Source organism: Ranitomeya variabilis, chromosome 3 (assembly GCF_051348905.1).
Source record: "Ranitomeya variabilis isolate aRanVar5 chromosome 3, aRanVar5.hap1, whole genome shotgun sequence".
NCBI lineage: Eukaryota > Metazoa > Chordata > Amphibia > Anura > Dendrobatidae > Ranitomeya > Ranitomeya variabilis.
The window spans coordinates 224283566-224355654 of NC_135234.1; positions in this window are offsets into that span (position 1 = coordinate 224283566).

A 72089-nucleotide genomic window follows, 5' to 3' on the forward strand; every position below is an offset into this window, starting at 1 on the left:
GGAGACAAATCGTCCTCCTATTGTAAGACAGAAGAGACACAACTCGATGATACAGAGAAAGGCGAAGAAAACCCCCGGAGATCCGAGTCTCAGGGGGGAAAGAAAATTCCTTCCTGACCCCAAATATGGCGGTCGGTTCAGGGTCTGTCATGTTTCGTTTTTCTGCCCTGTGGGTGTCCAGCTACAGGAAACTACAAAGAGGCGAATATTGAGACGAAGCTAACAGAAAAACGAAGCATAATGGAGCCTTCATCACCCTGCATCATATCTATCCTCCTACCTAGCGCTAACCCCGCTCCTAAAAGCTTACAATCTAAAGTGATGATCAGTTCAGGTTCTTACACGTTTTGTCTTCCGCCATGTGTAGGCGCCATCTCGGTTGTCCTCTTGGGTGTCCGTCTTCTATACAGAAAACTGCAAAGAGACGGACCCCGAAATGGAGCCGACAGAATCGAAAACTTTATGAAAGAAGCGTCAGTAGTAGCCCATGCTAGCCAGAGAACACGACTAGTGGTGATGCATGCCCACATATGCCACACGTGATCCTGCAAAGCAAATCAGTTATAACCCCTTCCCCAAGTGTGGTGATGATAGGTGCAGGTTCTTTGAAAGAAGAGTCAGTTCCCCATGCTAGCCAGAGAACCCAACTAGTGGAGATGCAAGCCGTCCGCTTGCAATAAAACTATCTCATGCAAGTGGCATGCATGCCTTCAGTAAATGCCACTACATCATAGAAGTACAGTGTGATATATGCACGATATAGGTGCCGCGATTACATGCATTAGATACATGCTTGTGCTTGCATGCAAGTGCATGTTTGTGCTTCACACATAAGGTGTATGGGGTGCACGCAACTTGCACTTTCCTGCCTTCTGTGCATGTCACTAACGCCGAACAAAGGATGATACATGGTCTAACAAAGTATGATACAAAAATATATACTTTATTGATAACAATAAAACCAAGTGCAAGGAAGGGAATAATAATGGCTATACAGGGGAGATTCTGTGCATGTCGCGGTATACACTTAATGTGAGGGTGCTCGGACTTTCCTGCCTTCTGTCCAAACACTTGCACCCCATGCCTTCAGTACATGTTTGCTCTGCATATATCCTGAGCATGCTTGCGCTGCATATATCGTGTGCATGCTTGTGATGCACGCCTGCGATGCGTGCTTGCGATATGTGTCTGATAGAAGTGTGAAGCATTTCTTCAGGCATGCAAACAATTGACACGAGAAGACTTGAGAGATATGTGTGACAGGTGGGCAATGACATGTATAATAAATTTGGGTGATAGACGTGTAATAGAGATGGGTGAAAGATTGTTAACATGTTCCCCACTTGACTGACCAAAATATGTCTGCTCTGTTTCCTCTCTAGCCCCCCCCCCATCTCTAGTGTGTGTAAACCCATTGAAATCAATGGGGTGCATTTTTTTAGTGCAAATTCGCACTAATAAAACACGTGTGTAGGAGCCATAACTCAGCTTCATACATATGTATATTATATGTTCCATACCAGGGATACCGCGTCTCCCTAGATGTCACATACCGGGGATAAATCTTCTCCCAATCTTGGCTAGGTCCCCACAGATTGCCTCCCCGCATTCGATTTTTACCTACAAATTTGCACACACTCTTATTTTGACCCCTTATGCTGAAGAACGCCCTGTGTCCATCCAGTTCAGCCTATTTTAGTGTACCTATCCTGCAGTGTTGATCCAAAGGAAGGCAAAAAACCCCATGAGGTAGCAGCCAATTTTCCACATAGGGAAAAAATTCCTTCCCGACTCCAAATATGGCAGTCAGATTAAATCCCTGGATCAACAACTATTCTGTAAAATGTAGTTATTTATAACATAATATTGTTACTCACAGAAAAGAATCCATACCTTACTTGTAAAACTAAAAAAAATAATAATAAAACCCATATTCCACTGGGTCCTGAGTCAAATACACGAAAAAAGGACTGCTGTATACCTGATATAGTCTCAGGTAAATAGAGAACTAGTAAAGACAAAATAAACTACAGCAGTATAAGTAAACTTAAAAGGACTGCTGTATACCTGATATAGTCTCAGGTAAATAGAGAACTAGTAAAGACAAAATAAACTACAGCAGTATAAGTAAACTTAAAAGGACTTCTGTATACCTGATATAGTCTCAGGTAAATAGAGAACTATTAAAGACAAAATAAACTACAGCAGTATAAATAAACTTAAAAGGACTGCTGTATACCTGATATAGTCTCAGGTAAATACAGAACTAGTAAAGACAAAATAAACTACAACAGTATAAGTAAACGTAAAAGGACTGCTGAGGCAAGATACCCCACTCAGCAGTACAGGGTTAGGCTTCGTTTCCACTTGCGCCCCTCTCCATCAGAAGGTGATCCGTGATGGATTTGACATGACATGGATCACAACACATCAGGTGTTTGTCTACATCCTGGCCCTGAGTTCAGCAAAGATAAGATTGCTAGAGGGCATGTGGAATAGAGAGGAGATTAAGCCAAAACCCAGCCAACTAGTTAGTAAGCTGTAATCATACTTTAAAAGGTCCCATCACACTAAGCGACTCTCCAGCGATCCCAACAACGATCTGACCTGGCCAGGATCGCTGGAACGTCGCGAAATGATCATTGGGATCACTGGTGAGATGTCAAAAACAACTACGTCCACAGCGACACAGCAACGATATGGGTCGTTGTAACGACCCATACGCCGACCTGTTAGACGAGCCACGCACCAGGAAATCGCTGTGGAGGTCGTTGCTTAGGCGTCAAACACGCTGATGCATGCCGCCCTGCGGGAGAGGAATGATCAGAAAATGGTCCAGGCCGTTACGTCACGATCAGCGATCTCACAGCGGGGGTCTGGTCGCTACTAGGTGTCAAACACAGCAAGATCGCTGCCGAGGTCGCTGTAGCATCACAAAACTGGTGACTTAGCAGCGATCTTGCTAACGATCTCATTTTGTGTAATGGGGGCTTTACTCCCAGTCTCTGTGCTTCCCTCATAAAAGAGAAAAGATCCACAACACAGGTGTTTGTCTGCATCCTGGCCCTGAGTTCAGTACAGATAAGATTGCTAGAGGGCATGTGGAATAGAGAGGAGATTAAGCCAAAATCCAGCCAACTAGTTAGTAAACTGTAATCATACTTGTACTCCCAGTCTCTGCTCTTCCCTCATAAAAGAGAAAAGATCCACAGAACAGGTGTTTGTCTGCATCCTGGCCCTGAGTTCAGTAAAGATAAGATTGCTAGAGGGCATGTGGAATAGAGAGGAGATTAAGCCAAAACCCAGTCAACTAGTTAGTAAGCTGTAATCATACTTGTACTCCCAGTCTCTGCTCTTCCCTCATAAAAGAAAAGATCCACAGCACAGGTGTTTGTCTGCATCCTGGCCCTGAGTTCAGTACAGATAAGATTGCTAGAGGGCATGTGGAATAGAGAGGAGATTAAAGGTGCCGTTACACTGAGCAACTTACCAGCGATCGCGACCAGCGACGTGATCGCTGGTAAGTTGCTGTGTGGTCGCTGGGGAGCTGTCACACAGACAGCTCTCTCCAGCGACCAAGCGACTTCGGCATCGCTGAAACTGTCTTCAGCGATGCCGAAGTCCCCATGTAAAAAAAAAAAAAACACTACATACGCACCTTCTGTCGTCCTTCATGTCCCTCGGCGCTTGCCGCACTGACTGTCTCAGCGCCGGCCGGCCGTAACAGCGGTGCCCAGCGGTGAACCGCTGTTACTGCAGGTTCACCGCTGGGCTCTGCTTTACGGCCGGACGGCGCTGAGACAGTCAGTACGGCAAGCTCCAGGGGACGTGACGGACAACAGACGGTGAGTATGTAGTGTTTTTTTTTTTTACTTTTACCATGGTATCCATGGTAAATATCGGGTTTCTAAGCGCGGCCCTGCGCTTAGTAACCCGATGTTTACCATGGATACCAGTGAAGACATCGCTGGATCGGCGTCACACACGGCGATCCAGCGGTGTCAGCGGGAGAGTTGCGACGAAAGAAAGTTCGTCCACTCTCCCTGCAACCAGCGATATCCCAGCAGGATCCAGATCGCTGCTGCGTGCCAAACATAGCGATATCGCTATACAGGACGCTGCAACGTCACAGATCGCTGGCGATATCGCCTAGTGTGACGGTACCTTAAGGCAAAACCCAGCCAACTAGTTAGTAAACTGTAATCATACTTGCACTCCCAGTCTCTGCTATTCCCTCATAAAAGAGAAAAGATCCACAGCACAGGTGTTTGTCTGCATCCTGGCCCTGAGTTCAGTAAAGATAACATTGCTAGAGTGCATGTGGAATAGAGAGGAGATTAAGTCAAAACCCAGCCAACTAGTTAGTAAACTGTAATCATACTTTTACTCCCAGTCTCTGCGCTTCCCTCATAAAAGAGAAAAGATCCACAACACATCAGGTGCTTGCCTGCATCCTGTCCTGAGTTTAGCTCCTGCCATTTAACCCTCCACAGGGAAAGGAATGGGAGGAGAACCACATGTCTAGCAGTACTGCAGGAGATCAATTGATTACAGGAGTGCAAATTAGGTTAAAATACAATAAACAGGATTATGATAACTGTAATATGTCTGGAGTACACCAGATTCGGCACAATACTCCTGGCTGAAAATATACAAATGATCTAGAAGTGTATTCTTCTCTGTAGTAGCTGCTGTAATTAGCTGTTTGTAGCCTCTGGACTGCAGCATTTCAAATATGGGCTTCTTTCTATCTGACAATAGATCCTCATTGAAGTCACCACAAATAATTAGTGGACCATGTTGAATAATTTCTAAAGAATTCAACAAGTTAGAGAGTTGTGGCAAAAACAGATTAGTGCTGTAATCTGGAGGCCTGTAAATTACTGAAATTAGAGATGGAATTGGTGCCTCAACTCTCAAAACCAGGAACTCAAGGTCAGTCACGCTCTGCATATATTGCATTGGACTTGCTTGAATGTCATTTTTCACATAGATGGCTACTCCACCGCCATTCTTATTAGACAGATTAGAATAGGTTGAATATGAAACCTGCCTGTTTCTTTTAAACATTTGATAGTTTTGTAATTCTATGTCATTACTGACAAATTGGCCTGAAAGATGAGTTTCGGTGAAACATAAAATGTCTGCACGACACATTTCATGATGACTTCTCACATCATCAATGTGGACTGACAGTCCTTCCACGTTGTGGTGAATAAATGTTAGAAAAGGAGAACTTGGCCATTGAAGACTATTGAGTAAAGGCATAGCATTATTGACTGTTGCTATTTTCATGTTTTCCAAAGATCTTGTGATTTGTGGATCAGCATAGATTTGATTTTCATTGAAGTCAAAAATGTGTAGTCCAGAAAGGGAAGTTGTTCTACTGAGAGCAACATATGCCATGCCTGGTTCAAAAATATGCTTTAATGAAACTACTGCAGAAGTTGTAGTCATGCCTTGCACCTTATGTACTGTGCAGGCAAAAGCAAGTTTAATAGGAAACTGGTGACGAACAACTCCTTTTTTGCTCAGGGGCTCTTCTATTCTCTCTATATACACCAAGTTACCTGTTGGTGTGCATGTCCTGTTGTGATTCTTCTGTCCGGCATTTGGATTATCTAATTCAACACCAAGCTTCATTACAACTATTTTATCATCTTCTAATTGGGAAACAATAGCAGCAATTTTTCCAAATGAACCATTTACTAGTCCATCCTCCACATCTATGTTTCTAATCAGCATCACACGTGCACCCTCAGCAACTTGTAGCCTGTCTGGCAGATCCCCTTTTTGACTTGCAAAAGGTATTTTCTGCTTTTCCATCCGCCCTGTTTTAAGATCTTTTTTATAGTCATGTGCATCGATGTTTATCACTACAGAATGCAAAGCAGATATAATGGCTGCGTTATGCTCATCTACATCTTTATTTCTGGCAAACACATGAAGGACGTCCTTTGGACAATCTTCAATTTGAGTCACAAACTGCTGAGAAAGTAAGGCTCTATCTACTTCAGATATTGCCTCTTCCTTGCCTTTTAATCTAATTCTGTTTAATAGTTCGGCAAACGCTACATCCTCTTTTTGGCGCATTATTTCCGTGAGGGTAACTACCTGAAAGAGGTCCTGCCAGAAATCAAGCATGTGGTCTTCAAAAACACAGAGAGGGTTCGCTTTACCTGGAGGTGGCAACTGGTAGAAGTCTCCCACTGCTAGAACAGACATGCCTCCAAAAGGTTTTTTGATACCTTTAATGTCTTGTAGCCTCCAATTGATGTAAGCAAACAGTGGTTTGGAGACCATGGACACCTCATCAATAATAATAATTTCAGCATTTGACAGCGCTACTCTCAGTTCATCAAGACAATTTCCCAACCCCTGGTATGGTGGTTTAAGACTTCTTGGTAATTTCAAAATGGAATGTAAAGTTTTGCCTGAAATGTTAAAGGCTGCTGTGCCAGTGAAGGCTGAGAGTAGGACAGTAGGCATGGAAATATCAGTTTCCTCAGAAATCCTGGGAAGCCTCTGAAGTATCTTTGATGCCTCTAAATAGATACATTTAATGAGGTGTGATTTACCAGTACCAGCTCCACCAGTCACAAATAGAAAAAACTGTTCTGGATTTTCTCCGCACACACGTCTTACGCACCATTTACGTATTGTATAGAAAATGGATGCCTGACTTTGATTCAGATTCTGATACATCTGTTTCATCACAGCAGGGTTTGCAACAGGTCCTTCAAATGTTGCTGCTGTGGTACATTTCTTTTTGGGACTTTTACTGTATTCAGGAACATCTAATTCGTTCAGTTCCTCAGGGTTTATCTCCTCACGCTCTGAAATACACTCCAGTCTAATAAGCTCAGACTCTGGAGCAAGTGTCGCCCATGCATCCTCCATCGGTCCATTTTTTTCAAGCTCTTCAATGGCCTTTTCGACTGTTTTACTGTATTTTTCGTACGGTGCCCTATTTTTTTTGACAATTGAAAACACGGTCTGAACACAGTTACTTCCAGGAAGCTGTACAGTTCCACAAGCTAAGAAAGATTCGTATGATGGGAAATCTTTTGGTTTGAGCTGTGTAGGTGAGCGGTAGGGTAGGTATAGTTTTAGTACTGTGGCATAGAATTTCTCAGGAGAATTTTTCTGGGAAAATCGAGCATATCTAATGACAGCAGGTTTTCCTTGTGTTCGTTTTTGAATGGATCCAATACCATTTAGAAGGGACAGGACATTTCTGCTTTTTCTCTGCCTACCATAGACTACTCTATAAGTGGAAGCGAATTCTGCCATGCACATGTTTTCAAACTCTGGTGTGTCTGGCCTGTTTTGATATTTTTCTGTTATTCCTGACATCCAAACATTTTCTGATTCTGGACTTTTATCATTTAAGGACCTCAAAGGCAAACTCATTTTTAAGGCATTGTCATCAGTGGGTATGAATACAACAAGACGAGAACAGGATTTAAGTTTCAGACTGCATACACGGGCAACGGCTTCTTGAATACTGACCTCTCGATTTTTAGAATAGGCCTGCATAATCTGTTTCATTTCATCACGATCAGATATGTTAGCTTGTCTTGTGTCGGCAACAATTCTTTTAAGGTAATGACTCATCTCATGTTCACCTTTTGAAATGTATGATAAAATATACATTATACAAGAGTGTGGATTTAATATATACTGAATATCGATATTTGCATTCCATGCTCTTAACAAATGCTTGTTATAATTATTTACCCAGGCATCCTTTGGCTGTCGTTTCATCATTAGCGCACTAGAACTGTTTAGGAAACTTATACAACACTTGTATTCCTCATGACTTAATTTGCATTGTGCAAGTAGTTGGGATATGCTTGCAGATGAAGCCTCAGGTTTATGCAGTAAATCCCAAAGGGGTTTAAGTCTCCTTTTTGCTTTTTCAAGGGACATGACAGATGGATCACTGTCTGAATCAGCTGCTTGTTCTTCACTGGTCTGTGCTGGAACAGGTCTCGTTATATAAGTATGTTCTACTGGTGGCTTTGGAAATCCGAATCTACAATGTTTTTTTCCTTTCTTACATGACTTTGAATGTGTTTTGCTGTGAGTTTGTACTTCAGTTACAATTTTGTAAAGATCTGGGTCTGCATTAGGATCCGGTAGCTGACATGTTATATATCTATCCACGAACTCACACACTTTTTTATCGGGATCTTTCTCAAATTCAGGTGCATCTTTACACCAAGCCAAAAGATGTATATGTGGAGATCCTCTAGCTTGGTATTCCACTCGATAAAAGTAGTCAATGACCTCTCCAATAGGCTGTGCGGGTGACAAGAGTAGATGTCTTAGTAGTGCTTCTACTCTTTTTTCAAAAATACGCATAGTTGTTACAGGGTTACTATGTAAAACTTCACATTTTGAGGCCCAGTCCATCTCAGAAAAATTAACTTGCTCATTTTGCTGCGCCTTTATTATTTGAATGACTTCTGGCCATCTCATTTCTGCAGCACTAAATGTGCAGAAGAAAGTTGGAGTTCCCAACTGACGAAGCATAGCAAAAAGATCTCTCAAGGTTTTCTCCCAATAAGCTGGAGTGCCTCTCAATGGCTGCATAAATCTAGTTGCATCTTTATTCCTTACTAGTCTTTCAACTTCATTCTTATCTTTCAGCATTTGAACTGTGATTTTACGTCCATCTCTGGTCACAGGTTTTCCTTTCCGGAGCTGAATGGACATACTGGATGTTGCTAAATGCATTTCAGTGACAAACTGTGCAAAGAAAATATAATTTGAATCAATAGCAAAACGATTGTCGACAGAAAGGAGACGTACATTAAAGTACCTGCTCGGAGTCAAATTCCTAATTCTGTTCATTTGATCTAAGGTGTTAATACCAGTCGGGAACTGAACTGGAAAAGCCATAGCCTCTAGTTTTGGTACTCTAAAAAAACTCACTGGCTTTTTTCCTTCTGATGGTGCAACACAAAAGATACCCTCACCAAATGCTATAAGCTCTTGGGCAATATCAGATGGCTGTAAACAACTATCAAAGTAGCAAGCGCCATTCTGTTCATTAGTTTCTTGATCCGAAGCATGCAAGTCCTCCTGATCAATGTTTTCTTCTGAGGGTTCTGGGAGTTGGCTATTGGGTCTTGCTTCTTCGTTTACTGTAATGTTATCCCAATTGTCTGTTTCCATTAAATCAATTGCTTGTTGAATATCATCTCTAATTTCAGATATGTTTTCTATTATATCATCTTCATTTGTTAAGTCATGACATAGCTGATCAAAGTGACAGCTATCATGAATGATATCTATATTTTTGTATTCTGAATGTACTTCTTTCAGTTTAAGCAGTGCAGTTAGTATTTTGCACATATTTAACGTTTGGAATTGGTAGTGTCCTTTGTAATTAAGTCGTCTTTTTAGTTTTACTTTTAACAACTGAGACTGACTAATGGGTCTCGGTAAAGCATTGACTGTTGTCTCCACTTCTGATGGAACACACACAACAGAACCATGGATCGCTCTCTGTTGCCCTTTAGGGAGAGTGATTATTTTTGCAAATGGTATATATAGTGCTATTATGTGTCTTTCGAGTATGTTTAAGTCAGCAAGTTCAGCTGGAATTGGCGCCAGTTCTAACTTATTAAAAACTGCAATTGGAGGAACATTTCCTGTCATTAGGTTTTCGTGGCAGCTGTGGCAAATCCACTCTGTCATCCTTTCAGGTACTGCACATAGTTCTACATGTTGACAGCCATCACTACAAACATGAACATATTTCCCTGTAAGACAATGTGATACCATGGCTGTGTTTTTTTTATATTTCTCACGTTTACACACTTTCACCTGTTTGGGGAACAGGGCTCTGTGACAGCTTGTGCAGATGTGAGTTGGTCCACTCTGTATTTCCATATGAAAGGCGTCAATGGCTTGTTGCATTATAGCACTAACCCTGTCATCAGAATTTGATTTAACTGCTTTCATTTTTTGTCGAATTAGTTGAAGTTTAGACTGCTTATATTTTTGTTGTATCCTGAAAGCACATAACATTTTATGAAACATTCTGAAATAAGTTTCATTTTTGTATTTTTCTACAAAACGTTGCTTCCTATTCTGTTTGTTTTGAAGGTCTGATGCATACTGTCGCATGTAGTTTTTCCGTTTTCTTTGAAATTCAGGGTAATTGAGATAACGTTTCTTCATGTATGCTATCCGTTTAAATCTGTAGTCTGCATCACAGGCATAACGTACATTTACATATGATTTTTTCCTCAGTCTGTAATCTGGATCATGGGCATAACGTACATTTACATATGATTTTTGCCTCAGTCTGTACTCTGGATCATGAGCATAACGTACATTTGCACATGATTTTTTCCTCAGTCTGTAATCTGCATCCCTAGAATAATGCAACTTGACATATAATTGTTGCTTCATCCTGTAGTGCGCATCACGGGAATATCGATCTGTAATAAATGCTTTTTGTTTCATTCTAAAATGAGAATAATTTAAATACTTGTCTTTTTGGTTCTTTAACATGTTTGTCTTATTTTTTTCATAATAAATATGATTTCTCAATTTGATGACCTCTTTATGGTACATTTTCTTTTGTTTATTTGCTATTACTATTCTGCGTCTTCTATTTTTGTTACGCTTTAGCATGTTTAATGTGTTTAAATTTGAAGTACCACATTCGTCGACTGGTGCATTCTTTTCGCTCACTGCAGATTGTATATTAGAAGAACTGTTTGCCTGCTGACTGTCCATTGTACAGATAAACATAACTGGCATAAACTCATAAATGCAGTCATCAGGTGTTGGTAGCAATGCATGAAATAAAAGCAGTCTTTCAATCATGTCATTCAGATATTCAAAAGTCACCATTACAGCAGTACCTGTGTCAGAGAACAATCCTTCAGGAGACCTACAGTGAGGATCGAAAAAACCAAAGTGGCCTAAACTATTGCAGAACACAGCAATAGTCAGACTGCTCATTGTGAGTAGTGCATATTTTATATCTGAAGACAGACACTGTAATCTTTCAGAAAGTTCCAAAAAGTCTGGCGCACCATCAGGTCCCCGCTTCCTTAAATATCCATACTGTGAGGGAAATTTAATAACACTGTATGTATGCATATTGTACACAACAGTGTCTGGAAGCTCATCATGAGCTAAAAAGTCATGCACAAACTTGCCTTCAGTAATTAGCTTTTGCTTTGTGCTTGTATACAACAAGTCACCCTCTTTCAAAATATAATCAAGATCATTACTTGATAACTTTGAGTTCTCATTAAGGGCAATGAGAAAAATTAGGGAATTACATGTGCACTGTTTGTTTCTGGAAAATTCTGTATACCTGTAATCGCCCTGACTATGAGACGCTTGTACAGAAGTAACGCTTTTGACCTGTTCTTTTTGTAATTCAGCAGCATCACACACAATTTCTAACTGCTTCTTCTCTTCTATGCTATGACCAAGTGGCAGCTTACCAGACTTTTCACAAGCAGAAATATTGATTCTTTGAAAGCGTTTTTTTTGAGCTTCAGATCGTTTCCCTTTGCGTGGCATTCTGTACAGTAATAATGATAATGCATCCCTTTAGCAACATGTTTTCAGAAACAAAATGCTGTCAAATAACAGACATAAGGTTTACACTCTTCAATGATTGTGCAATCATTGTTCATTAGATCGGGGACATATTGTTCCATTTGTACATGGCCACAAACCTGGCATTGAACGATTTATCTCCAAAAGTTGTTAGTCATGCATAGACTGCAGGACAACACACGATTTTCAGTGAAAAATTGTTCAGTGCCAGGTTTGTGGCCATGTACAAATTGAACAATATGTACAAGATTTCACTGCAATCATAGCTCTGAATTAATAATTATTTAATCATTATAATGATAGCACAATTATTTAGGCATGTAAGCCCAGCCTACAGATGGGTTTAGACACTATGATATTAGGCTATGTTCACACTTGTCGGATTACAGACTGATTCTTCCGTCGGATTGGGCGCTGAAATTCTGCCGATAAATCCGATCCACTGCTTTTGGCATCGGATTTACCGGCGGAATTTAGGAGCGGGTTTTTTTACAATGCATTGCCCCCATCGGAGCTCCGACATGGATCCGACGAGAACAACAACATGCAGCGGAGTGAAAAATCCGGACGAATCCGGTCAGAAAATTCCCCTAGCAAGTGTGCACAGGGATTTGACTGTTTTACATTGCTGCCTATGGGTTAATTCAGATTAAGCCTACGGAACTGAAAAATCCTACTGAAAATTCTGACAGAAGAATCAGTCTGTAATCCGACAAGTGTGAACATGACCTTAGACAAATCCATCACTAGCTATAGTGGCTGTTGTGACTACACAACCAATAGTTCAGTTTTAGCGCTGCGACAATCACTAGCAGCCAAATAAGACCTAGCACACACTGTCTGACATGAGATCCAACATCCAAAGTCAGATCCAATGTCAGATGCTACTGATGGCATCTAATTGTACCCTATCCAATTTTGATGTTGGAGCCATTGATTCCTATGGATCAACATTCAATCTCACATTAAAGTCCGACAGGTCTGATCTTTAAAAATCAGATCAGACTGTCAGATAGTTGAATTGGATGCTAATTTAGGGCTGTCCCACACGTCCAGATAACTCCGGTAACGATTTATTCCGGTACCGGAATTATCCGTGTCCGTGTGCCTGGGAACTCACGTAGGCCATACGTGCGGCACACGTGTGCTGCCCGTATGGCGAGTGGGTACCACACGGAACGTGTGGTACCCACGCGTGTGGTACCCTGCATCGTGCTGAAGCCGCGATTCATATGTTCCCTGCAGCAGCGTTTGCTGCAGAGAAAATATGAATAATAGTGTTTAAAATAAAGATCTATGTGTCTGCCGCCCCCCCACCCCCTGTGCGCCCCCCCCCGCTGTTCAGAAAATACTCACCCACTCCCTCGTTGGCTGTCGCTCCTTCCTGGTCTGGCCCCATCTTCTCCTGTATGCGGTCACGTGGGGCTGATCATTTACAGTCATGAATATGTGGCTCCACCTCCCATAGGGGCGGAGCCGACTATTCATGATTGTAAATGAGTGGCCCCACGTGACCGCATACAGTAGAAGGCGCGGGGCAGAGAGGAAGGAGTGACAGCCAACGTGGGAGCGGGTGAGTATTTTCTGAACAGCGGGGGGGCGCACAGGGGGTGGGAGGGCGGCGGACACATAGATCTTTATTTTGAACACTATTATTCATATTTTCTCTGCAGCAAACGCTGCTGCAGGGAACATATGAATTGCGGCTTCAGCACCATGTGGGGGGACAGCGCTTACTGTAGCACTGTCTCCTGCACGCACACGGACCCCAGACGGAGAATGTCCGTATGAGGTCCGTGTTTTACACGGACCCATTGACTTTAATGGGTCCGTGTAATACGTGCGCTCCCACGAACACTGACATGTCTCCGTGTTTGGCACACGGAGACATGGTCCGCAAAAAATCAATGACATCTGAACAGATGAATTGATTTTTATGAGTCTACGTGTGTCAGTGTCTCCGGTACGTGAGGAAACTGTCACCTCACGTACCAGAGCCACTGACGTGTGAAACTGGCCTTAGTAAGCAATGGACCCATAGAGCTCAATAGGATCTGACATTGGATGTCCAATCTCAAATAGGACAGTGTATCCTACTTCTAATAGTCGTTCACTAAAACATTTGCGTCAGTGAAAATTTGCCTCATTGGCTACACTACAAATTCATTGCAACAGTTGTGCAAATATCACTGAAAAGCAGACTGCAAATGACCTATGACTTTTGAGCAATTAATTGCGCACTGCCAGATATGTGGCTGTGTACAAAAGGAAAGATATTATATTGTATCTGCACAAATTTGCTTCCGTCAACAACCAGACATACAATGATTGTATCGTGTAAACACACCCAAAGGAGAGCTTTACACAATGTATTGCTCATGATATTGTGCAGGTGATCGCTAGTGCCAGCTGTATGTGGCCGATATTTTTCCATTTGAATGCAGCCACAAACCTGACACAGCAATCCATCACTAATTGATTGCAGATGCTCAGCAGATTTTAGATCGCAGTAACTTTCATTATCTCAAATGGAGTGAATTGTATTGGAATGTAATAGAATTGATTTTGCATTGCAGCAGTTGAAACGACCAACCAGACAAGCTGTTTTTAACGCTAGTGATCATCTCTAAGATTGAATGCAACAAACGTTGGGTCATGCAATCACACTAGCGACAATTACTAGCAATCACTACCAAATATATTATAGTGTGTAAAGCTCCCCTAAGAGTGAACCCCCATGGGCTTGTGTGATAGTCATGCGGCACTGTTGTAACATCACACGACCTTGTCGCTTGACTATTATATTACATTGTTCTACTGTGCTGCGATACCCACAGCAGAATAACACATTAGCACTTTTTTTACTTGCCGCCATTGTGGCAAGAAAAACATCCATCTGTTTAAGCCCATTAAAAACTATGAGCTGCAACTGCTAGGAAGATTTTATCACACAACAGTTATGCGAAAGTCTTGCCCGTGTGTTTTAGTCCTATGGCTACATTTACATCTACATTATTGCATAGTTCAGTAAAACGCATTGTAACATCGTGCACTAAGTGGAGGTTTACACATGAGAATATCACTGTGAATGATCCCTGGCAGCCACAAACAGTCAAGGCTGCTAATCAGAGAGAGAAATCATAGTTTGTGATTCCACTACACCCACGGCAATAAAAATACATTGCTCAGGTCTAGTGATATTACTAGAGCTGCTTTCAAATGGCACTATCAATTAGCTATAGTGAACATCAGAATGGACCACAATCTGCTACACATCAAGCAATTAATTCATAACTGGATGCCAGAATTGCAGCCCACTTCTAATATAGTGATATTGTTCGTTAGATCGCTGGTGCCAGCCTCTAACAAACAATATTTCTAGAGATATCTGTGCATGTGACCCCCCATAACACTAAAAAGAGGAACCATAGACTAAAATAATGTTAATCTGCTAGCACTTTTTATAAACAAGGATAAAAATACTGCATACATGAGTTGTCTTTCCACTTATAAAAAGCACAAGCAAATTAACGCAATTTTAGTACATGGTCTCCTCTTGTCAGTGTTAGGGGAGGTTTACACAATGAACATCAGTATCAATGATATTGGCTGGCATCAGCCATCTAACAAGCAATATTACTAGCTTTGAATGCAGCCACAAACTGGGTACTGAGCAATAAATCATACTTAACTGCTTATGTCTGGGAGATGGCAAGTCATTCACCTGTCACTAGCGACAGGCAAATACTGCATTTAAATGCAATTCTAGCAATACTGCTAAAACCACAGCAATGTATTTATATTGCCATATTTTAGAAGAATTGCAACCATGGCTAATTGTTCAATAAGTTGCTATGATTACTAGTGAGTATCACTGGGTCTAACCAAAGCGACCAACATACCAGCATATAGCCATGAGCGATGCTTGTCAACAATCGCTTATAGCAACATCACAGTATTAGACCCCCTTTAGTAATAGTTTCTATGTGTGTTACCAATTCATCTTGCTGCTGAAAAGCAGAGTAGGGTGGATCTGTCAAAATGTAGATGTCAATGAACCCTGAGGACCCATTTATACACTTCAATGATTGTTTATTGATGGTTCATCACATCAGTGCTTGCTGTTAAATTGGGGACATATTCCATTTGCACATGGCCACAAATCTGGCCTTGATTGTCCACAATTTCACTGCAACCACAGATCTGCCGAACAATTGATGAACAATGATTGAAGAGTGTAAAGGGGTTCTCATACTGATCTGTTTTTTGGAGCAACTAAACTAAAAGACAGATGTATAGCGGCTAAAAAACACGGGCAAGTGTTTGCCAGAAATCTTGCACCAGAGAATCATGGCAAAAGTCTGAACGCATTGTTTTCAACAGTAAGAATCACCTCAGAATAGCAAATATAAATAGCATTTTTGTGCAACAGGGTTGTGTGATGCCACACTATATAGTCACGCAATAATTGTGCTCGTACATATGTTTTAGCATGTAACAAAATCATTTTTCTGCTATTGATTTCAATGAAGCTTGAAAAAACGGAATGGCTTCAGTTTGCTTTAGATCCATTTTGTTTTAGCTTTATACACTTAAACATCTCTGCTGCAGCCTGTGCTGTTGTGTTACTCAAAAACTGAAATAAAAATGGATCTGAAGCAAACAGATGTTTTTTTTTTTTGGTGCAGCCAAATGAAAAAAAAACTGATCAGCATAACTGAAAAAAATGAATGTGTGAACACAACCTAATAGATAAATTCTGTCTGAAAAATCCTGTCAAAGTAAGGGCAAAGACACACGGGTGAATATTCCCATCTAAATTTGGACAGGGATATCCACCCTGGATGCCTGGTCTGCAGAACTGAACTCTGCAGCTCAGGTGAGCCCCAGAGCACAGCCCGGCCTGAACACGGCACTCAGGGACTGAACTCTGAGCACCCGACAATTGCTCAGTGCTCAGAGTTCAGTCTCTGAGTGCCATGGTCGGTCTGGCCTGTACTCGGAGGCTCACCTGAGCCTCAGAGTTCTGCACTGCTTACTCGCGGCCAGAGCTTCACACACGCCCAAAAAAAGCATCTGAATTCAGATGCTTTTTTTGGCCGTGTGTTTTAGCCCTAAATGCTGACTTCTACTGTTCTGACTCCCTTTCTCTACAAGTTACTCCATCCATGAATTGAAGAAAATGGAGAAAAATTGATTCGTTTTTGTTCTCATTGAAGGCAATGGGAAATTATATGATTCATTTTATATTCATTTGTATTCTTTTCAGTTTTTTTAAACAGAAACAAAAGGGTTGCAACCTTTGCTTTTGTATTTTTAAAAACGGAAAGCATACCACAGAGGCCAAATGAATCCATTCCATTCCCACTATCAAAAAGAACAAAAATTAATACATTTTTCTCCTCTTGCCTTTCGTTCAGTTGTTTCTATGACAGAGCAGGTGACCAAAAACCTGTAACAATACTGAAAATGTAGCTTAATAGAAAAATCCTCTAAAATAACAGAGTAAGGGCCCTGTCACACTGGCAGATAACCTCTGCAATTGTGATTCTGCGACATATGTATACAATGTCATATCCCGCTGTCACATGTAGCGATAGCGCGGTCACAGCAGGATTCCTAGGAGCAAAGAAAGGGCTGAACTTTCACCTTATACAAAGAAGAGCAGGGGCCCAACCATGTACAGTATTTCACACAGTATGAAGTCAGAGTTACAAGCCTGCTACATCACAGATTGTCAAATCGTTATGACAAATCTCGTACTGTGTGATGGGGCCTTAAGAGCCTATTCACACAAGTGCTTTTTCTGGCTGCGATTATCACCACCGAAAATTCATAGTAGGACTGCGCCCTAATTATTTCAATGGGGCCAGCAAAAAGACCAGTGGTAATTGCTGATTATACAGTAGGTCACTGACCTATAATGGTAATGGTGGAGAAAATCAAAATGATAATTACCAGCAGCACTGGGCAAAAGTGGCCATGTGCATGAAGCCTAAGACCTTATTCACTCAGGCGATTTTCCCTAGCAATTATTGCTAGCGATTTTTCTAGTGAACAATCACTTTGAACAGAGACTATATTTTTACTATGGTGTCCTATGACAGGAAAGCACTGCCCTAAATTTTTAAATTTTAAATTGCTAGCAATTATTCTACCATAGGAGCCCATAGAAAAAAAATCACCTCTGTTCAAAGCAATTTTGCTAGCACTAATTTCCTGTGTGAATAAGACCTAATCTAAAAATTCTATAAAACAGATGGTGGGTCAGAAATGGGTCTGTCACCATAGGTTAACAGAAAAAAAACAAAAAAATGCACCAGACAATAACAAAAGCCAATAAGTAAATGTATCATCTCCAATATATTAATTACATAAAATGTCTCTAACCTGTTCACTGTAATATGCTAATTGAATTGATGATGATGTGTTCGGTTACACAGGCTGTAGCAAAGTTGAAGGTAAAAATGCTCCCGTTCAGCTTTTTCTGTGATAGGAAACCTATAACAGTAGTGGGAATATAGCAAAATAGAAAAATCCTCTCAGAACAATCCTACCAAATAACAGAGTAATGGAAAAATCCTGTCATAAAACAACTGGCGACTCCAAAATGTGTCTGTCCCATAAGTTACCAACAAATGTTAAAAAAAATGCACCAGACAATAACAAGAGCCAATAAGTAAATGTATGATCCCTAATATATTAATTACATATAATTTTTCTAACCTGTTCAGTGTAATATGACAATTGAATAGATGTTGAAGTGCTCTCTCACACATGCTGAGGTAAAGTGAAAGTAAAAATCCTAGGTTGCATCACAGCAATCAACTTCAGCTGACCACACAGCTGATTGACAAAAAAATAAGCATATTATCAATTTTTTGTGTAATTTAAGTTTTCTGTTTGAAGATGTGCCTTCAGCTCGAATCCATAACTATTAGAAAGCCAAAACATACACAATAGGCTTTTCCCCCTCAATTAGATACAGTAGAACTGAGAGCAAGGAATTATCAAAATAGTGTTTTTTTCAAAGCACTATAATAAATTAGCAGCGTTCAGATTACAAGATAGTGCTTTTCAAAGCACTATAATAACTAGACAATTACCTCACGGTACTAGCAGCTCTGAGGCGTTTTCCTCTCCCAGAGCGTTACCTCACAATATGGCCCACTCTGAGGCATTTGCCTCATCCAAAGATCTACTGTACATAACATAACATAACCAGTTATGAGGTGCTCACCTCTCCCAGAGGTTTACTTCACGATTCTCAAAAATCCTATGGACAAGTAGACAACTCAGGGCGTGAGATATTCTGAAGTGTTCGCATCACTCAGTATTTTACCTCAGGTTTTGAGATATTCTGAGGTGTTTGCATTACTCAGGTGCTGATTTGGTGGGTGGGGCCACTCTGGAACCGATTTGGTGGGTGGGGCCACTCTGGAACCGATTTGGTGGGTGGGGCCACTCTGGGTCCGATTTGGTGGGTGGGGCCACTCTGGAACCGATTTGGTGGGTGGGGCCACTCTGGGTCCGATTTGGCGGGCGGCGCCACTCCGGGTCCGATTTGGCGGGCGGCGCCACTCCGGGTCCGATTTGGCGGGCGGCGCCACTCCGGGTCCGATTTGGCGGGCGGCGCCACTCCGGGTCCGATTTGGCGGGCGGCGCCACTCCGGGTCCGATTTGGCGAGCGGCGCCACTCCGGGTCCGATTTAGCGGGCGGCGCCACTCCGGGTCCGATTTGGCGGGCGGCGCCACTCCAAGTGCGATTTGGCGGGCGGCGCCACTCCGGGTCCGATTTGGCGGGCGGCGCCACTCCGGGTCCGATTTGGCGGGCGGTGCCACTCCGGGTCCGATTTGGTGGGCGGCGCCACTCCGGGTCCGATTTGGCGGGCGGCGCCACCCCGGGTCCGATTTGGTGGGCGGCGCCACCCCGGGTCCGATTTGGCGGGCGGCGCCACCCCGGGTCCGATTTGGTGGGCGGCGTCATTCCGGGTCCGATTTGGCGGGCGGCGCCACTCCGGGTCCGATTTGGCGGGCGGCGCCACTCCGGGTCCGTTTGGCGGGCGGCGCCACTCCGGGTCCGATTTGGCGGGCGGCGCCACCCCGGGTCCGATTTGGCGGGCGGCGCCACCCCGGGTCCGATTTGGCGGGCGGCGCCACCCCGGGTCCGATTTGGCGGGCGGCGCCACCCCGGGTCCGATTTGGCGGGCGGCGCCACCCCGGGTCCGATTTGGCGGGCGGCGTCACTCCGGGTCCGATTTGGCGGGCGGCGCCACTCCGGGTCCGATTTGGCGGGCGGAGTTACTCCGGGTCCGATTTGGCGGGCGGCGCCACTCCGGGTCCGATTTGGTGGGCGGGCCACTCCGGGTCCGATTTGGCGGGCGGCGCCACTCAGGGTCCGATTTGGCGGGCGGCGCCACTCCAGGTCCGATTTGGCGGGCGGCGCCACTCCGGGTCCGATTTGGCGGGCGGCGCCACTCCGGGTCCGATTTGGCGGGCGGCGCCACTCCGGGTCCGATTTGGCGGGCGGCGCCACTCCGGGTCCGATTTGGCGGGCGGCGCCACTCCGGGTCCGATTTGGCGGGCGGAGTCACTCCGGGTCTGATTTGGCGGGCGGAGTCACTCCGGGTCCGATTTGGCGGGCGGCGCCACTCCGGGTCCGATTTGGTGGGCGAGGCCACTCTGGGTCCGATTTGTTGGGCGAGGCCACTCGGGGTCCAATTTGGTGGGCTGCGCACCTCGGGATCCGATTGGTGGGTGGGTCACTTTAAGAGTTGATATTATCTGGCAAAACTGTCATGGTAGAGTTCGTAGGCGTTGGCATAGTAACGGAGTCTGACTGCGCATATCAATGAGCCAATCAGCCAGGTGGCAGTTGGCAGTTATTTTTAGAAATTGCCTCAGAAATCAGGCCCATTATAAACGTATGGTAAAATTTCCGTATTGAAATGCATTGAAACACTTTTTTCAAACGCAAATTGCGCCAAAACTACAAATCCGATCGACACGAAAAATACTTAGCACACCTCTTGGGGACGCTGGCTTCGAAATGACACCTCACTGGAGTCTGTGAGTGAAGCGGTTCGGGCCGCATTACGTGCGGACTGAATAATAAGAATAAGAAGAAGTTTACCACGGTGGAATAACAGTATAGTGCTTTGTTCCAAAGCACTATAACTAGATGGGTATTTCCTGAAGGAACTACAGATAGTGCTTTGGAATGGTGCCCGGGTTGCCCCAGCAAGACTTTCACACTTGGGTGCCCCTCAGGCGCTGGCTTGGTAGTTGTAGCCCCTAAAGGGGTGAGGCCACTATGGGTCCGATTTGGTGGGCGGGGTCACTCTGGGACCAATTTGGTGGGCGGGGTCACTCTGGGACCAATTTGGTGGGTGGGGTCACTCTGGGACCGATTTGGCGGGCGGCACCACTCTGGGTCCGATTTGGCGGGCGGCGCCACTCTGGGTCCGATTTGGCGGGCGGCGCCACTCTGGGTCCGATTTGGCGGGCGGCGCCACTCTGGGTCCGATTTGGCGGGCGGCGCCACTCTGGGTCCGATTTGGCGGGCGGCGCCACTCTGGGTCCGATTTGGCGGGCGGCGCCACTCTGGGTCCGATTTGGCGGGCGGCGCCACTCTGGGTCCGATTTGGCGGGCGGTGCCACTCTGGGTCCGATTTGGCGGGCCGGGTCACTCTGGGTCCGATTTGGCGGGCCGGGTCACTCTGGGTCCGATTTGGCAAGCGGGGGCACTCTCGTCCGATTTGGTGGGCTGGGTCCGATTTGGTGAGCGGGGCAATAATGATAAGACTACAGATAGTGCTTTGTAATTGTGCTGTACTGTCACTTTAAGAGCTGATATTATCTGACAAAACTTGTGACCTGGTGGGCTGGTAGAGTTTATAGGCGTTGGCATAGTAACTGGGTCTCACTGCGCATATCAATGAGGTAATCAGCCAGGTGGCAGTTATTTTTAGAAATTGCCTCAGAAATCAGGCCCATTATAAACGTATTGGAAAATTTCCCTATTGAAATGCATTGAGACACTTTTTTCAAACGCAAATTGCGCCAAAACTACAAATCCGATCGACACGAAAAATACTTAGCACACCTCTCAGGAACGCTGGCTTCGAAATGACACCTCACTGGAGTCTGTGAGTTTAGCGGTTCGGGCCGCATTACGTGCGGACTGAATAATAATAATAAGAACTAGATGGGTATTTCCTGAAGGAACTACAGATAGTGCTTTGGAATGGTGCCCGGGTTGCCCCAGCAAGACTTTCACACTTGGGTGCCCCTCAGGCGCTGGCTTGGTAGTTGTAGCCCCTAAAGGGGTGAGGCCACTATGGGTCCGATTTGGTGGGCGGGGTCACTCTGGGACCAATTTGGTGGGCGGGGTCACTCTGGGACCAATTTGGTGGGCGGGGTCACTCTGGGACCGATTTGGCGGGCGGCACCACTCTGGGTCCGATTTGGCGGGCGGCGCCACTCTGGGTCCGATTTGGCGGGCGGCGCCACTCTGGGTCCGATTTGGCGGGCGGCGCCACTCTGGGTCCGATTTGGCGGGCGGCGCCACTCTGGGTCCGATTTGGCGGGCGGCGCCACTCTGGGTCCGATTTGGCGGGCGGCGCCACTCTGGGTCCGATTTGGCGGGCGGCGCCACTCTGGGTCCGATTTGGCGGGCGGCGCCACTCTGGGTCCGATTTGGCGGGCCGGGTCACTCTGGGTCCGATTTGGTGGCCCGGGTCACTCTGGGCCCGATTTGGTGGCCCGGGTCACTCTGGGTCCGATTTGGTGGCCCGGGTCACTCTGGGTCCGATTTGGTGGCCCGGGTCACTCTGGGTCCGATTTGGTGGCCCGGGTCACTCTGGGTCCGATTTGGTGGCCCGGGTCACTCTGGGTCCGATTTGGTGGCCCGGGTCACTCTGGGTCCGATTTGGTGGCCCGGGTCACTCTGGGTCCGATTTGGTGGCCCGGGTCACTCTGGGTCCGATTTGGTGGCCCGGGTCACTCTGGGTCCGATTTGGTGGCCCGGGTCACTCTGGGTCCGATTTGGTGGCCCGGGTCACTCTGGGTCCGATTTGGTGGCCCGGGTCACTCTGGGTCCGATTTGGTGGCCCGGGTCACTCTGGGTCCGATTTGGTGGCCCGGGTCACTCTGGGTTTGATTTGGTGGCCGGGTCACTCTGGGTCCGATTTGGTGGCCCGGGTCACTCTGGGTCCGATTTGGTGGCCCGGGTCACTCTGGGTCCGATTTGGTGGGCCGGGTCACTCTGGGTCCGATTTGGTGGCCCGGGTCACTCTGGGTCCGATTTGGTGGCCCGGGTCACTCTGGGTCCGATTTGGTGGGCCGGGTCACTCTGGGTCCGATTTGGTGGGCCGGGTCACTCTGGGTCCGATTTGGTGGGCCGGGTCACTCTGACTGACAGCAGGATAAGGGAATGGCTGATAACAGAGAATAGACTGACAGCAGGACAAGGGAATGGCTGATAACAGAGAGAATAGACTGACAGCAGGACAGGGGAATTGCTGATAACAGAGAGAAATAGACTGACAGCAGGACGGGGAATGGCTGATAACAGAGAGAATAGACTGACAGCAGGACAGGGGAATGGCTGATAACAGAGAGAATAGACTGACAGCAGGACAGGGGAATGGCTGATAACAGAGAGAATAGACTGACAGCAGGACAGGGAATGGCTGATAACAGAGAGAATAGACTGACAGCAGGACAGGGGAATGGCTGATAACAGAGAGAAATAGACTGACAGCAGTACGGGGAATGGCTGATAACAGAGAGAAATAGATGGGTATTTCCTGAAGGAACTACAGATAGTGCTTTGGAATGGTGCCCGGGTTGCCCCAGCAAGACTTTCACACTTGGGTGCCCCTCAGGCGCTGGTTTGGTAGTTGTAGCCACTCTGGGTCCGATTTGGTGGGTGGGGCCCCTCAGGGGCCGATTTGGTGGGCGCTGTATACTGCGGGGCTCTGCGCTGTATACTGCGGGGCTCTGCGCTGTATACTGCGGGGCTCTGCGCTGTATGCTGCGGGGCTCTGCGCTGTGTACTGCGCGGCTCTGCGCTGTGAACTGCACGGCTCTGCGCTTTATACTGCGCGGCTCTGCGCTGTGTACTGCACGGCTCTGCGCTGTGTACTGCGCGGCTCTGCGCTGTGTACTGCACGGCTCTGCGCTTTATACTGCGCGGCTCTGCGCTGTGTACTGCACGGCTCTGCGCTGTGTACTGCGCGGCTCTGCGCTGTGTACTGCGCGGCTCTGCGCTTTATACTGCGCGGCTCTGCGCTGTGTAGTGCGCGGCTCTGCGCTGTGTACTGCGCGGCTCTGCACTGTATACTGCGTGGCTGTGCAATATACTACGTGGACATGCATATTCTAGAATACCCGATGAGTTAGAATCGGGCCTCCATCTAATAATCATAAGACTACAGATAGTGGTTTGGAATTGTGCTGTACTGTCACTTTAAGAGCTGATATTATCTGACAAAACTTGTGAGCTGATGTAGAGTTCATAGGCGTTGGCATAGTAACTGTGTCTGACTGCGCATATCAATGAGCTAATCAGCCAGGTGGCAGTTATTTTTAGAAATTGCCTCAGAAACCAGCCCATTATAAACGTATGGGACAATTTCCCTATTGAAACGCATTGAAAGACTTTTTTCAAACACAAATTGCGCAAAAACTACAAATCCGATCGGCACGAAAAATACTTAGCACACCTCTTGGGGACGCTGGCTTCGAAATGACACCTCACTGGAGTCTGTGAGTTTAGCGGTTCGGGCCGCATTACGTGCGGACTGAATAATAAGAATAAGAAGAAGTTTACCACGGTGGAATAACAGTATAGTGCTTTGTTCCAAAGCACTATAATAAGAAGTTTACCACGGTGGAATAACAGTATAGTGCTTTGTTCCAAAGCACTATAATAACTAGATGGGTATTTCCTGAAGGAACTACAGATAGTGCTTTGGAATGGTGCCCGGGCTGCCCCTGCAAGACTTTGACACTTGGGTGCCCCTCAGGCGGTCCGATTTGGTGGGTTGGGTCAATCTGGGTCTGATTTTGTGGGCGGGGTAAATCTAGGTCCGATTCGGTGGGCGGGGTCACTTTTGGTCCGATTCTGTGGGCGCGGCCACTCTGGGTCCGATTCGGTGGGCGGAGCCACTCTGGGTCCGATTTGGTGGGCGGGGCACCTTAGGGACCAATTTGGTGGGTGGGGTCACTCGGTCCGATTTGGTGGGCTGGGCACCTCAGGGTCTGATTTGGTGGGCTGGGCACCTCAGGGTCCGATTTGGTGGGTGGGGTCACTCTGGGTCCGATTTGGTGGGCGGGGTCACTCTGGGCCCGATTTGGTGGAAGGGGTCACTCTGGGTCCGATTTGGTGGAAGGGGTCACTCTGGGTCTGATTTGGTGGAAGGGGTCACTCTGGGTCCGATTTGGTGGGCGGAGCCACTCTGGGTCCGATTTGGTGGGCGGGGTCACTCTGGGTCTGATTTAGGGGGCGGGGTCACTCTGGGTCCGATTTGGTGGGCCGGGCCCCTCGGGGTCCGATTTGGTGGGCCGGGCCTCTCGGGTTCCGAATTGGTGAGCGGGGTAATCTACTATCTTATTGTCTAAGGGCACTTCCGTCTTTCTGTCTCACAACACCGCTACGTCATCATCTCGTGAGACCGCAATGCACTCTTGGGACCGGAGCGCGCAACAAGCATCGGGTACCGGCCACTCCAGGTGCAACAAGCATCGTGTACCGGCCGCTCTAGGAGGTGCAACAACCATCAGATACCGGCCGCTCCAGGAGGTGAGTATGTAACTTTTTTATTTTAATTCTTTTTTTTTTTTAACAGGGATATGCAGTATACTATGTGACTGGACAATATACTACGTGACTGGGCAGTATAACTACGTGGCTCTGCGCTGTATACTGCGTGGCTCTGTGCTGTATACTGCGTGGCTCTGCGCTGTATACTACGCGGCTCTGCGCTGTATACTACGCGGCTCTGCGCTGTATACTGCGTGGCTCTGCGCTGTGTACTGCGCGGCTCTGCGCTGTGTACTGCGCGGCTCTGCGCTGTGTACTGCACGGCTCTGCGCTGTGTACTGCGCGGCTCTGCACTGTGTACTGCGCGTTCTGCGCTGTATACTGCGCGGCTCTGCGCTGTATACTGCGCGTCAGCGCTGTATACTGCGCAGCTCTGCGCTTTGTACTGCGCGGCTCTGCGCTATATACTGCGTGGCTCTTCGCTGTATACTACGCGGCTCTGCGCTGTGTACTGCGCGGCTCTGCGCTGTGTACTGCGCGTGTCCGTGCTGTGTACTGCGCATGTCTGCGCTGTATACTGCGCGGCTCTGCGCTGTGTACTGCGCGGCTCTGCACTGTGTACTGCACGGCTCTGCGCTGTATACTGCGGGGCTCTGCACTGTATACTGCGGGGCTCTGCGCTGTATACTACGCGGCTCAGCGCTGTATACTGCGCGGCTCTGCGCTGCATACTGCTTGGCTCTACGCTGCGTACTGCGCGGCTCTGCGCTATATACTGGGTGGCTCTGCGCTGTGTACTGCGCGGCTCTGTGCTGTGTACTGTGCGGCTCTGCACTGTGTACTGCGCGGCTCTGCGCTGTGTACTGCGCGGCTCTGCGCTGTGTACTGCGCGGCTCTGCGCTTTATACTGTGCGGCTCTGCGCTGTGTACTGCGCGGCTCTGCGCTGTGTACTGCGCGGCTCTGCGCTGTATACTGCGCGGCTCTGCGCTGTGTACTGCGCGGCTCTGCGCTGTGTACTGCGCGGCTCTGCGCTGTGTACTGCGCGGCTCTGCGCTGTGTACTGCTCGGCTCTGCGCTGTGTACTGCGCGGCTCTCCGCTGTGTACTGCGCGGCTCTGCGCTGTGTACTGCGCGGCTCTGCGCTGTGTACTGCGCGGCTCTGCGCTGTGTACTGCGCGGCTCTGCGCTGTGTACTGCGCGGCTCTGCGCTTTATACTGCGCGGCTTTGCGCTGTGTACTGCGCGGCTCTGCGCTGTGTACTGCGCGGCTCTGCGCTGTGTACTGCACGGCTCTGCGCTTTATACTGCGCGGCTCTGCGCTGTGTACTGCACGGCTCTGCGCTGTGTACTGCGCGGCTCTGCGCGGTATACTGCGCGGCTCTGCGCTTTATACTGTGCGGCTCTGCGCTCTGTACTGCACGGCTCTGCGCTGTCTACTGCGCGGCTCTGCGCTGTGTACTGCTCGGCTCTGCGCTGTGTACTGCGCGGCTCTCCGCTTTATACTGCGCGGCTCTGCGCTGTGTACTGCGCGGCTCTGCGCTGTGTACTGCATGGCTCTGCGCTGTGTACTGCGCGGCTCTGCGCTGTGTACTGCGCGGCTCTGCGCTGTGTACTGCGCGGCTCTGCGCTGTGTACTGCGCGGCTCTGCGCTGTGTACTGCGCGGCTCTGCACTGTATACTGCGTGGCTGTGCAATATACTACGTGGACATGCATATTCTAGAATACCCGATGAGTTAGAATCGGGCCACCATCTAATAATTATAAGACTACAGATAGTGGTTTGGAATTGTGCTGTACTGTCACTTTAAGAGCTGATATTATCTGACAAAACTTGTGACCTGGTGAGCTGATGTAGATTTCATAGGAGTTGGCATAGTAACTGTGTCTGACTGCGCATATCAATGAGCTAATCAGCCAGGTGGCAGTTATTTTTAGAAATTGCCTCAGAAACCAGCCCATTATAAACGTATAGGAAAATTTCTCCATTGAAACGCATTGAAAGACTTTTTTCAAACACAAATTGCGCAAAAACTACAAATCCGATCGGCACGAAAAATACTTAGCACACCTCTTGGGGACGCTGGCTTCGAAATGACACCTCACTGGAGTCTGTGAGTTTAGCGGTTCGGGCCGCATTACGTGCGGACTGAATAATAAGAATAAGAAGAAGTTTACCACGGTGGAATAACAGTATAGTGCTTTGTTCCAAAGCACTATAATAATAAGAAGTTTACCACGGTGGAATAACAGTATAGTGCTTTGTTCCAAAGCACTATAATAATAATAAGAAGTTTACCACGGTGGAATAACAGTATAGTGCTTTGTTCCAAAGCACTATAATAATAACTAGATGGGTATTTCCTGAAGGAACTACAGATAGTGCTTTGGAATGGTGCCCGGGCTGCCCCTGCAAGACTTTCACACTTGGGTGCCCCTCAGGCGGTCCGATTTGGTGGGTTGGGTCAATCTGGGTCTGATTTTGTGGGCGGGGTAAATCTAGGTCCGATTCGGTGGGCGGGGTCACTTTTGGTCCGATTCTGTGGGCGCGGCCACTCTGGGTCCGATTCGGTGGGCGGAGCCACTCTGGGTCCGATTTGGTGGGCGGGGCACCTTAGGGACCAATTTGGTGGGTGGGGTCACTCGGTCCGATTTGGTGGGCTGGGCACCTCAGGGTCTGATTTGGTGGGCTGGGCACCTCAGGGTCCGATTTGGTGGGTGGGGTCACTCTGGGTCCGATTTGGTGGGCGGGGTCACTCTGGGCCCGATTTGGTGGAAGGGGTCACTCTGGGTCCGATTTGGTGGAAGGGGTCACTCTGGGTCTGATTTGGTGGAAGGGGTCACTCTGGGTCCGATTTGGTGGGCGGAGCCACTCTGGGTCCGATTTGGTGGGCGGGGTCACTCTGGGTCTGATTTAGGGGGCGGGGTCACTCGGGGTCCGATTTGGTGGGCCGGGCCTCTCGGGTTCCGAATTGGTGAGCGGGGTAATCTACTATCTAATTATCTAAGGGCACTTCCGTCTTTCTGTCTCACAACACCGCTACGTCATCATCTCGTGAGACCGCAATGCACTCTTGGGACCGGAGCGCGCAACAAGCATCGGGTACTGGCCACTCCAGGTGCAACAAGCATCGTGTACCGGCCGCTCTAGGAGGTGCAACAACCATCAGATACCGGCCGCTCCAGGAGGTGAGTATGTAACTTTATTATTTTAATTCTTTTTTTTTTTAACAGGGATATGCAGTATACTATGTGACTGGACAATATACTACGTGACTGGGCAGTATAACTACGTGGCTCTGCGCTGTATACTGCGTGGCTCTGCGCTGTATACTGCGTGGCTCTGTGCTGTATACTGCGTGGCTCTGCGCTGTATACTACGCGGCTCTGCGCTGTATACTACGCGGCTCTGCGCTGTATACTGCGTGGCTCTGCGCTGTGTACTGCGCGGCTCTGCGCTGTGTACTGCGCGGCTCTGCACTGTACTGCGCGTTCTGCGCTGTATACTGCGCGGCTCTGCGCTGTATACTGCGCAGCTCTGCGCAGCTCTGCGCTTTGTACTGCGCGGCTCTGCGCTATATACTGCGTGGCTCTTCGCTGTATACTGCGCGGCTCTGCGCTGTGTACTGCGTGGCTCTGCGCTGTGTACTGCGCGTGTCCGTGCTGTGTACTGCGCGTGTCTGCGCTGTATACTGCGGGGCTCTGCACTGTATACTGCGGGGCTCTGCGCTGTATACTACGCGGCTCAGCGCTGTATACTGCGCGGCTCTGCGCTGCATACTGCGTGGCTCTACGCTGCGTACTGCGCGGCTCTGCGCTGTATACTGGGTGGCTCTGCGCTGTGTACTGCGCGGCTCTGCGCTGTGTACTGTGCGGCTCTGCACTGTGTACTGCGCGGCTCTGCGCTGTGTACTGCGCGGCTCTGCGCTGTGTACTGTGCGGCTCTGCGCTTTATACTGTGCGGCTCTGCGCTCTGTACTGCGCGGCTCTGCGCTGTGTACTGCGCGGCTCTGCGCTGTGTACTGTGCGGCTCTGCGCTCTGTACTGCGCGGCTCTGCGCTGTGTACTGCGCAGCTCTGCGCTGTATACTGCGCGGCTCTGCGCTGTGTACTGCGCGGCTCTGCGCTGTGTACTGCGCGGCTCTGCGCTGTGTACTGCGCGGCTCTGCGCTGTGTACTGCTCGGCTCTGCGCTGTGTACTGCGCGGTATACTGCGCGGCTCTGCGCTTTATACTGTGCGGCTCTGCGCTCTGTACTGCACGGCTCTGCGCTGTCTACTGCGCGGCTCTGCGCTGTGTACTGCTCGGCTCTGCGCTGTGTACTGCGCGGCTCTCCGCTTTATACTGCGCGGCTCTGCGCTTTATACTGCGCGGCTTTGCGCTGTGTACTGCATGGCTCTGCGGTGTACTGCGCGGCTCTGCGCTGTGTACTGCACGGCTCTGCGCTGTGTACTGCACGGCTCTGCGCTTTATACTGCGCGGCTCTGCGCTGTGTACTGCACGGGTCTGCGCTGTGTACTGCGCGGCTCTGCGCTGTGTACTGCACGGCTCTGTGCTTTATACTGCGTGGCTCTGCGCTGTGTACTGCACAGCTCTGCGCTGTGTACTGCGCGGCTCTGCGCTGTGTACTGCGCGGCTCTGCGCTTTATACTGCGCGGCTCTGCGCTTTATACTGCGCGGCTCTGCGCTGTGTACTGCACGGCTCTGCGCTTTATACTGCGCGGCTCTGCGCTGTGTACTGCGCGGCTTTGCGCTGTGTACTGCGCGGCTCTGCGCTGTGTACTGCGCGGCTCTGCGCTTTATACTGCGCGGCTCTGCGCTTTATACTGCGCGGCTCTGCGCTGTGTACTGCACAGCTCTGCGCTGTGTACTGCGCAGCTCTGCGCTGTGTACTGCGCGGCTCTGCGCTTTATACTGCGCGGCTCTGCGCTGTGTACTGCACGGCTCTGCGCTTTATACTGCACGGCTCTGCGCTGTGTACTGCGCGGCTCTGCGCTGTGTACTGCGCGGCTCTGCGCTGTGTACTGCGCGGCTCTGCGCTTTATACTGCGCGGCTCTGCGCTTTATACTGCGCGGCTCTGCGCTGTGTACTGCGCGGCTCTGCGCTGTGTACTGCGCGGCTCTGCGCTGTGTACTGCACGGCTCTGCACTGTATACTGCGTGGCTGTGCAATATACTACGTGGACATGCATATTCTAGAATACCCGATGAGTTAGAATCGGGCCACAGTCTAATAATCATAAGACTACGGATAGTGGTTTGGAATTGTGCTGTACTGTCACTTTAAGAGCTGATATTATCTGACAAAACTTGTGACCTGGTGAGCTGATGTAGAGTTCATAGGCGTTGGCATAGTAACTGTGTCTGACTGCGCATATCAATGAGCTAATCAGCCAGGTGGCAGTTATTTTTAGAAATTGCCTCAGAAACCAGCCCATTATAAACGTATAGGAAAATTTCTCCATTGAAACGCATTGAAAGACTTTTTTCAAACACAAATTGCGCAAAAACTACAAATCCGATCGACACGAAAAATACTTAGCACACCTCTCAGGAACGCTGGCTTCGAAATGACACCTCACTGGAGTCTGTGAGTTTAGCGGTTCGGGCCGCATTACGTGCGGACTGAATAATAAGAATAAGAAGAAGTTTACCACGGTGGAATAACAGTATAGTGCTTTGTTCCAAAGCACTATAATAAGAAGTTTACCACGGTGGAATAACAGTATAGTGCTTTGTTCCAAAGCACTATAATAAAATCAATGTTTAGGAGGGAGATCGGACGGTGCGGGGCAGGGAGAAGCGGGTCCTTGCCTGGCTTTATCAACAAAGATAAGCTTTGTTGAATCGGTCAGGCATAGAATCCGAGTCAATAATATGATTCAAAAGAGAAGTAAGGTGGAGAGTGAGTAAAGGTTGTAAAATTTTATAGAATTCAACCGAAAACCCATCCAGACCAGGTTATTTAAGCAACTTTGAAGACTTGATTACTGATCCCACCACCCCAGAAGAGATCAGCTGATTTAAAATTTCCCTTTGGGAAGCAGAAAGTTTTGGCGGATCAACCTTATGTAAAAATTTGTATCCATCCTCCTGGGAGTCGGGGGATGGGCCATAAAGGTCTGTGTAAAAATCTCATAAAACCGCACAGATTTGAGTCACGTCATGGGTCATAGAGCCATCGGGTAATGCCATATTAGAGACTCCAGTAGCCACTTTGAATGGCTTTGTTAGGGATGCCAAAAGATGGCCTGGCTTATTACCCAACCGAAAATATCGATTGCGTTTATGAGGTAACTGATTGTGTGCCTGTTCATGCAATAGGGTGTTTAAGTTTTGTTTAGCTGTATAGAATAAAAGGTGTATTCTCTCTCCGTTGGGTGGCAGCATCTCCAAGCATCAACTAGATCAAGCCTATCTAGTAGGGTAGAAATCGCTCCGGTTGAAGAATGAGATGCAGGCAGAGGTGAAAATCTATCAAGGAAGATGTCACGAAGGGTATTTAACCCCTTAGTGACAGAGCCAATTTGGTACTTAATGACCGAGCCAATTTTTACAATTCTGACCAGTGTCACTTTATGAGGTTATAACTCTGGAACGCTTTATCGGATCCCGCTGATTCTGAGATTGTTTTTTCGTGACATGTTGTACTTCAAGTTAGTGGTAACATTTCTTCGATATTACTTGCGATTATTTATGAAAAAAATGGAAATATGGCGAAAATTTTTAAAATTTTGCAATTTTCAAACTTTGTATTTTTATGCCCTTAAATCAGAGAGATATGTCACAAAAAATAGTTAATAAATAACATTTCTCACATGTCTACTTTACATCAGCACAATTTTGGAAACAATTTTTTTTTTTGTTAGGGAGTTATAAGGGTTAAAAGTTGACCAGCAATTTCTCATTTTTACAACACCATGTTTTTTTTAGGGACCACATCACCTTTGAAGTGATTTTGAGGGGTCTATATGATAGAAAATAACCAAGTGTGACACCATTCTAAAAACTGCACCCCTCAAGCTGCTCAAAACCACATTCAAGAAGTTTATTAACCCTTTACGTACTTCACAGGAACTAAAACAATGTGGAAGAAAAAAATTAACATTTTACTTTTTTTTGCAAACATTTTACTTCAGAACCATTTTTTTTAATTTTCACAAGTGTAAAAACAGAAATTTAACCACAAATTTTGTTGTGCAATTTTTCCTGAGTACGCCGATACCCCATATGTGGAGGTAAACCACTGTTTGGGCGCACCGCAGAGCTTGGAAGTGAAGGAGCACCGTTTGACTGTTTCAATGCAGAATTGGCTGGAATTGAGATCGGACGCCATGTCGCGTTTGGAGAGCCCCTAATGTGCCTAAACAGTGGAAACCCCCCACAAGTGACACCATTTTGGAAACTAGACCCCCCAAGCAACTTATCTAGATGTGTGGTGAGCACTTTGAACCCCCAAGTGCTTCACAGAAGTTTATAACGTAGAGCCGTGAAAATAAAAAATCGCATTTGTTTTCACAAAAATGATTTTTTCGCCCACAAATTCTTATTTTCACAAGGGTAACAGGAGAAATTAGACCACAAAAGTTGTTGTGCAATTTCTCATGAGTACGTCGATACCCCATATGTGGAGGTAAACCACTGTTTGGGCGCACCGCAGAGCTTGGAAGTGAAGGAGCACCGTTTGACTTTTTCAATGCAGAATTGGCTGGAATTGAGATCGGATGCCATGTCGCGTTTGGAGAGTCCCTGATGTGCCTAAACAGTGGAAACCCCCCACAAGTGATACCATTTTGGAAACTAGACCCCCCAAGGAACTTATCTAGATGTGTGGTGAGCACTTTGAACCCCCAAGTGCTTCACAGAAGTTTATAACGTAGAGCCGTGAAAATAAAAAATCTCATTTTTTCTACAAAAATGATCTTTTTGCCCCCAAATTTTTATTTTCACAAGGGTAACAGGAGAAATTAGACCACAAAAGTTGTTTTGCAATTTCTCCTGAGTACGTCGATACCCAATATATGGGGGTAAACCACTGTTTGGGCGCACCGCAGAGCTTGGAAGAGAAGGAGTGTCGTTTTACTTTTTCAATGTAGAATTGGCTGGAATTGAGATCGGACGCCATGTCACGTTTGGAGAGCCGCTGATGTGCCTAAACAGTAGAGACCCCCCACATATGACACCATTTTGGAAACTAGACCCCTTAAGGAACTTATCTAGATGTGTGGTGAGCACTTTAAACCCCCAGGTGCTTCACAGAAGTTTATAACGTAGAGCCGTGAAAATAAAAAAATCGCATTTTTTCTACAAAAATGATCTTTTTGCCTCCAAATTTTTATTTTACCAAGGGTAACAGGAGAAAATGGACCCCAGAAGCTGTTGTACAATTTGTCTTGAGTACGCCGACACCCCATATGTGGGGGTAAACCACTGTTTGGGCGCATGGCTGAGCTCGGAAGCAAAGGAGCGCCATTTGACTTTTCAATGCAAAATTGACTGGAATTGAGATCGGACGCCATGTCGCGTTTGGAGAGCCCCTGATGTGCCTAAACAGCAGAAACCCCCCAAAAGTGACCCCATTTTGGAAACTAGACCCCCCATGGAACTTATCTAGATGTGTAGTGAGAACTTTGAATGCCCAAGTGCATCACAGAAGTTTATAATGCAGAGTCGTGAAAATAAAAAATATATATTTTTTAACAATAAAGATTTTTTAGCCCCCAAGTTTTTATTTTCACAAGGGTAACAAGAGAAATTGGACCCCAAAAGTTGTTGTCCAATTTGTCCTGAGTATGCTGGTACCCCATATGTGGGGGTAAACCACTGTTTGGGCGCATGGCAGAGCTCGGAAGGGAAGGAGTGCCATTTTGGAATGCAGACTTTGATAGAATTGTCTGCGGGCGTTATGTTGCCTTTGCAGACCCCTAATGTACCTAAACAGTAGAAACCCCCAACAAGTGACCCCATTTTGGAAAATAGACCCCCCAAGGAACTTATCTAGATATGTGGTGAGAACTTTGAATGCCCAAGTGCTTCACAGAAGTTTATAATGCAGAGTAGTGAAAATAAAAAATATTTTTTTTCCCACAAAAAAGATTTTTTTAGCCCCCAAATTTTTATTTTCACAAGGGTAACAAGAGAAATTGGACCCCAAAAGTTGTTGTCCAATTTGTCCTGAGTATGCTGGTACCCCATATGTGGGGGTAAACCACTGTTTGGGCGCACGGCAGAGCTCGGAAGGGAAGGAGCGCCATTTTGCAATGCAGACTTTGATAGAATTGTCTGCGGGCGTTATGTTGCGTTTGCAGACCCCTAATGTACCTAAACAGTAGAAACCCCCACAAGTGACCAAATTTTGGAAACTAGACCCCCTAAGGAACTTATCTAGATATGTGGTGAGAACTTTGAAAGCTCAAGTGCTTCACAGAAATTTATAATGCAGAGTAGTGAAAATAAAAAAATATATTTTTTTCCAACAAAAAAGATTTTTAGCCCCCAAGTTTTTATTTTCACAAGGGTAACAGGAGAAATTGGACCCCAAAAGTTGTTGTCCAATTTATCCCGAGTACGCTGATCCCCCATATGTGGGGGTAAACCACTGTTTGGGCCCACGGCAGAGCTCAGAAGGGAGGGAGTACCATTTGACTTTTTTAGCGCAAAATTGGCTGTCGTGTTTGGAGACCCCCTGATGTACCTAAACAGTGGAAACCCCCCAATTCTAACTCCAACCCTAACCCCAACACAGCCCTAACCCTAATCTCAACCCGATCCATAATCCTAATCACAACCCTAACGATAATCACAACCCTAACCCCAAAACAGCCCTAATCTCAACCCTAACCATAACCCTAATCAAAACCCTAAATCCAACACACCCCTAACCCTAATCCCAACCGACGCAAGTGTGAAAGAAGCCTTAGGCTACTTTCAGACATAGCGCATTTTTGAGCGCTATTTTGCGGGCGCTTTTCAAAAATGCGCAATGTCATTTTCGTCTGCCGGCAAAGTGAATGAGAAATTCACTTTGCCGTTCAGACACACCGCAAAAAAACGCGGCGCTTTTGTCTGCAAACACGCCGGCGTAAAAAGAATTGACATGTCAATTCTTTACGCAGCGGCGTGTCTGCGTATCCCCCTAGGGCCCCATATTACCTTCCACACACAGCGCCTTTGTCCTGGGTGTCGGCGTCTTTGTACGGAGGGGTTGACACCCAGGACCGGACGTGACGTCGGACAGGAAGAGGGAAGCCCCCGCCCCCCAGTGAAGCAGCATGGAGTCCTTCTGTGTGTGTGTGTGTGCGTGTGTGTGCGTGTGTGTGCGTGTGTGTGCGTGTGTGTGCGTGTGTGTGTCCCCATGCGACGCTAGTGCCACCATTGTGCTAAGTCGCCGTATGGGACTACTACTCCCATCCGGTATTAGGATGGGAGAGTTGTCCCTGTGTCCGGCGACTTAGCACAATTGTAAAGTTACACAAAACACCTACACACAATACACATACATGACACACAGTACATACAACATATAACACAGAGTATATACTCACCAACAGCACACTTGTAGGCGAAGCCCTCGATCCTCCAGGAAAAAATCCAAAAATAATAAACCAAATTCATACTCCCTGTCCGCAGAATCCATAAAACGAGTGTCCCACGCCGATCGGCTGCTCTCCGGCGATACACTGCCAGGAGCGAAGCTCCTAGCAGTGTATCGCGTACTGTTCCGGAGTTCAATGACTCCGGCGTCTCGGTTAACAGCAGTACAGCTGCGTTGAACTTTCCCACGCAGCACTGCCGTTAAGCGAGAGTGCCGGGGTCAATGACCGCCGGTAAACTCGCTCGCGCATGCGCAGTGACACACCGACAGGAACTATGGCTCCTGTCAGTGTGTTGCTGCAGCCGTGGAGAGCAGACATATCTCTGGATGTGTCTGTTCTCCATGGAAAATCTTGATACGTGGCACTTAAATATGTGGCAATTAAATACGTGACACGTGGCACTTATACGTGATACGTGTCACTTAAATACGTGGCACTGAAATACGTGATACGTGGCACTTTGATACGTGGCACGTGTCTCTTAAATACGTGGCACGTGAAACTGAAAGATGTGGCACGTGGCACTTTGATACGTGGCACGTGGCACTTTGATACGTGGCACTGAAATATGTGGCACGTGGCACTGAAATATGTGGCACGTGGCACTTTGATACGTGGCACGTGGCACTTTGATACGTGGCACGTGGCACTTTGATACGTGGCACTGAAATATGTGGCACGTGGCACTTTGATACGTGGCACGTGTCACTTAAATACGTGGCACGTGGCACTGAAATATGTGGCACGTGGCACTTTGATACGTGGCACGTGTCTCTTAAATACGTGGCACGTGGCACTGAAAGATGTGGCACGTGGCACTTTGATACGTGCCACGTGGCACTGAAATATGTGGCACGTGGCACTTTGATACGTGGCACGTGGCACTTTGATACGTGGCACGTGGCACTTTGATACGTGGCACGTGGCACTTTGATACGTGGCACTTTGATACGTGGCACTGAAATATGTGGCACGTGGCACTTTGATACGTGGCACGTGTCACTTAAATACGTGGCACGTGGCACTGAAATATGTGGGACACGTTGCACAAAAAAGTTACATGTAGTTTTTTTTGTGTCGACGGTCCGCCGAAGCACGACGCATCCGTCGCACGACGGATGCGACATGTGGCAATCCGTCGCAATGCGTCGCTAATGCAAGCCAATGGAGAAAAAACGCATCCTGCAAGCACTTTTGCAGGATGCGTTTTTTCTCCAACGACGCATTGCGACGGAAGCCAAAAAACGCTAGTGTGAAAGTAGCCTAACCCTAGCCCTAACCCTAACCCTAAATTTAGCCCCAACCCTAACCCTAACCCTAACTCTAACCCTAACTCTAACCCTAACCCTAACCCTAACCCTAATTTTAGCCCCAACTTGTCTTCTCCTGCCGGCCGGCAGATGGCAGCAGATGGCGGGCGCACTGCGCATGCGCCCGCCATGATGAAAAAGCCGGCCGGCGGGAGAAGACAGAAGAGGACCCAGGGACCCCGGGTGAGTATGATAGGGTCCCCGAATCCCCCTATTTCTCTGTCCTCTGATGTGCGATCACATCAGAGGACAGAGAAATAACTGATCGCTTTTTTTTTTTTTTTTTTTTTTGCGGTCGCCGGTAAACTGTTAATTACCGGCGATCGCAAAGCAGGGGTCGGTGCAAATCGACCCCGATCATGTTCTTTGGGGTCTCGGCTACCCCCGGCAGCCGAGACCCCAAAGAACATCCGGGTGCCGGGCGGCGGGCGTACTGCGCGTGCGCCCGCCATTTTTTCCCGGAAAAAAGATGGCGGCGCCCATGGGGAGACACGAGGAGCACCGGGGGAGGTAGGTAAGTATTGGGGGGCTATTGGGGGCCATCGGGGACCACATTTCTCTGTCCTCCGATGTGCGATCACATCGGAGGACAGAGAAATTAAACGGCAAATCGCGTTTTTTTTTTTTTTGTTGCGACCGCCGGTAAACGGTTAATTACCGGCGATCGCAACTCGGGGGTCGGTAAAAACCCCCCGAATCATGTTCTCTGGGGTCTCGGCTACCCTCGGCAACCGAGACCCCAGAGAAAATCCGACTCTGGGGGGCGCTATTCACTTTTTCCACAGCGCCGTTAATTAACGGCGCTGTGGATTAAGTACCCTTAGCGGCCGCCGTTAAAAGGCGTATCGGCGGTCGTTAAGGGGTTAAATCTCCACCTAATAATATATTAGTGGGATGCCAGCCATGAAGAACTTCCAAGAGTCTAGCAAAAAAGGAAAGATTAGCAGTGTTGGGCACATAAACATTAATGAGGCAATGTTCCTGCTGTTCGATAAGAACTCTGACTAGTAAATATCGTACTTCACAGATTTGAGTCGGGTCATGGGTCATAGAACCATCGGGTAATGCAATATTAGAGACTCTAGCAGCCACTTTGAATGGCTTTGTTAGGGATGCGAAAAGATGGCCAGGCTTATTACCCGACCGAAAATATCGATTGCATTGATGAGCTAACTGATTGTGTGCCTGCTCATGCAATAGGGTGTTTAAGTTTTGCTTAGCCGTAAGGTAAGCCTCTCTGAAGGAGGGAGTATTATATAATATAAAATCTCTATTTGATTGAGTAAACCGGTCTAAGAGAGGCCGCAGGGAGAACAACAATTTTTTTTTTTTCTGGGACACAAAAGAGATAACATGTCCTCTAAGCACTGTCTTAGCAGTGGCCCAGAATAGGTTGATATCATCTAGGTGTTCCAGGTTATCCTCCATGAAAGTCTTCCACCAACCAGTCATATAGCATTTGAAGTCATCCGAAGTGTAAAGATATGAAGGAAAACACCAACAAAAAGATACAGTTCTACAAGTCGGGAGTTCCAAAGTAAGTAAAACCAGAGAGTGTTCCGAAATAACCGATGAGAGGATATCAAATGTTTTTAAAAAGGAAAGAAGAGGCCAGAGATTAACCAATAATCAATACGAGTATGATCATCATGTACACTAGAATAAAAGGTGTATTCTCTCTCCATTGGGTGGCAGCATCTCCAAGCATCAACTAGATCAAGCCTATCTAGTAGGGTAGAAATCGCTCCAGTTGAAGAATGAGATGCAGGCAGAGGTGTAGATCTATCAAGGAAGATGTCATGAAGGGTATTTAAATCTCCACCTAATAATATATTAGTGGGATGCCAGCCATGAAGAACTTCCAAGAGTCTAGCAAAATAGGAAAGATTGGCAGTGTTGGGCGCATGTTGCGTAACATGTTGTCCCTTTAAAACAATAATTTTATTAGTATAAATATTAAAAATACCTAATCCCGGTGAAACACAAAAAACAAAAAGGAAAACTAAATTGTGCACCTAACCTAGCATATAGCCCTATACTCAGCTGCTGTCCCTTCCTGGCAGTGGAGGTTGGCACCCTGATAGAATCGATTTTGGCGCCCCCACTCAGCGACGCCTGTCCCCAACTACCCCTATTAAATAACTAGTAAGCTATAGGAGGGAAAACAATAAGCATATAAAAGAGATGAAGACAGTATAGGCAAATAAACTAAAGTGCACAAACAAATAACCCCCAAACTGTGTCCTACAGTAACAAAGATTAATCAGTACACTACAACTGAACAAAGGTATAAAGCTGTAGCTTTTAAGGTACCTTCACACTAAGCGACGCTGCAGCGATACAGACAACGATGCCGATCGCTGCAGCGTCGCTGTTTAGTCGCTGTGTGGTCGCTGGAGAGCTGTCACACAGACAGCTCTCCAGCGACCAACGATGCCGAAGTCCCCTGGTAACCAGGGTAAACATCGGGTTACTAAGCGCAGGGCCGCGCTTAGTAACCCGATGTTTACCCTGGTTACCAGAGTAAACGTAAAAAAACAAAACACATACTCACATTCCGGTGCCCGGCGTCCGCTTCCCTGCACTCCTCCTGCATCCTGTGTCAGCGCCGAACATCTCCGGCATCTCCCACAGAGCACAGCGGTGACGTCACCGCTCTGCTTTACGGCCGGCACTTACACAGGATGCAGGAGGAGTGCAGGGAAGCGGACGCCGGGCACCGGAATGTGAGTATGTGGTTTTTTTTTTTACGTTTACGCTGGCAACCAGGGTAAACATCGGGTTACTAAGTGCGGCCCTGCGCTTAGTAACCCGATGTTTACCCTGGTTACCAGTGAAGACATCGCTGGATCGGTGTCACACACCGATCCAGCGTTGTCTAAGTGAGATCCAGCGACAAAATAAAGTTCTGGCCTTTCTTCTCCAACGAACGATGTCACAGCAGGATCCTGATCGCTGCTGCCTGTCAAACACAACGATATCGCTAGCCAGGACGCTGCAACGTCACGGATCGCTAGCGATATCGTTTAGTCTGAAGGTACCTTAAGGCTGTTACTATATGGGCTAAATAGCCACTCAATATACACATGTGAAGCTCTAAATAGAGTTGTAGATAACAAAATACAGAACACTAGTGGCTGGGGGAGGTAGAATTACCTACTAATGAAAGGCCTGGTTCCAAAGCAATAGTAGACTGTGTACAGCAGAAAGTCTTAAGGTAGCCTTCAACAATGTATACTCTGCTATGCAACAAATCTCAAGTAACCCTGAGCAGTAAAATATATTCCATTATCCTCAGGCAGTATATAGCAATGCTGATACACATATAATAAGAACTGTGCCCAAGAAACAAAAATAAAGATTAATAGCAAGAGGTGGCCACTATCAGCAAGCACACAGTGTTAGTCAAAATATATACATGATTACAAGGACAGCAAGAGAGGGGTGTTAGCCCAAAAAGCCACTTAGCTTCCAAGTAATCGCCTCGACGCGTTTCCCCGTCATACGGTTCCTCAGGAGGCAAGAATATGAGAACCAGTGATGTATCGATGCAGGTGCCCTGATACCTGGGCAGACCTGATTAGATCCGAATGAGAGGGGTCTTTATACTAAATGATAAACTCCACTGGCCAGTAACAACCTTCCAGTGGGTGACCACCCCCACAGTTTCCGGAAACGCCGGGTATAACAAAACAAGGTCCAAGAAATTGGGACCGATCAATACGTGTATATCCATAGCGGCAAATGGTTCCCTCCCTGCCAGCCAATATTGGATATGCCGGAAAAATAAAAGGGGATTAACAGGATGATGAAGCTTTACAGATCACACATACATAATAGTAATAGAATAATACCGGCAGCCACTAGAATGTAATAGCCACCAAGTAGATACTATAAGTCTGTAATAATTAACAAACAAAATAGCCCCATGGTGTAAGAAATATATCCATATGGTATAAGGTATAGGGAAAGTAGATTAAATAAATATTCGTCAGAATTGACAACTGTAAACATTTAGATAACAGTATATATGACAGTTCCAAACAAAAGTTCCACTTTATTTTTAGATAGTGTGAGACAGGAGCAAGAACAAAGCTTTTCAAAGTTTTTCAAAGGATGCACCAAATAAGCCAGAGATTACAAAAAACATGTAAAAGTCAAAGATTCATTCAACCCTTGTGGCGACACGGACTGCATTCGAAAAATCCACTCTGCTTCTCGTTTCAGGAGGGCCTTATCAAAGTCTCCTCCCCTAATCCTAGGTTTAAGGAGTTCAATCATACAAAAATTGATCCCCTCCAGGCTTCCTCCATGTACCTGGTTTATGTTCCGTTCACTGCACTGGTAAACTGCTTAGAGGGCTTGGCATATTGGCATTTAGAGCAGTTACCACATCTGAGAAAGCCGATTGGTTTCCTCTCCAACCATGTACCTGCAACCTGTGGTCTCTGGTACAGGCTATGTACTAATCTATCCCCAATTGACCTCCCCCTCCTATAGGTGATACTGGGTGTTGGTGAAATGACATCCCTAAGGCCCGGGTCTGCCCGGAGTATACCCCAGTGTCTTCTCATGATCTGATAAATCCTCTCCGCCTGGCTATCAAAAGTTCCTAGTAATCTAACTAAGCCCGGGGCAATCCTTTGGTCATCTTTTGTTCTAAGCAAAAGGGATCTATCCCTCCCAAATGCCTCCTTATAGGACTTAGTCAAAACATCCATGGGGTACCCCCTCTCTTTAAATCTTCTTTTATGCCCTCCCTAAGGTGCATAAGGGCCTACATCCACTCAGAGGTCGCCCTATTGTGGCAGGGATAAACTCGCTCTCCCAAAATACTGGTGTATACATAAATCGGATTTTGAGGCCCTTTGTACTCTCATTGCCCTCTTATATGAGAGATACATCACATCTATTGGGGATGTTGGAGGATGTTGTTGTGGAGCCTCATGTGAAATTGGCTTCTATTGATGTAGAGGCACTCTACAGCAGCATCCCCCATGATGCTGGTATGAGGGCAGTGGATCATTTTTTAAGGACGAGAGCTGTTGAGTGTGCTGAGCACAATAATTTTGTTAAACAGCTCCTCCTCTTCACCCTGACCCATAATTACTTTATATTTAATGGCAAGTACTTCCACCAGCTCAGGGGCACGGCGAAGGGGAGCCCCTGTGCTTCCACCTACGCCAACCTGTTCCTGGGCTGGTGGGAGGAAACTTACATTTTTCCGGATGAGGAGAAATGGTGGCAGCCCTATATCTGCCTCTGGGCCAGATACATTGATGACATTCTAGTTCTGTGGTCTGGCCCAGGGGCAGAGTTTAAGAGGTTTGTAGAAGAGATTAATATTAATAACATCGGGATGAGATTTACGTCCGAATATCAGGAACAAAGTATCACCTTTTTGGATCTTACCATCACAAAAAATGCTAAGGGGGGTATGAGTACATATACCTACCACAAACCAACTGCAACAAATAGTTTGCTACAATGGCGGAGTCATCATCCTATCCCCCTTAAGCGGGGCATACCAAAAGGCCAGTTTCTACGCATTAGAAGAAATTGTTCTGACTTGGATACATTTAAACAGCAGGCCAGTGATCTACATAGAAGATTTAAAGAGAGGGGGTATCCCACGGATGTTTTGACTAAGTCCTATAAGGAGGCACTTGGGAGGGATAGATCCCTTTTGCTTAGAACAAAAGATGACCAAAGGATTGCCCCGGGCTTAGTTAGATTAATAGGAACTTTTGATAGCCAGGCGGAGAGGATTTATCAGATCATGAGAAGACACTGGGGGATACTCCGGGCAGACCCGGGCCTTAGGTATGTCATTTCACCAACACCCAGTATCACCTATAGGAGGGGGAGGTTGATTGGGGATAGATTAGTACATAGCCTGTACCAGAGACCACAGGTTGCAGGTACATGGTTGGAGAGGAAACCAATCAGCTTTTTCAGATGTGGTAACTGCTCTAAATGCCAATATGCCAAGCCCTCTAAGCAGTTTACCAGTGCAGTGAACAGAAAATGCTTTTACATAAGAGACTTTGGTAATTGTAAGTCTCCAGGCAGGAGTAATATATAAGATCACCTGCCCCTGTCCCCTAGACTATATTGGTAAGACCACCAGGGAGCTTAGAACTAGATTTGGCGAACATCTTGGGGACATCAAACACAAGAGGGATACCCCATTGGCCCGGCACATAAACCAGGTACATGGAGGAAGCCTGGAGGGGATCACTTTTTGTATGATTGAACTCCTTAAACCTAGGATTAGGGGAGGAGACTTTGATAAGGCCCTCCTGAAACGAGAAGCGGAGTGGATTTTTCGAATGCAGTCCGTGTCGCCACAAGGGTTGAATGAATCTTTGACTTTTACATGTTTTTTGTAATCTCTCTGGCTTATTTGGTGCATCCTTTGAAAAACTTTGAAAAGCTTTGTTCTTGCTCCTGTCTCACACTATCTAAAAATAAAGTGGAACTTTTGTTTGGAACTGTCATATATACTGTTATCTAAATGTTTACAGTTGTCAATTCTGATGAATATTTATTTAATCTACTTTCCCTATACCTTATACCATATGGATATATTTCTTACACCATGGGGCTATTTTGTTTGTTAATTATTACAGACTTGTAGTATCTACTTGGTGGCTATTACATTTTAGTGGCTGCCGGTATTATTCTATTACTATTATGTATGTGTGATCTGTAAAGCTTCATCATCCTGTTAATCCCCTTTTATTGTTCCGGCATATCTGTCGCATGCGCATTTAGAAGACTCCTTTGACCACTAGAGCGTGTATCTAGCTCTGGTAAAAACAAGTGCCGTTGCCATTGTTACCACTCGTGTGCTTCTGACTAGCGTGCGTTCCAGGAATGAGCGCATGCGTGATGCCGCTGTTCCAGGACTGGCCTCTTGCACCTGCGCACTTGGCAGGCTTAACGGCGAGTGTGGGCGTCTTTCACCATATGGCGTTTGATCGTCCTCCGGACCGGAACTTAGCGCATATATCCTGTACGGTATTTATTAATTACTTCTATCAATATCCAATATTGGCTGGCAGGGAGGGAACCATTTGCCGCTATGGATATACACGTATTGATCGGTCCCAATTTCTTGGACCTTGTTTTGTTATACCCGACGTTTCCGGAAACTGTGGGGGTGGTCACCCACTGGAAGGTTGTTACTGGCCAGTGGAGTTTATCATTTAGTATAAATACCCCTCTCATTCGGATCTAATCAGGTCTGCCCAGGTATCAGGGCACCTGCATCGATACATCACTGGTTCTCATATTCTTGCCTCCTGAGGAACCGTATGACGGGGAAACGCGTTGAGGCGATTACTTGGAAGCTAAGTGGCTTTTTGGGCTAACACCCCTCTCTTGCTGTCCTTGTAATCATGTATATATGTTGACTAATACTGTGTGCTTGCTGATAGTGGCCACCTCTTGCTATTAATCTTTTTTTTTGTTTCTTGGGCACAATTCTTATTATATGTGTATCAGCATTGCTATATACTGCCTGAAGATAATGGAATATATTTTACTGCTCAGGGTTACTTGAGATTTGTTGCATAGCAGAGAATACATTGTTGAAGGCTACCTAAGACTTTCTGCTGTACACAGTCTACTATTGCTTTGGAACCAGGCCTTTCATTAGTAGGTAATTCTACCTCCCCCAGCCACTAGTTTTCTGTATTTTGTTATCTACAACTCTATTTAGAGCTGTTTACATGTGTATATTGAGTGGCTATTTAGCCCATATAGTAACAGCTACAGCTTTATACCTTTGTTCAGTTGTAGTGTACTGATTAATCTTTGTTACTGTAGGACACAGTTTGGGGGATATTTCTTTGTGCACTTTAGTTTATTTGCCTATACTTTCTTCATCTCTTTTATATGCTTATTGTTTTCCCTCCTATAGCTTACTAGTTATTTAATAGGGGTAGTTGGGGACAGGCGTCGCTGAGTGGGGGCGCCAAAATCGATTCTATCAGGGTGCCAACCTCCACTGCCAGGAAGGGACAGCAGCTGAGTATAGGGCTGTATGCTAGGTTAGGTGCACAATTTAGTTTTCCTTTTTGTTTTTTTGTGTTTCACCGGGATTAGGTATTTTTAATATTTATACTAATAAAATTATTGTTTTAAAGGGACAACATGTTACACAGTATATAATTTCCCTTATACATATCTATTTTTCTTGGCGCAGTGTTGGGCGCATAAACATTAATGTGGCAATATTCCTGCTGTTCGATAAGGATTCTGACTACTAAATTAAATATCGTCCTGCCTTATCCCTCACTATATTTTCTATAGAGTATTTGATGTCCTTATGAAACAAAATGGCCACCCCACACTTCTTCCATGAAAAGGAAGCCACCAAACACTCCAAATAATGTCTATTACAGAGCGCTGGGTGACCTCTGCAAAGCTAATGAGTTTCTTGTAAAAAGACGATATGTGGGCATAAGCGGGTAATATGGTGTAATACTTTTCTGTGCTTTAACAGCGAATTAAGACCAGCCACATTTCAGGATACAAGTTTGAGAGAGTCTATATTACTATGAGAAGCTATATCATCGAAGGTAGCCATGTTAACCTATCCCACATGGAGGCCAAAAAGTAGAAATAGTAAAAAAAGGACAGATGGGCAAAGGTCCGTCCCAGCGAGCAGACCTTAATACCCAAATTAATCAAAAAGACTGAATATAGAGTGTTCCCAAAGAAGAGAAAACCACCCCCCCACCCTCAATCCCTCATCAAACTGAAAAACAACATATAAAGCACAATACTGAACATCAGGGTAAATTATCCCGACTAATAGCATCCCTTAGTAAGGAAATTTACAAGATAAGAACAAATATTGTGCAATACAAAAAAAAGCCTACTTAATATTTATGCAATAAGACCACATCACACCCAGATTCCAATAATCAAAGATAATAGAACATATGAGCACAAACCAAAGTTAAGTAACCGGAGAGGATGCCTGAGAGGAATGCTCTATTTCCTCCAAGGCTTTATCAGGATCATCAAATAAAATCGGCTTTCCGTGAAGCACCACCCAGAAGCGTGCAGGGTATAGAAGGGCAAAACATGTGCCGCTGTCATGTAACAGTCTACAAACTGATGAGAAAGCATGGCGCTTGGCCGCCACCAAAGCAGAGAAGTCCTGAAACATGAGAAGGGAGTGACTCTCATACTTCAATGAGGAGGTGGTTCGAAAAACAATGAGCACTTGCATTTTGTCCTGGTAGTTGAGCAACTTAAAATTACAGGGCATGAGCAGGCTTTTGGATCAGAATGATCAGGTCCAGTCCTGTGGGCTCGTTCCACTACCATGAAGCCAGGCAGGTCAGGCAAATTGAGTGCCCATAGGAGCCAGGAGGAAGTAAAGTAATGAAGGTCTTTCACTGACTCGGATGCCAATGATCCGGAGATTGTTTTTGACGGCTCCGATTCTCCAAGTCATCAAATTTTTCCTGGAGCTGCTCTATTGCATGATTTCTGTCCTTCACTTGAGCAGCGTAGGATTGTATAGTTTCCTCCAAATCGGAAATCTGCTGCTCTGCCACTGAGATTTTACTGGTGTGTTGAGTCAACTGGGATGTGATTGCTCCCAGTGAGGATTGGAAAGACTGAAGTCTGATATCAATCGCTGGCATGAGTTTCATCGTAATAGAAGTGGCAATGGCTTGCAGAAATTCCTCAGACATGGAAATATTAGAGTCCGGTGTTTTAGGAGGAGATTTGGCAATCTGAGCTCTGGTATGAACAGATTAAGAGCTGCCAGGGTTCAAAAATGTATCCATGGGACTTTGAGAGGAGTATGTAGTCACAAGTTATGCATGAAAAAAAAAAGAGGGGGATACTACAGCCGAGATTTAGCTAAAGAAACTTACATAGTCTATATAATAGATTTAGACATCAGAGAAAGCCAGGTAGGATTAGATCCAAATTGCTCAGTAAATATGAACAATAGATTAGGGCCCAGCAACAAACAGGCAAAAATACATCCCAGGTAGGGCCGGGGTCAACTGCAATACAGAAGGCGAGCCCCAATGGAGGAGGGGCTTTATCCGCTATTTATCCAAGTACGTGTAGGTAGGCGCCGTTATAAGAAAGCAGTAATCACTGCGTAGCGTTGACCTCGGTAAGTAGCAGATAGAAAGTTCACATCAGTAGCAGGCTCAGAAGCAGTGGTTGATGTTGGTTCAAGGTGTTATGGAGCCTCAGAGAGATGAAGAAAACTTCAAATGGCAGCAGGGGCAGTAATGAGGTAGGAGAAATTCTAACCCATGGGCTGTATCCACTTTGTGGATATTAAAGGTGTATGGGCCAAAATATGAATCTCTGGTACAAACTAGACCTTCTGCTAAGATAGTAGGAACAGATGCTGTTCTGGTGTGCCACCTTCACGAAGAGTGATAGTAAGCTGGTGACAGTCCCACTAGTGATGAGAAGTGAGTGGGGTATATTTTCATCTCCACCATCGCCTGATGGATGTGCTAGGAACTGGGGCAGAGAACAATTTTAATGAGGTGCAAAGATCTGTGGTGTGGCTCCACTCACCAGCCTGCAGTGTCCGCTACTGCTGGGTTTCAAAGCCAATATCTCAGCTGTGCCAGTACGTAGAGGATCACAGGTGGTCTTGGATTGCTCCACAGCTAGCTCTGAATCCACCCAAACAGGGTCCAAATAAGACCAGGTTCTTTTTGTTGAATTATATGTCTCTTTTTAATGCAAAATAATCATCCTCAGTGCCAGCATACAGTAACATCCATTTTTAAAATATAATTGCTAAATAATATTCCTCTTCTATTGCTGAAATATTAAATATTTGTCTAGCAGTTGGGCAACTGGCGCAAAACCTCTTGAGCTACGGAAACTTCACTGTTTACCATTAATTTCCCTGAGTCTGCTGTTGGCGTATCTCCTAAAGGCGACGTAAAAAAAGATCACAAAAAAACATTTTTGTTTAAAAAATAGCGTATCTTTATCTAGCATATGTGCAACTGGTCTAATCCGGGTAGAGATAGTCTTACATTACAATTTAACAGGGGCTATAATCTTCATTAATCCACTGTTGGAGTGTGCAAGCAAGGCAATCTAAAAAACAATCTTAATTTCCTATTGGTTTAAAAAATAGCATATCTTTATCTAGCAGTTAAGCGCCTGGCGCAATCCAGGTAGAGATATTCTTACGTGACAATATAGCTGGGACAATAATCTTCATTACTCTGCATTTGGAGTGTGTCAGCAAGGCAATCGAAAAAAAATCCTAATTTTCTATTGGTTTAAAAAATAGTGAATCTTTATCTAGCAGTTGTGTGACTGGCGTAATCTGGGTACAGATAATCTTACATGCCAATTAGAAGGGGCAATAATCTTCATTAAAGTGTGTCATCAAAGTGATCTAAAAAACAATTAAAATTTTCAATTGATTTAAAAAGTTATATATCTTTATCTAGCAGTTGTGTGACTGGCGCAAAGCCTGCAGAGATAAGCAAACGTGACTACCTGTAATTTAAAAATAGAGAAAAAGACCAGCACATCCAAGCTAGTGAGAACAGGTGCCAAACCAAATAAAAATATAAGTTGAAAAATGATAAAGGTTGCACCATGATTTACCAAGAATGATTACTTGAGGTGGCAATTGGGCTCACATATATTGGCCAATCTATGCACAAAGTACCTTATTTTTTTCATATTCTCATAGCAATTTTTGTAGATAAATATTTCATGTGTACACTATTTAGCACTTTGTTTCCCATTTTCAATACCTGTATTTTAAGTCAGTCTGCTGTTGCAATGTATAATCAAGCTGCAATCTCCAAAAAAAAGTCACACATTGCTAGATACAGTGAATTTGTACATACAACCTTTGTAAGGGTACTTGTGAAATATAAAGCCAGAAATTTGTATTTGTTTCATAAGCATAATGCATTCAAGATGAGAAAGGGTGATTTTAAGGGACGTGGATGTGGTGGTGCCCGCCAAGGCAGTGCGACAGATCCGAAGGTGACAGTATCTTGTTCTAGGCTCCTGTCAAAATTTGGTCAGCGTTCTACACCACTAACAAACAGTGTTGAGCATTCCGATACCACAAGTATCGGGTATCGGCCGATATTTGCGGTATTGGAATTCCGATACCGAGTTCTGATATTTTCAGTATATTGGATACCGGAATCGGAAGTTCCCACAATTCAAAGTGCCCAAATTCAGCCAATGAGGAATGATTAGAAGTGTGGGCACATCCTGTTCTGTATGGTGGGCATGGAAGTACTGGCATGGCTGTGATTGGCTGCTGAAATGATGTCATGATGCACTATAAAAGTCGCTGCCACCATTTATGGCTCACTCTGCTGTGAATTCAGTTAGGGACAGGATGCTTTGTTCTGACTGAGGGCCAGTTTAGAGATAGCGATTTGCTTCATTGTGCTTTACCAAGGCTAATTTAGCAACCGCTGTGTGAGATCCTTGCTTTTGCCTTGCAGCGCTGTTCACAGCTGTCTGCAAGGTCTCTGTGTGTGTGAGTGCACATCGCTCTGTAGTCTGTGTGCAGCCACAGCCAGTTGTAGTCAGCTCAGAGTGCGTCAGTGCCTCATACTGTTCTATCCATTGTCCTTTTTTGCAATTAGTGCAGCCTGCTGCACATTTTTTCAAATATTTCCTATTCGTGGCTTTCCATCCGTATCCAGCTAAATTATGGAAAAACACTACATAGGATTACATAGAGCAGCTTTTTTTGGCCTTGCAGCGCCGTTTACAGCTGTCTGCACAGTCTCTGTGTGAGTGCAAATCGCTCTGTAGTCTGTCCGCAGCCACAGCCGGTTGCAGTCAGCTCAGGGTGCGTGACTGCCTCATACCGTTCAATCCATTGTCCTTTTTTGCAATTAGTGCAGCCTACTGCACATTTTTTCAAATATTTCCTATTAGTGGCTTTCCATCCGTATCCAGCTAAATTGTGGAAAAACACTACATAGGATTACATAGAGCAGCTTTTTTTGGCCTTGCAGCACCATTTACAGCTGTCTGCACGGTCTCTGTGTGAGTGCACATCGCTCTGTAGTCAGTCCGCAGCCACAGCCAGTTGTAGTCAGCTCAGGGTGCGTGACTGCCTCATACCGTTCAATCCATTGTCCATTTTTGCAATTAGTGCAGTCTGCTGCACATTTTTTCAAATATTTCCTATTAGTGGCTTTCCATCCGTATCCAGCTAAATTGTGGAAAAACACTACATAGGATTACATAGAGCAGCTTTTTTTGGCCTTGCAGCGCCGTTTACGGCTGCCTGCATGGTCTCTGTGTGAGTGCACATCGCTCTGTAGTCTATCCGCAGCCACAGCCGGTTGTAGTCAGCTCAGGGTGCATCACTGTCTCATACCGTTCCATTGTCTGTTTCTCAATTAGTTCAGCCTGCTGCACATTTTTTCAAATTTATCCTATTAGAGGCTTTCCCTCCGTATACTGCTAGATTGTGGAAAAACAGTAAATAGGATTACATAGAGGAGCTTGCTTTGGCCTTGCAGTGCAGTTCACGGCTGTCTGCACGGTCTGTGTGTGAGTGCAGCTCACTCTGTAGTCAGTTCTGCAAAAAAATAAAAAATAAAATTAATAAAATTCACCAAACACACCACTTTACAGTTGTGTAGGCCACATTAGCTCATATTAAAGTCTAGTCCACACTTTAGAAAATTAGTGTTTCTTATACCTGTTAGGAGCTGTTCAGGAATAAGCACACTAAGCCCTTAGTACTTTTCTGCTTATCTTTATCAGTCAACCAAGATGAAGAAGGCAGGGAGTAAGGCACGTGGGCATGGGCACGGAGCAGGGAGAGGGCGCGGGGATTCTGTGCCTGCTGCGGGCATCGGTGACTCATCATCACCCAGTTTCAGCAGGGAACAGTCCTTCATGTGCAGCTTTGTAGAAGATCGCCGTACACCGCTGCTGCGTGAAGAACAAATTGAACCCGTTGTCGGATGGATGGCAGCTAACGCATCAACTTCAATTAGTGCCACATCCTCTCAGGCACAGAGCACTGGAGAGCCCTCAGCTAATCCCTAATAGCATGCCACGGCTGTGACGCCGCACAGTCTGAAAAAGCCGGAAGGAGAGGAGTGAGAGGCAAATATATGCACTGCACATGCCCATGGATCCCAGGCCCGCAGTGTGATTACATTTGACGACACTGCAAGGTGGGATCTCGGGCAGTGCATCCGCACAGGCGCAGTCAGCCTGACAACAAATGATGTCAGAAGACGGGCAGCGCTAACTGCGCATGGCCAAGGGATAACATAACAGCGCAGGCTACGGGACAGATTCAAACAGCGCTGAGGAGGCGGCGCATGGCACCAAGGGGGTAGGAATGATGGCTGTGTTGCGTCCCATTACGAAGGAAAGTCCCACCTCCGGGATGGTTTCACGGTATCAGGTGACACATTTTATAAGTGTTTAGTTCTGCGTTTGCAAGGAGCATAATTAAAAGAGCCACCTTTTCCTTTTGCATCATTTGTGCTGCACAAGGTGGCTCTTTCAGCTACAAACACCTGGGGGGGTTAAAGGTTCCCTTTCAACTTGCTCCAATTAAGCCTCAGTCTACACTTTGCTTCTCCTGCATTTCCTGGGCTCCAACACCACCAGTTGCTGTCCGGAAGTGCTGTCTGCACAGTCAACAGTTGCTCCTCTGTTTTTGGGATTCAGTAACGCTAGCTGCTCCCCTGCTGTGTTGCGGCAATAACTCTAGCCTGCTCCTCCTGCATTCCCTGGGCTCCAACACCACCAGTTGCTGTCCAGAAGTGCTGTCTGTGCAGTCAACAGTTGCTCCTCTGTTATTGGGTTTCAGAAATGCCAGCTGTTCCCCTGCTGTGTTGCAGCAATAACTCTAGCCTGCTCCTCCTGCATACCCTGGGCTCCAACACCGCCAGTAGCTGTCTGGAAGTGCTGTCTGCACAGTCAACAGTTGCTCCTCTGTTATTGGGGTTCAGTAACACCAGCTGCTCCCCTGCTGTGTTGTGGCAAGAACTCTAGCCTGCTCCTCCTGCATTCCCTGGGCTCCAACACCGCCAGTTGCTGTCTGGAAGTGCTGTCTGCACAGTCAACAGTTGCTCCTCTGTTATTGGGGTTCAGTAACGCCAGCTGCTCCCCTGCTGTGTTGTGGCAAGGACTCTAACATGCTCCTCCTGCATTCCCTGGGCTCCAACACCGCCAGTTGCTGTCTGGAAGTGCTGTCTGCACAGTCAACAGTTGCTTCTCTGTTATTGGGGTTCAGTAACACCAGCTGCTCCCCTGCTGTGTTGTGGCAAGAACTCTAGCCTGCTCCTCCTGCATTCCATGGGCTCCAACACCGCCAGTTGCTGTCCGGAAGTGCTGTCTGCACAGTCAACAGTTGCTCCTCTTTTATTGGGGTTCAGTAATGCCAGCTGCTCCCCTGCTGTGTTGCGGCAATGTGTCCTGCGAACGCCATGCTGACACCACAACTGAAATTTAAGGGAACCTGTCCCCCCCAGGCGTTTGTTACTGAAAAAGCCACCTTGTGCAGCAGTAATGCTGCACAAGGAAAAGGTGCCTCTTTTTGTTGTGCTCCATGCATACACTGAACCTAATACTTATGAATTGTGTCCCCTTACACCTTGAATCCGTCCCAGAGGTGGGACTTTCCTTCGTAATGGGAAGCAGCAATGCCGTCATTCCTATCCCCTTGGCGCCGTGCACCGCCTCCTCAGCATTGTTTGATTCTGTCCCGCAGCCTGCGCTGTTATGTTCAACCTTGGCCATGCGCAGTTATTGCTGCCGGTCTTCTGACATCGTTTGTTGTCAGGCTGCCTGCGCCTGTGCGGCCGCGCAGCCCGAGATCCCGCCTCGCAGTCTTTTCTGATTTAATCACACTGCGGGCCTGGGGTCCATGGGCATGCTCAGTGCATATATTCACCTCAGGCTCTCACTCATCTCCCTCCGCCTTCTTCAGACTGTGTGCCGTCAGCTGATCCCTAATAGCATGCCACGGCCATGATGCCGCACAGTCTGAAGAAGCCAGAAGGAGGGGAGTGAGAGGCGAAGATATGCACTGCGCATGCCCATGGATCCCAGGCCCACAGTGTGATTACATTAGATGACACTGCCAGGCGGGATCTCGGGCAGCACGTCCGCACAGGTGCAGCCAGCTTGACACCAAATGATGTCAGAAGACGGGCTGCGCAAACTGTGCATGGCCAAGGTTGAACATAACATCGCAGGCTAAGGGACAGATTCAAACAACACTGAGGAGGCGGCGCACGGCGCTAAGGAAGTAGGAATGACGGCTGTGCTGCGTCCCATTTTGAAGGAAAGTCCCACCTCCAGGACGGTTTCATGGTATCAGGGGACACATTTTATAAGTGTTTAGTTCTGCGTTTGCAAGGAGCATAATTAAAAGAGCCACCTTTTCCTTTTGCATCCTTAGTGCTGCACAACATGGCTCTTTCAGCTACAAATGCCTTGGGGGGGTTAAAGGTTTCCTTTCAACTTCCTCCAATCAGGCTTCAGCCTACACTCTGTTCCTCTGCTCCTCCTTGATTCCCTGGGCTCTAACACCGCCAGTTGGTGCCCGGAAGTGCTGGCTGCACAGAGAAAAACACTCGCCACTGTGTCAGTGGCGTTCAGTAATGCCAGCTGTTCCCCTGCTGTATAACTGGCAACTTGTCCTGCAAACGCCACGCAGACACAACAGACACTAAGCTGCCTCCAGTGCAGGCTTCGGCCTAAACTCTGCTCCTCCTGCTGTCCCTGGGCTCTAACACCTCCAGTTGGTGCCCGGAAGTGCTGGCTGCACAGATAAAAACACTCGCCACTGTGTCAGTGGGGTTCAGTAACGCCAGCTGTTCCCCTGCTGTGTAGTCGGCAATATGTCCTGCAAACGCCACGCAGACACAACAACTCTGCTCCCCCTGCTGACCCTCGGTTCCAACACTACTAGTTGGGGCTCTAGGAAGACAATCTTGAATAGGTCCCCCTGGTTCCTGTACCTTCAGGTGCTTCCGGGCAGAGCCTTTGGCTTAGGTGCCTCCTTCTGGGTATCCGAGCTCCACCAACGTCAGGTGGTCCTTGGTAGTGCTTTCTGGCATGGGTACCTTCTGCTTAGTAACCGGGTTCCAGTAACGTCAGCTGGTCCTCGGTAGCTCCATTGGCTCTTGGACCTTCGGCTACCCATCCGGGTTCCAGTACCGTCAGCTGGTTCTTGGCAGTGTCTTTTGCTCTTGTACCTTCTTCTCCCCATCCTGGTTCCTGTACCGTCAGCTGGTTCCTTGCAGAGCCTTTGGCTTAGGTGCCTCCTTCTGGGTATCCAAGTTCCACCAATGTCAGGTGATCCTTGGTAGTGCTTTCTGGCACGGGTACCTCCTGCTTAGTAACCGGGTTCCAGTAACGTCAGCTGGTCCTCGGTAGCTCCATTGGCTCTTGGACCTTCGGGTAGCCATCCGAGTTCCAGTTCCATCAGCTGGTTCTCGACATTTTCTCAGCCTTCTTATACCTTCTGCTACATTTCCAAGTTCAAGACCCTAAAGACGATGACCCGGAAGACCGAGAAGCAGAAGAACAAGAGGCTGCAGAAAAAAGAGCAGAAGAACATTAAGCATAAGACTAAACATCAGAGGAAAAGATATTATCTAAATTATAAGCAGAAGAAGACTAAGCAGTGTATGGGGGTGAGTCCGTTCCTCCTCGTGGTGCCCCTGGAAAAAGCCTGCTGCTGCAGGCCTAACTGAACGCGGACAAATCCTGTTGTAACTCTTTTGTGACAGGCAGAACGTAAGGTGTAATCTTCAAACTTTTATACATAACAACTACAGGAATGCATGTCACAAATAAGAATATGATGAAGAAGTAGAATATGAAGAAGAATAATAGTTTAATAAAAAGAATATGAAGAATGTAACAAAAAAAAATAATAGGTAGAAGATGAAGAAGATGAATAAGATGAAGAAGAAGTTGATGTCAAAGATGCTGCTGCTGAGGATGATGAAGAAGAAAGTGTGGGAGAAGTAAAAAAGAAGGTGAAGGGCATGGAAGTAGTGAAACATCAATATCTGACAAAATAAAAAAAATCTTAACAAAGTCAATATCTTTGTAACTCCGAACGTCTTAAAAAAAAATTAAAATTCCTGCTATTCTATTTGATTGGGCTAAACCTATATGCCTTTAAGTCTCCGCCACCTCCCCCAATACATCCTACATTATTCTTAGTTGTTTTCCTTCATGTAGTATGAACCTACAAGGAAAGAAAGGGTTTATTTTAATTCCGATATTTTGGTCCCATTGACTTGCATTGGTATCGGGTATCGGTATCGACGATATCCGATATTTTTTTAATATCGGCCGATCCAATCTGATACCGATATTTTCCGATATCGGAAGGTATTGCTCAACACTACTAACGAACCAAGACAACTGTGAGGATGTTGTGGGTTGATGGAAGGTAAAGGCTCCAGTGTTTTGACAAGCAGCACCACGAAGTCTTCCACGTGGTTCAGTCTCAGTAGTCAAGAAGCTGGGCCTCTGAATCCTAAATATGGTCCTTCTTCCTATCACTATCAAGAGTCCTAGGAGACATATGCTGGCCACTCTGAGGAACTGTTTACATTCCCTTGTAATTTTTCAGGCCTCTAAATGTGTTAAAGAGGGTCATGAGGAGGTGGAGGACAGTGATACCCAAACATATGAGCACCTATGGCCAGGAGAAAGCCACATTGGGGAAGGTCAATTCATGTCTGAAGAGGTGTAGGATAATCATGACGCACAGTTGCCATCAGGTCAGCCTCAAATAGCAACTCAGAAGGAGGATCAGATTGAGGAATTGAGGAATTGGAAGATGACGTGGTCGATGATGAGGCCAACCTGAAACTGTGGCATGTCAAGCGAGTACAGGAGTGCAGAAAGGGATGGATCTGTAGCAAGAAAACAGGCAAGAAGTGTTAATGGTTTGACCGAGTTCTGGCCAGAGGTAGATCTCGGTCAACTGTTCCACAGAGACCCCCACTTGGCTAGATAACAGGCTAAGGGTTTTCTCCTGTATGGCAGTTCTTTTCTGAAAGTAATTCAGATAAAACAACTGTAATTTGCAGCAGCTGCCAAACCAAGCTAAGAAGAGGAAAGAACACTGTCAACCTAAGCACCACCAGCATGCAAAAGCACAGGGCAGTCAAGCACCCCAGTAAGTGGGTGAAACGCCTGGGTACCAATTCTGTGTCTGAGGGTGAAACCACTGCTCCTTCCCCTGTGTTAGGCCTTTCCAATTTGCTGACCATGAAGCAGGCACTGTTGCACACACACAACAGTAAGCAACCACATCCACTTTGCTATCCCAGTGCAGAGTTCAGTTGTCCCTGTCCCAGACATTTACTAGAAAGCAGAAATATCCAGCCACCCACACACAGGCCTAAATGCTAAACACCCAAATTGCCGGATTGCTAGCCCTGGAAATGTTGCCGTTTTGAAGTGTGGGAACTGAGTCTTTCCATGACCTCTTAGCGGTAGCAACTCCAGGGTACTCGATTCCCAGCCAAGACTATTTTTCCTGGAGTGTCGTCCCCACATTACATAAGCACGTGTTACACAATATCAGCTGTGCTCTGGCTATTACAGTCACAGGGAAGGTCCACCTAACCACAGACATGTTGACAAGCTCTTGTGGACAGGGATGATACATTTCACTGATGGAACACTGGGCTAACCTGGTGGAGTCTGGGACAGAGCCAGAGGCTGGAGCATCACACATATTACCCACACCAAGAATAGAAAGGCCCAACTTCCATCGGGGTTTTAATCTCCTCATATTCCACTTCCTGTGTCATCTCCTCCTCCTCAGTGGAAGTAGCCTCCTCATCACTTCCCAGCTTGGAAATCTGCAGCACTGCCTTGGTGAAGTGACATCACAGTCTGCTGAAGATCATCTGTTTAGGTGATAAATCTCACAATGCAGCTGAGCTGTTGGAAGGGATAAAAGAGCAAACCGATCAGTGGCTCTCCCCGCTGAACCTCCAACCAGGTCTGGTTGTGTGCGATAATGTGTAATTTGGAGACAGCTTTTAAGCTCGGCAAGCTGGTACATGTTTCATGCATGGCCCACATGTTGAACTTTGTTGTTCAGCGGTTTTAAAAACATACCCTGACTTTCTTGATCTTCTTTCCAAGATACGCCATGTCAGTGCACATTTCTGAAAGTCATCTCAGGCTTTTGCCGGATTAGCTTTGCTGCAGCAGGGCTTTAATTTGCCTTTTCACTGACTGATTTGTGACCTGCCCACACGCTGGAATTCGACATTCCATATGTTGGCAAGGCTTAATGAGCAGCAGAGGGCAGTCTCTGAGGGTGATGACGAGGAACAGGAGGAGTATGATAAGGAGGATCATGATTTTTTCTCTGCGCTACAGAGGGGATTGCCAATCTCAGCTTCATGTCTGTCCAGCATGGATGGCCTGAAGAGGAGGAGGAGACTATGCATAGTGAGGAGGAGAGGATGGTTACTGTTCTTTCAGGTGAGGACTCTGAACGTATGACTCTTTGTAGTCTCCCACACATGGCAGAGTTCATGTCCAGATGCAATTACCAAGACCCTCACGTGAAACACATTTTGTCTACCATGAAAAACTGGATGTGCACCTTTCGTGACCCATGGTACAAGAAAAAATTTGCTTCTCTAATGTTGGAGGCAGACAAGCCATTTTCAGTGCATGCATGCCAGAGGGCCATAGCGGAATACTTGATCAGAAGATTACCCTCAGGCAATGTTGGTGGCAGAGGTACCGGCAGTTTTTGCCCAACAAGGACTACAGGGGAGGGCCACAAACACCAGGTGCAACTCAGGGGCTCAGGGGGGGAATGTCCATCAACTGGGCCATTTTCATGAGCCCGTCATTAGGGCTATCTATGGGTGTAACTATTACAAGGAGAGAGAAGTTGACCAAGATGGTGAAGGACTACTTAGGTGACCATTTTAGCATCCTTCCTGATTCTTCAGTACTCTTTAACTATTGGTTGTACAAGCTGCACACTTGGCCCAAACTCTCTTTGTATGCCTTGGAAGTGCTTTCATGACCTGCTGCGAGTGTGTTGACTGAATGGGTTTTTAGTTTGGCAAGTGCAATCATAACGGATCGGCGCACACACCTGTCAATGGAAAATGAAGACAGGTTGACTCTTTTAAAATTAAACAAGGGCTGGATTTCCACCAACTTTATAAGCCCTACAGATGACCGGAACGTAATGTAAACGCTGGGCAAATTTTTTTTTGGAAGTTGTCTTAACGTCCATTCGTTTCCATCCAAAACCATTTTGTTCAGAAAATCATTTCCTCCTCCTCCTCCTACTTCTGCAACAAGTACTTAGCATTCATCTATGTATACCCCACATGGGTATTGTTTTGTACTTTTTGAAAAAGTGCAAAGGTGAAACTTCTACTCTCTACCTCTACCTCTTGTAATAGGTGCTAAGTGTATTGTGATGTCCCCATCACGGCATGTATGTTGTATGTACTGTATGTCATATGTTGTATGTTGTATGTACTATTGTATGTTGTATGTTATATGTTGTATGTACTGTATGTTATATGTTGTGTGTACCTGTTATATGTTGTACTAGCTGTTTCCAGCCAGCTAACGCTCAGCACGCTCCTTGCTATCTAATGAACGCTGCTGGTGATTAAACTAAAGTAAATAATGACAACATTCAATAGCGCTTATGCAGGTTGTAAATTAACTTAAAATGAAGTTAATAGCAATAATAATAATTAAAATCTGAATAATACTAATAATACGTAATGTGGGGGGAACGGAGCCTCATGTGGTAATGTGTGGGGATAGAGCCTCATGTGGTAATGTGGAGGGACGGAGCCTCGTATGGTAATGTGTGGGGACAGAGCCTCGTGTGGTAATGTGGGGGGACGGAGCCTCGTGTGGTAATGTGTGGGGATGGAGCCTCGTGTGGTAATGTGTGGGGATGGAGCCTCGTGTGGTAATATGTGGGAACGGAGCCTCGAGTGGTAATGTGGGAAGGTGGGATTATGTGTGGTAATGTGGTGGGGGGTGGGATTATGTGTGGTAATGTGGTGGGGGCGGGATTATCGGTGGTAATGTGGTGGGGCGGAATTATGTTTGTTGATGTGGGGGGCGGGATTATGTGTGGTAATGTGGTGGGGGTGGGATTATGTGTGGTGATGTGGGGGTGGTATTATGTGCTGTGATGTGGTGGGGAGGCGGGATTATGAGTGGTGATGTGGTGGGGGGCAGGATTATGTGTGGTGATGTGGTGGGGGGCGGGATTATGTGTGGTGATGCGGTGGGGGGTGGGATTATCAGTGGTAATGTGGTGGGGGGTGAGATTATCTGTGGTAATGTGGTGGAGGGCGGGATTATCTGTGGTAATGTGGTGGGGGGGCGGAATTATGTTTCTTGATGTGGGGGGTGGGAATATGTGTGGTAATGTGGTGGGGGTGGGATTATGTGTGTTGATGTGGGGGCGGTATTATGTGCTGTGATGTGGTGGGGAGGTGGGATTATGAGTGGTGATGTGGTGGGGGCGGGATTATGTGTGGTTATGTGGTGGGGGCGGGATTATGTGTGGTGATGCGGTGGGGGGCAGGATTATCTGTGGTAATGTGGTGGGGGGTGGGATTATCTGTGGCAATGTGGTGGGGCATGATAATGTGTGGTGAGGTCTAATTGCCCGGTAACATTTGTGCGCAGGCCACTTGGGCCTATACATTTCTGCTGCCCTGCTTCCAGTTTCATATATGATGTTTCTGATGAAGGTCTTGTGACCGAAAACGTTTAAATATCATCAATTTTGAACTGGTTGCACCAATAAACGAAAAAACTTATTTTTCATCTTGCAAAAAGAACTTTTGAGTGCCAAGTTTATTATTTATATATAATGTGTGGTGATGTGGCGGGGGGCGGGATTATCTGTGGTAATGTGGTGGGGCGGGATTATGTGTGGTGATGCGGTGGGGGGCAGGATTATCTGTGGTAATGTGGTGGGGGGTGGGATTATCTGTTGCAATGTGGTGGGGCATGATAATGTGTGGTGAGGTCTAATTGCCCGGTAACATTTGTGCGCAGGCCACTTGGGCCTATACATTTCTGCTGCCCTGCTTCCAGTTTCATATATGATGTTTCTGATGAAGGTCTTGTGACCGAAAACGTTTAAATATCATCAATTTTGAACTGGTTGCACCAATAAACGAAAAAACTTATTTTTCATCTTGCAAAAAGAACTTTTGAGTGCCAAGTTTATTATTTATATATAATGTGTGGTGATGTGGCGGGGGGCGGGATTATCTGTGGTAATGTGGTGGGGCGGGATTATGTGTGGTAATGTGGTGGGGGACGGGATTATGTGTGGTAATGTGGTGGGGGGATTATGTGTGGTAATGTGGTGGGGGGGCGGGATTATGTGTGGTAATGTGGTGGGGGGATTATCTGTGGCAATGTGGTGGGGGGCCGGGATTATGTGTGGTAATGTGGTGGTGGGGCATGATTATCTGTGGTAATTTGGTGGGGGGCAGTATTACCTTTTTGGTAGAGCATTGAACAGCAAGGTGGATTGTTGTTGAGGGGGAAAAAAAAAATCTTTAAATCTTCAGCTTAGCGAGTGTGAACGAGCTGAGTGTGACCTGAGCGTAAGTGTGAATGGCAGTAAGTGTGACTTGTGATTCAGTGAAGAGGTATTTGGAAAGCCTTTAACAAATACCTGTGTGAATTGGTGTGAGTTGCTGAATTGGGAGTAGCTATATTCACAAGGGGTTTACTTAGGGTGGGGGCTCATAATTTAGGGGTTATAAGGGGCAGCTGTTTGGGACTTAAGTCCTTTTTGGTAGAGCATTGAACGGCAAGGTGGATTGTTGTTGAGGGGAAAAAAAAATCTTTAAATCTTCAGCTTAGCGAGTGTGAACGAGCTGAGTGTGACCTGAGCGTAAGTGTGAACGGCGGTAAGTGTGACTTGTGATTCAGTGAAGAGGTATTTGGAAAGCCGTTAACAAATACCTGTGTGAATTGGTGTTAGTTGCTGAATTGGGAGTAGCTATATTCACAAGGGGTTAACTTAGGGTGGGGGCTCATAATTAAGGGGTTATAAGGGGCAGCTGTTTGGGACTCAAGTCCTTTTTGGTAGAGCATTGAACAGCAAAGTGGATTGTTGTTGAGGGGAAAAAAAAAATCTTTAAATCTTCAGCTTAGCGAGTGTGACCTGAGCGTAAGTGTGAACGGCGGTAAGTGTGACTTGTGATTCAGTGACTTTGGATCCAGGGAGTTTCCAAGGGAGGAATTGCTGAATTGCTGACTGTATTTTATTAATACTTTGTATTTATTTTTATTTAACGCTTCTGGTGCAGTCCCCATTAGGAAATGTGCTCCAATATTGTTAATGCCATCCAGTGCACATCTTGCCACATGTATGCAGTCCTTGATCAGCCGGTCGAGGGTGCATACTGCTGTGCGAGATGTGAGCACGTTGAGCATTTGGAAGCCCAGATTCTGGATCTAAATGTGCAGCTGGCAACACTGAGATCCATAGACAATATGGAGAGGAGTCTTCTGCTCACTGACCAGACGCTCAATGGGATAGATGAGGGGGGGATGGTAGGATGGAGCTGCAGGACAGTGAAGTAGCTAGCTGGGTGACATTCAGAAAGCGGGGTAGAGGGAAGAGTGCCAGGGAGGCTAGTCCTGATCTGGCACACCCCAATAAGTTTGCTAAGTTGGCAGATGAGGGGGGTGCCAGTACAGGGGTAGCACTGCTGCAGCCAGGCATGTCCTCTGAAAGCAGGAGGAGTGACTGCTACAGTAAGGAGGGAAATAGGAGAGCAGTACAGGCCAGACAGGTGCTGGTAGTGGGGGACTCAATTATTAGAGGAACAGATAGGGCAATCTGTCACAAATACAGGGATCGTCGGACGGTGTGCTGCCTACCTGGCGCTCGAGTCCGACACATCGCTGATCGGGTGGACAGATTACTGGGAGGGGCTGGTGAGGACCCAGCGGTCATGGTGCACATTGGCACAAATGACAAAGTTAGAGGAAGGTGGAAGGTCCTTAAAGATGATTTCAGGGAATTAGGATGCAAGCTGAAAGCAAGGACCTCCAACGTGGTATTTTCCGAAATACTGCCTGTACCACGTGTCACACCAGAGAGGCAACGGGAGATTAGGGAGGTTAATAAGTGGCTCAAGAATTGGTGTAGGAAGGAGGGGTTTGGGTTCCTGCAGAACTGGGCCGACTTCTCAGTGGGCTACAGGCTTTACGCTAGGGATGGGCTGCACCTCAATGGGGAAGGTGCAGCTGTGCTGGGGGAGAAAATGGCTAGAAGGTTGGAGGAGTGTTTAAACTAGGGATTTGGGGGGAGGATATTCAATTAATAGGAGGGGAAGGTAGGGCAGATAGAGACCTGGGCACAAATAAGGAAGTTGGGAGTGGCGGTGGCATGGGGGGTGGGGTTAGAACAGTTAATAATTTAAGAAAGAATAGTGGTATAGAGAGGAACATCAAATGCATGTATACTAATGCCAGAAGCCTCACCAACAAAATGGACGAATTAGAATTAATGTTGTTGGAACATAATTATGACATGGTGGGGATAACTGAAACATGGCTGGATGAGAGCCATGACTGGGCTGTTAACTTGCAGGGCTATAGCCTTTTCAGAAATGACCATACAGATAAGCGAGGGGGAGGGGTGTGATAATATAGGTGAATTTGATGAAAATGGAGATAAGGGGTGGAGATAAGGGGAGGGGGAAAACATAATAAATTACTGATAGGGGTTTGTTATAAATCTCCAAAAATAATGGAAGCAATGGAGAATATCCTCATAAAGCAAATAGATGAAGTTGCGACTCAAGGAGAAGTCATTATTATGGGGGACTTCAACTACCCTGAAATAGATTGGGGAATAGAAACCTGCAGTTCCAGCAAAGGTAATCGTTTTTTGACAACTATGAGAGACAATTACCTTTCACAACTGGTTCAGGACCCAACAAGAAGAGGGGCATTGCTAGACCTAATATTAACCAACAGGCCAGACCGCATATCAAATATAAGGATTGTAGGTCAATTGGGGAATAGTGATCACAAAATAATAAGTTTTCGTGTATCCTTTATTAAGATGTGTAGTAGAGGGGTGACAAGGACACTAAACTTCAGGAGGGCAAATTTCCAACGGATGAGAGATGATCTTGGTGCAATTAACTGGGACGATATCCTGAGACATAATAATACACAAAGAAAATGGGAGACGTTTATTAGCATCCTGGATAGGACCTGTGGACAGTATATACCGTATGGGAGTAACACTAGAAATAAGAGGAAACCAATATGGCTAAATAGAGCTGTAAGGGGCGCAATAAGTGACAAAAAGAAAGCATTTAGAGAATTAAAGGAAGTAGGTAGTGATGAGGCATTAAATAAATACAGAAAATTAAATAAGTTCTGTAAAAAGCAAATCAAGGCAGCAAAAATTGATACAGAGAGTGTTAGGGGTCGAGTTCCCGCCTCTGCACACGGGGAATCTTGGTCCATCTCCGCTGCGGTCACCCATTCTTTTCCTGCCGCAGTGGAGCCTGATCAGCGGAGACGTCGGTGCCAGCGTCTTGCTCAGTCCCACTCTGTACAATGAGTTACTGGCACTGCTGCTTTTCCTGCTTCTGCCATTGAAGTCAGTGCTGGGCAGCGGCGAGCAGACGTTTCTGGAACTAAGACTTGCTCTTCTCGTTCTGAGCATGCCCTGAGTAAGATCTCTCAGTGGAGATCGAGGGTCACATGGTCAGATACTGCAGCTACATAGTTACATAGTTACATAGTTACATAGTTACATAGTTATTAAGGTTGAAGGAAGACTTTAAGTCCATCTAGTTCAACCCATAGCCTAGCATGCCCTAACATGTTGATCCAGGGGAAGGCAAAAAAACCCCATGTGGTAAGAGTAAGCTCCATCATGGGGAAAAAAAATCCTTCCCGACCCCACATACGGCAATCAGACTAGTTCCCTGGATCAACGCCTTATCAAGGAATCTAATATATATACCCTGTAATATTATACTTTTCCAGAAAGGTATCCAGTCCCCTCTTAAATTGAAGCAATGAGTCACTCATTACAACATCATACGGCAGAGAGTTCCATAGTCTCACTGCTCTTACAGTAAAGAATCCGCGTCTGTTATTATGCTTAAACCTTTTTTCTTCCAGACGTAGAGGATGCCCCCTTGTCCCTGTCACCGGTCTATGATTAAAAAGATCAGCAGAAAGGTCTTTGTACTGTCCCCTCATATATTTATACATTAACATAAGATCACCCCTTAGTCTTCGTTTTTCCAAACTAAATAGCCCCAAGTGTAATAACATATCTTGGTATGGCAGACCCCCCAGTCCTCTAATAACCTTGGTTGCTCTTCTCTGCACCCGCTCCAGTTCAGCTATGTCTTTCTTATACACCGGAGACCAGAACTGTGCACAGTATTCTAAGTGTGGTCGCACTAGTGACTTGTATAGCGGTAAAATTATGTTCTCCTCATGAGCATCTATGCCTCTTTTAATGCATCCCATTATTTTATTTGCCTTTGTAGCAGCTGCCTGACACTGGCCACTGAATATGAGTTTGTCATCCACCCATACATCCAGGTCTTTTTCATTGACGGTTTTGCCCAGAGTTTTAGAATTAAGCACATAGTTATACATCTTATTACTTCTACCCAAGTGCATGACCTTACATTTATCCCCATTAAAGCTCATTTGCCATTTATCAGCCCAAGCTTCTAGTTTACATAAATCAGCCTGTAATATAAAATTGTCCTCCCCTGTATTGATTACCCTGCAGAGTTTAGTGTCATCTGCAAATATTGAAATTCTACTCTGAATGCCCCCTACAAGGTCATTAATAAATATGTTAAAAAGAAGAGGGCCCAATACTGACCCCTGTGGTACCCCACTACTAACCGTGACCCAGTCTGAGTGTGCTCCATTAATATCCACCCTTTGTTTCCTATCCCTGAGCCAACTCTCAACCCACTTGCACATATTTTCCCCTATCCCCATTATTCTCATTTTATGTATCAACCTTTTGTGTGGCACCGTATCAAAAGCTTTTGAAAAGTCCATATACACTACATCTACTGGGTTCCCTTGGTCCAGACCGGAACTTCCCTCTTCATAGAAGCTGATCAAATTAGTCTGACATGATCGGTCCCTAGTAAACCCGTGCTGATACTGGGTCATGAGGTTATTCCTCTTCAGATACTCCAGTATAGCATCCCTTAGAATGCCCTCCAGGATTTTACCCACAGTAGAGGTTAAACTTACTGGCCTATAATTTCCGAGTTCAGTTTTTGTCCCCTTTTTGAATATTGGCACCACATTTGCTATACGCCAGTCCTGTGGTACAGACCCTGTTATTATGGACTCTTTAAAGATTAAAAATAATGGTCTATCAATGACTGTACTTAATTCCTGCAGTACTCGGGGGTGTATCCCATCCGGGCCCGGAGATTTGTCAATTTTTGTGATTTTTAGACGCCGCCGTACTTCCTGCTGGGTTAAGCAGGTAACATTAAATTGGGAATTATTATCACTAGTCATATTGGCTGCCATGGGATTTTCTTTTGTAAATACTGATGAAAAAAAGTTATTTAGCATATTGGCTTTTTCCTCATCCTCATCCCCCATTTCACCCAGACTATTTTTTAAGGGGGCCAACACTACCATTTTTTAGTTTCTTACTATTTATGTAGTTAAAGAATATTTTGGGGTTATTTTTGCTTTCTCTAGCAATGAGTCTCTCTGTCTCAATCTTTGCTGCCTTGATTTGCTAGCTAAGTCCATTGGTCCTTCTAGGAAGGTCTTTTACTTGCTGCAGCTATATAAGGCTCACATGGCCGCACGGCCATGCGCTAGTATCGCTTTAATTTATGTACTTTGCGCCAGTGTGGTCTTGTATGAGTGTGCTCAGGGACCCGGCTGAAATAAGCCCCTAGAATGCTGGCACCTCCGGCGAGGAGTTTCGTGTGCGTGCAAGACCACTGACTGCTCTTGTTTAGACAGTTAACCTGTGCCTCTGTGGAGTCTAACAGGGAGCAGCGCTTTGAGTTCACGGCTGCTCTGTGAAGTAACAGAGTTAGCAACACTGCCATTAGTTCCGCTATTTGCTAGCAGCAGGTTCTCCTGCATGGTGGACCCCGGGCTGCGAACGCATCTATCCTAATAAAATATATACTTTCATTAGGTGCGTTCCGCTAGCCTGAACATAATACTAGCGCCAGGGCCTGGCTAGTAAATGGCGGACATACAGCAATCTTTGCGGTATATCCAGCAGCTGGAGGGTAGGTTGGCGGCTCTCGAGAGCTCAACCTCAGCTGTGGATATTTACACAGTTGCTGTACAGGCTGCTAGCGTGGCTGCAGCAACTTTGTCCACTGCCACCCCTGTTCCGACATTTTCGCGCCTCCCACTCCCAGAAAAATTTTCTGGAGAATGCAGATCTTGTAGGGGATTCGTGAGTTAGTGCTCTATTCACCTTGAGCTTCTGGCTGCACGTTCCCACAGAGCGGGCTAAGGTGGGATTTATTGTGTCCCTCTTGTCGGACAGGGCGTTGGAATGTGCTACGCCGCTGTGGGAGCGTGGCGATCATGTGGTGCAGAGTGCTCCGTTGTTTCTGAGCACTCTGAAACAGGTCTTCCTAGGACCTCAAGTCACCCATGATACGGCACTCCAACTGCTGGCATTAACTCAGGGTGAGTCCTTGGTCAGCCAATTCGCCATCCGTTTCCGAACTTTAGCTTCAGAGCTGGAGTGGTTGGATAAAGCCCTTATCCCCATATTTTGGAGGGGGCTGGCTGATCACGTTAAGGACGCTCTGGCCACTAGGGAGTTTCCAGCCACACTGGAGGAGTTAGTAACTGTCTCTACCCGCATTGACCTCCGTTTTAACGAGTGGAGGTTTGAGCGAGCCCAGTATAGGCAGAGGTTTCGGCTGGCTCCCACCTTCGCCAGACCTCTGGAATCTCTGGTCCTGCTTCCTGAGTCATATAAGGCCAGGGAGGTGTCACGAGCGGATTCTAAGTCCCGGACCGCTTGGGCATCCAAGGTTTCTCATGTTTGCCAGAAGTCTGGACATCTTGCCACCAGATGTTCTCAGCGGTCGAGGAGACGTCAGCCTCTAGTGGTAGTTGGTGGAGGTACACTAGATACGGCGACGTTTGCCTCAAAATTGTCCTTTAAGGGGACAATTAACATTGGCTCATCTTCCCACTCAGTAGAGCTCTGCGTGGATTCTGGGGCAGAGGGCAATTTCATGTCTTCCGCCTTTGCCCAACGTCACGCAATATCCCTGGTTATGCTAGCGCAACCAGTTACGGTATGAGTGGTGAATGGGTCGACACTACCTTCACAGATAACTCACCAGACCATTCCTTTTACTCTGTCCATGTCACCATCCCATCAGGAGACAATATCTCTGCTCGTCATACCTGAGGGTATTGATGAGGTCCTGTTGGGGATACCTTGGTTACGGTACCACTCTCCACATATCGAGTGGTCTTCTGGCAGAATTTTGGGATAGGGTGAGTCTTGTGAGGGTAGGTGTCAAAGGGAGTGCGTTCAGGTTGCTACTACTGAGGTACCCGCAGATCTATCCTCTTTCCCCAAGCAATACTGGTCTCATGCGGACGTGTTCTCCAAAAAAGCGGCGGAGACCCGTCCACCTCACCGCCCCTATGACTGTCCTATTGACCTCTTGCCTGGTGCTGAGCCTCCCCGGGGTCAAGTTTATCCGTTATCTCTCCCGGAGATGGAGGCTATGTCTCAGTACATCCAAGAAAATCTGGCAAGAGGGTTCATTAGGAAGTCAGTGTCGCCTGCTGGGGCTGGGTTCTTCTTTGTTCAGAAGAAGAATGGGGAACTGCGTCCATGTATTGACTACAGGGGTCTTAACGCCATCACCGTTAAGAACAAATACCCATTACCCCTGATATCTGAGCTTTTTGATAGGCTATGGGGAGCAAGGATATTTACAAAATTAGATCTGCGGGGTGCTTACAATCTGATTCGCATCCGTGAGGGGGACGAATGGAAGATGGCTTTTAACACCAGGGATGGGCACTGTGAGTATCTGGTGATGCCCTTCGGGCTCTGTAATGCCCCAGCCGTTTTCCAAGACTTTGTGAATGACATCTTCCGGGATATGCACACCACCTCGGTCGTAGGCTATCTGGATGATATTCTCATCTACTCTCCAGATATCGACTCCCATCGGAGAGATGTTCGCAAAGTCATTGACCTCTTATGGGCAAACTCCCTCTACGCCAAGTTGAAGAAGTGTGTGTTTGAGCAGGAGTCCTTGCCATTTCTTGGTTATATCATCTCTGCCCAGGGTTTGGCTATGGATCCTGCCAAGCTACAGGCTGTGATGGACTGGCAGGAACCCCATTCTCTTAAAGCGGTGCAGCGCTTTATGGGGTTCATTAACTACTATCGACAGTTCATTCCACACTTTTCAACGTTGGTAGCTCCCTTGGTTGCCCTTACCAAGAAGGGAGCAAATCCCAAATTGTGGTCTGTGGAGGTCTCCAAGGCCTTTAATTCCATAAAGTCACATTTCGCTAGCGCTCCCATCCTACATCGCCCCGATGTAGACAAACCCTTTATCATGGAGGTGGATGCCTCATCTGTTGGTGCAGGAGCAGTCCTCTTCCAAAAGGATGCTCAAGGTCGGAAGCATCCTTGCTTCTTCTTTTCAAAGACCTTTTCACCAGCAGGAGAGGAATTATTCCATCGGGGACAGGGAGTTGCTGGCCATGAAATTGGCCTTCTCGGAGTGGAGACATCTCTTGGAGGGAGCTTGTTTTCCTTTCCAAGTCTTCACAGACCATAAAAATCTGGTGTATCTACAGACAGCCCAGCGGTTAAACTCTCACCAGGCTAGATGGTCCTTGTTCTTCTCCCAGTTCCATTTCACCCTCCATTTTCTTTCTGGGGAGAAGAACATTCGTGCCGACGCTCTCTCGCTCCGTGGTGTCATCTGTGGAGGAGGAAGAGGAGCCTCGGCTTATTGTCCCCACTGAGAGCCTGAGAACCGTAGCTCCGGTTTCGCTAGAGTCTGTGCCTCTGGACAAGACTTTTGTACCACCCAATTTGTGACCGGAGGTTCTCTCATGGGCTCATTCGTCCAGGGTGGGTGGACATTTTGGGACAAAAAGGACATCTGAGCTGTTGGCGAGGACGTATTGGTGGCCACATATGGTCCGTGATGTCAGGGATTATATTCTGGCGTGTGTCTGCTGCGCCAAAAATAAGTCTCCTCGACAACGGCCAGCTGGGTTACTTTATCCATTGTCGGTGGCAGACAGGCCCTGGGAGATGGTCGGGATGGACTTTGTGGTGGGTTTGCCCAAGTCTCGGGGCTGTACCATCATTTGGGTTATCACCGATCACTTCTCCAAAATAGTGCATTTGGTGCCGCTTCTGCGGTTACCTTCGGCACGGGCCTTGACAGCGTTGTTCATAAAGCACATCTTTCACCTACACGGTATGCGAGACAAGATTGTCAGTGACCGGGGTCCCCAGTTTGCATCTCGGTTCTGGAGAGAGCTTTGTCATCTTCTCAGCATTGAGTTAAATCTCTCCTCCGCATATCATCCCGAGACGAATGGATTGGTAGAGAGGGCCAATCAGACCTTGGTCACATATCTGAAACATTTTGTTTCAGCCAGACAGGATGACTGGGCATCCTTGCTACCGTGGGCATAGTTTGCGCTGAACAATGCGGTTGCCGACTCCACTGGACAAACCCCATTCCTCCTCAACTGTGGTCAGCATCCGCGGGTACCTGTTCCTATGCCCGTGTCTTCTGCCAACTCCAGGGTGGCAGACTGGGCTGTGGAAACATGGGATATTTGGGACCGCACTCAGGATGCCATTCAGGCCTCCAAGGAGAGAATGAGGTCTTCCGCCGATGCACATCGGCGCCCCGCTCCGAACTTTGCTCCTGGCGACTTAGTGTGGCTCATCAGGCTGTGAGTGGAGTCCGCTAAGTTTGCACCTCTCTACTTGGGTCCTTTCAAGGTCCTCAAACAGGTTAATCCTGTGGTCTATTGTTTGGCCCTTCCGCCACGCCTGGGTATCACCGACACCTTTCATGTGTCCCTCTTGAAACCCGTATACATGTCCCGGTTTTCCGAGTCATCTGCTGGGACATCGGGTTCGTCTACGGATGATTACGAGGTGAACGCTATTTTGGGGTGCAAGGTGGTACGTGGCAAAAAAATTTATTTGGTGGATTGGAAGGGTTATGGTCCTGAGGACAGGTCCTGGGAGTCTGCCGAGCACATTCGGGCTCCGCAGCTCATTGCGGCCTTCGAGCGTGGCGAGGCCCAAGGAGGGGGGACCCTAGGAAAGGGGTAATGTTAGGGGTCGAGTTCCCGCCTCTGCACAGGGGGAATCTCGATCTATCGCCGCTGTGGTCTCCCATTCTTCTTCTGCCGCAGTGGAGAGGTCGGTCCCAGCGTCTTGCTCAGTCCCACTCTGTACAAAGAGTTACTGCTGCTTTTCCTGCTTCTGCCATTGAAGTCAGTGCTGGGCAGCGGCGAGCAGACGCTTCTGGGACTAAGTCCTGCTCTTCTCGTTCTGAGCATGCCCTGAGTAAGATCTCTCAGTGGAGATCGAGGGTCACATGGTCAGATACTGCAGCTAAGTCCATTGCTCCTTCTAGGAAGGTCTTTTACTTGCTGCAGCTATATACGGCTCGCATGGCCACATGGCCATGCGCTAGTATTGCTTTCATTTATGTACTTTGCGCCAGTGTGGTCTTGTATGAGTGTGTTCAGGGACCCTGCTGAAATAAGCCCCTAGATTGCTGTCACCTCCAGCGAGGAGTTTCGTGTGCGTGCAAGACCACTGACTGCTCTTGTTTAGACAGTTAACCTGTGCCTCTGTGGAGTCTAACAGGGAGCAGCGCTTTGAGTCCACGGCAGCTCTGTGAAGTAACAGAGTTAGCAACACTGCCATTAGTTCCGCTATTTGCTAGCAGCAGGTTCTCCTGCACGGTGGACCCAGGGCTGCGAACGCATCTATCCTAATAAAATATATACTTTCATTAGGTGCGTTCCGCTAGCCTTAACAGAGAGACTCATTGCCAGAGAGAGTAAAAATAATCCCAAAATATTCTTTAACTACATAAATAGTAAGAAACTAAAAAATGAAAGTGTTGGCCCCCTTAAAAATAGTCTGGGGGAAATGGTGGATGAGGAAAAAGCCAATATGCTAAATGACTTTTTTTCATCAGTATTTACACAAGAAAATCCCATGGCAGACAATATGATCAGTGATAGCAAAAATTCCCCATTAGGTGTCACCTGCTTAATCCAGCAGGAAGTACGGCGGCGTCTAAAAATCACTAAAATTTACAAATCTCCCGGCCCGTATGGGATACACCCTCGAGTACTGCAGGAATTAAGTACAATCATTGATAGACCATTATTTTTAATCTTTAAAGAGTCCATAATAACAGGGTCTGTACCACAGGACTGGCGTATAGCAAATGTGGTGCCAATATTCAAAAAGGGGACAAAAACTGAACTCAGAAATTATAGGCCAGTAAGCTTAATCTCTACTGTGGGTAAAATCCTGGAGGGCATTCTAAGGGATGCTATCCTGGAGTATCTGAAGAGGAATAACCTCATGACCCAGTATCAGCACGGGTTTACTAGGGACCGTTCATGTCAGACTAATTTGATCAGCTTCTATGAAGAGGTAAGTTCCGTACTGGACCAAGGGAACCCAGTAGATGTAGTGTATATGGACTTTTCAA